The 66,967-nt window shown below is 52.0% G+C and overlaps 2 protein-coding genes, 1 long non-coding RNA gene and 1 other non-coding gene across 4 annotated transcripts; 1 reads left to right on the top strand and 3 right to left on the bottom strand.

Moving 5' to 3' along the window:
• Window positions 1-11,281: 11,281 nt before the first annotated feature.
• Window positions 11,282-38,647, bottom strand: ETF1 (eukaryotic translation termination factor 1). Its single transcript, XM_067005501.1, has 11 exons — window positions 38,539-38,647; window positions 38,314-38,452; window positions 24,342-24,517; window positions 23,376-23,515; window positions 19,291-19,429; window positions 18,209-18,399; window positions 17,542-17,671; window positions 16,632-16,787; window positions 15,956-16,020; window positions 14,833-14,980; window positions 11,282-13,394 (listed from the first exon to the last, which is right to left on the bottom strand). Exons 2-11 carry the CDS (start codon window positions 38,397-38,399, stop codon window positions 13,312-13,314), a joined length of 1,314 nt encoding a protein of 437 aa, XP_066861602.1. The 5' UTR covers window positions 38,400-38,452; window positions 38,539-38,647; the 3' UTR covers window positions 11,282-13,311.
• Window positions 38,648-40,601: 1,954 nt separating this feature from the next.
• On the bottom strand, window positions 40,602-61,401 carry HSPA9 (heat shock protein family A (Hsp70) member 9). Its single transcript, XM_067005547.1, has 17 exons — window positions 61,242-61,401; window positions 59,895-59,953; window positions 58,457-58,544; window positions 58,184-58,365; window positions 57,558-57,682; window positions 56,280-56,353; window positions 56,083-56,189; window positions 55,172-55,334; window positions 54,422-54,514; window positions 52,449-52,658; window positions 49,803-50,030; window positions 48,961-49,065; window positions 48,006-48,123; window positions 46,282-46,376; window positions 44,018-44,110; window positions 42,199-42,339; window positions 40,602-41,370 (listed from the first exon to the last, which is right to left on the bottom strand). The coding sequence occupies exons 1-17, from the start codon at window positions 61,326-61,328 to the stop codon at window positions 41,311-41,313; spliced, it is 2,028 nt and encodes a 675-aa protein (XP_066861648.1). The 5' UTR covers window positions 61,329-61,401; the 3' UTR covers window positions 40,602-41,310.
• Window positions 49,510-49,574, bottom strand: LOC125182901 (small nucleolar RNA SNORD63). Its single transcript, XR_007163681.1, has one exon. It is a non-coding gene; the product is annotated as a small nucleolar RNA SNORD63 (small nucleolar RNA).
• A 1,624-nt stretch (window positions 61,402-63,025) lies between the features above and the next one.
• Window positions 63,026-66,062, top strand: LOC106034341 (uncharacterized). The gene is made up of 3 exons (XR_001205941.3): window positions 63,026-63,341; window positions 64,185-64,381; window positions 64,645-66,062. It is a non-coding gene; the product is annotated as an uncharacterized lncRNA (long non-coding RNA).
• Window positions 66,063-66,967: the final 905 nt, after the last annotated feature.

The following is a 66,967-nucleotide window of genomic DNA, read 5'->3' as shown; positions in this document are numbered from 1 at the left end:
GTTTACTAGCATATTTGGTAGAATTAACTAAATAATAAACAGCACAAGTTTATTCCTAGTGTTTTTCTCCCCTAAGTAGTGTTAATAAAATAGCCCCCATGAAAAACACTTCAGACAAACCGCTGTAATAGAGAGGGCACTTTGATGTGCGGAATGTGGTGCTAACGTCACAGCACCACTTAATAAATAAAGTTTTATTTAAAACTTTAAATAAATAAAGTTAAATAAATAAAGTTTCACGTCAAGAGTCCAGTCCTGCCCAGCCACCCGCCTCAGACCCATCTCGCTGCCATCTCCCTGTCCCATTTCTGCTCGCATTGCCACCCAGCCTGTCAGCCCGCTGCATCGGACGCGATGATGGGCCCCATCGTGGATATGCTTAAATGGCATTATTTGCCACATGCTGACTGACAGCGTTCACAGCGTCTGGAAATTAAGCAGATGGTCCTTGCCAGAGGAAACTTTCTGACTAGGTTGGATGAAGATGAAAACACAAAAAAGCTTGGAAGCAAGACACACCACACTTGCAGGGGAAGATGGAAACGCTCGGAGAAGGCAGCGGTGTTCCCATCTAGCTAATGCAGCCCTTAGCACTGAGCAGCTTTTTCAGCATCCAGACCTGTAGGGTTTGTGTCCCAAGCTTCAGCTGGGGCTCACTGACACCATACAATCCCCCCAGGGCAGCCCCACTGACCCGCAGCGCGTGCAGCATCCGCAGGAACAAAACTCTTTGGGATACCAAGGTCACACAGGCTGCGAGCTGATGACACAGCAGGGACCGAATGCATTCGTCGGCACTGAAAATTGGAAGGAAAATTGTCATAAGCAGCAATCTGCTATAATAGCACAACACTTGCAATTCCATGCTTGTGATGGAAATGAACTCAGTAGCTTTCATCCAAACCCTTTTTTTTTTGGTGTTACCTGTTTAAAACTCAGCCAAATGGTTAAAAAATTGAGTAGGAACAAAAGGAATTACACAAACTCCTTTGTTACTGACAACACAGCTGCTTTATGGTACGTTTGTATTAGCAGAAATGTACTTTATTCATAACAAAAGTTATAATGAATACTTGTCATGTGGCCCAAACCCCTTTCATAGAATTTGAACACATAAACCGAGCCCAGCAGGCCTCCCTCCCCATCAGCCTGCTGCCACTCAGTGTCTTAGGGACACCAGTGAGACTTCGATGTGCCCCAAAAGCTGCCACATTTACAGATGAAGCCAATGCCAAACACACAGCCACGGTTGCATGTTTTCCCCCACATCCCTCTCACAACTGGCAAGGCCCAGCCTCGCGCACCGCTGCTCGCACCAGCTCGGGCTGCGCATATACCCACCAACCCTGACCCTGAAAAACATCTGAGGGCTCTTCCTGTCGGACCTGCAGACTCAGGCCAACAGCTGGGCTGAATTCTTTCCACCTTTGCATCACAGCCTATAACTAAGGACTCAAGTCAAATCACACCCTAGCTTTCATGCTGTGTGACAAAACCCATCTCACTTTTGCTCGCTCTAATAACACCTTTGCTCTGGAGATCAAACAAGCCAGCAGATATTTGTCTGTGACAAAGTAAAAAATCAACATGTCTAATTCTAAATATACACAGGGAAGAGCTTTGCTGACCGGGACAATACCATGTCATAGAGCCGCTGCTGCACGCTCCGGATAGTTTGCTGAAAGTAGAAAGTACTGCCCAAGACATATGAAACGAAACAGGCAAAAAAGGCAAAAATTCCTCCATTTATTTGAAGAGAAGGTAAATCTGCGGCCTGAAAATCTGAATGTCAATGTGGTTAATGTGTGGTTAATGCACCTCAACAACAGGCACTACAGAAGTACGCAGGGGACTTTTTGAAGCTGCGGCACGAGCTGTCGTGTGGAGCTCAAGCAAAGACCCGTAACTGGCTTTCAATCACTGACAAAAAATAACTGCCGTGACACGAAAGAAGAGCGTTGAAAATAATTAAGCAAAGCATTATAAAAATCAGATTTTTGGCTTTAGTGCTGAACACCTGGAAAGGCAAGGCCAGCTGACATACAGGCTCGTATTCGTAAATTAGAATTGTTTCTGAGCCACTTGTGACTCCTGAGGGGAGCTCGTCAAAACTGAGGGACGCATCAAAGTCTAATTAGGTGAATGAAGAACAAGGGTTTTGACAAATTCAATCTGAGATACAAAAATATTCTGCCGAAACACTTGATTTTGGTAAAGTCAAGCACCTTGTTCCAGTTGCTACGGTACTTTGAAGAACACATCTCCGGGCATGTGCTCTGAATTCCGGTTAATCTGGCGCCGTATCAACAAACCCTCGGTGCAGGTACACGTCGCTGCTTGCTGGCAGATCCGTGCCACACGCCTGCACATCAGCGAAGCAGATCTCTGCCTCCGTGACCTTATGGAGCTGACGCAGGGGCAGTCCCAGCCGAGCAGAACTTGCTCCGCCAGCTTTCCCATCCGGATGAGGGGAAGTAGGAGTGGGAAAGCCCCAGAGCCCAGGAACTGGAGGCTGCTCCATGCAGTGCGGCAGGACAAGGAGCTTTGGCTAGGGCAGGGAGCCCACAGAGCCTGGTTTTAGGTTTGGCAGGTCCTGGTCAGCTGTGGTGTCAGCTAAGGTGAGAGGAAGGTGGTTTGGAGGGGAAAAAAGGGAAACCTCAGTAAGTTAAACGAGAGACTCAGAGCAGCAAAACTATGTAATGGGATTTTCCACGGATACCCCAGGAGCGAGGTGCTCGAGCCTTCCTGCAGCTCAGCGGGTCTTGGTTTCCTAACACCAGGCACCTCCTGCCATCCCCAGCCAACACATTCTGCTCACCGAAACCTCGATCTTGTGATCACACGACTGTCTGTTTGGCTGTTGGACAGAGAGCAGCGGCTACTCAATGGTACACAGTTCGGACACAACTCAACTGCTCCTGCTGGAAGAATAATTACTAAACTCAGAGCTGGTATGAACATGACATAAACAAACATTCTTGTTAGGGCAGGGACAAATGCACTTGAAGTAGGAAAATGTTTATTCTTCCTTCAAGTAAACATTTTCTATCCAAAATGGGATGACACTAGATTTGATGATTTATTTTATTTTATTTTTTTCTAAACATCTGGAACAAGAAGAGCAGATTCATAACAACTCTTCCATCCGCCTGATCACTGAAGCAGTAACTCCGGTCAGCGCAGAGCCCCAGGGTGCAGGAGGTGCTGCCTGCAGCAGGACCCCACGGGACGGGAGCAGCAGAGCCTGGGTGGCGCAGGGCTGCTCGTCACAAGGACGCAGCGCACGAGGACGAGGGCATGTGGCTTTTGTCACGGGTGGCATCGCTGCCTTGTGGCACGGGGACTCCCCGGGCGCCCGCCTGCTCGGGACGCACGCTCAGCACCCCGCCTTCTCTTTCCTGTGGCTTTGTTCATTCAATAAAGATGTGGAGATAATGAACTGGGAAAGGAAAAGGAAAAGCAGGTGTGGGAAGTGAGACAGCGTCCAGCTGCGGTGCCCGGATTTTGTGACTCACGCCCGAGGTTCGCCTCCTCCAGCTCCTCTCGAGCAGCCCGGGGGTTGTGCTGGCGCCATACGACACAGCTCCCAAGTCCTGCCTGGTAAAGCAGGATGTGGCTTTGTCGCCCACAGCTGAGGGAGCCACAAGATCCCGTTCCAAGGCCTGGTTCACTGCCTGAACTCACGCAAACCAGAGGGCCACCCCTATTTTAACCCCTGCTGTGAGTCAGGTGGGGAAGGGGGCTGTGAGCCCAGCTTTTCCCAGCCCAGCTGCTCCCGACCCTGCAGCGCTCACGGATGCCCTGGGGTGATGGAAATGCTGCCCCCACCTTGGGTGGTCCACTACAAGACAAAAGCAAGCACCCTTCTCACTGTTTCCTGACTTGGATGCCTGCAATCTATTTGTTTTTATATCCTCTGCAGATACATTGTCGAATAATTCCAGCCATGTCTTTGTTTTCTGGTGATGCCTTAGGCATGTTCTGAATATTTCATACATTAAAACATACTTCCAGCTTGTTCTGGGCAGAGAAAACAAACCCCTGAACAGCATGAAGAGTGCCACTCGGACATGAGACAGCCATTGCTCTGCCATTTCCTGATGTCTCACCTGTGTTTTCAGGTGGGGCAAAAGGCTTTCTCCTCTCCCTGCCTGGCACAGCACCCTCTGATTGTGTCACTTCGTGATTTGAAAACAGAACCAGACCTCGCTTGCTGAAGAGCAGCCCGATGGCATCGATACCGAGGCAGGCTGCAGTGCAGCCCTGTAGCACAGTAAGGACAGCGTCTCTGTCACCAGCAGCTGACCACACCTCCGCTCACACCAGCCTAAGGACTTGCCCGGGCCTCGGCTTGCTCAAGCTCGGTTTGAACTCCGACATCTTGCCCAGTGCTCAGACAAATTCCCCTCGCTGCCGCTGCAGAGCTCTCCAGCCACCAGGCGAGGAACGGCACCCAGCTCCAGTTTGGGTTTGTGCAATTACGCAGTCACTGCCCTCAAGAGTAAGGTCACACAAGGTGAAAGGGGCTGGAACTAGATGACCTTTAAGGTCCCTTCCAACCCGAGCCAGTCTGTGAAGGTGCAGCATCGGTAAGCCCTCAGCATCTAACTCAATTTACAAACCATCAGCAAGAAAGAAGCATCGGGAAGAGACGGAGAACAGAACCGGCGCCGCAGCGCCAGGAGGGGAGGCTGACATCAGGGAGCGGGGACGTGCTGCAGGAGGGGGCCCGGTGGGCGAGCACGACAGCAGGAGGTGTCGGAAAGCCTGTAGACAAGAGCTGTGGCTGTGTTGTTAGTGGGATTAACAATAACGGGATGACCTGGACTGTAAGGGTATAGTATGCTTGTTGTATTTTCATTAAACACTGATTTAACTAACAATAAATTCCCGCCTCTGCACGTGAGGTGTGCTCCTACGTACCAATAGCAGAAGTCTCACTGTAAGAGCAGAGCAGCAGCTCCCGCTCATGAAAGCGCGAAGCGTTCGCTCTCCATCCTGCGCAGGAGGAGGGGACATGCGGGAGCTGGTGTCCTGCCAACCACACGACAATCCCAGTAATTGCCTGGGAAAAGACACGGACGTGCTTCACGCTGCAGCAGCATTCCTCAGGCACATCCACCTGCCCAAGGAGCCCAGCAAGGGACGATGAACGGCTCAGTTACTTCGCTAACAAGAACATGAAAACAAAAGCGATTCACGTGCAAGGTCTTTACTCCCAGTACTGGGCAGCGATGGATGAAACCACCTGCTGGTTTTGTAAGTGAAAGAGAAGGCCCCAGCCCTTTTGTTGGCCTTAATCTTAATTAACTTCCAGGTGTTCACTTGTTTGTTTCACCATGCATTAAAACTCTGCAGACCTTGCGAAGGATTACTGCTCTGGAGTTCCCTCGGCCCCAGCAGCCCTGTTCTGTCCCACAGCCAGCTGGGGCTGCATTTGGGAAACCCACCGAGCAGAAGAAAGGCAAAGCAGTGAAGACCCCACGTCTCTCTGCGTCCAGAAACCGAAAGAGTAGCAGCTTTTGCTTTTTGCACAGAGGCTCAGGAACAGCAGTTCTTTCTGAGTCCTGGGTGCAATTTTACCGACAGCTCCCTGATTGCCTTTACAGCTTGTGCTGCGGGAGACGAGACGGCGCGGATCTGGCACGGAGGCACCTCTCAAACCGCAGCGCATCTGAGCGGCACGTGCCTGGCTCTGTGCGGTGGGGCTAGATGGTCTCCACCTCAGCAAGGGCCATCTCTGGGAAGAGGGCTGGAGAATAATTTTCATTTAACTCAAAATCCTCAGCTGTAGGCTGCCCTGCACTCACAGCAGGAATCGCCCCGCTACCACCTCCAGCACTGCTGGCAGCCAGGACGGCAAAAGGATGGAAATGAAAGGTGGCTCTGCAGGAGCACGGGCCCCTCGCTTTACACAAGCCTGTCTTTGTACCCTTCAGTGGGCTCAGGAAAGCTGCACAGACCTTCCTCACCCCTGGGGAGCACAGAGGACACAGGAGGAAAGTGTTTAAGATTCATTCAGCCTCAGATGCACACAAAATCCATCCCGGCATAATAAAATAGGAAGGTTAAATGGAGATGAGACATGGTTGTGGCAAAATGGGGAGGGGAAAAGCAACGAGGAAGAGACAGAGCATGTCGCTGTGTGACCAAACAGCAGTGACGACAAAGCCCAGGTGCAAGCCCCGCACGGTGTCACGCAGGCACGGGAGGGGAGGGTGGTGCGTGGTGCTGGCGGCCCGCTGCAACCTGCGGTGCAGGTCTGAAACATCCTCGTGTGCCGTCCCACCCTGCACAGGTATGCTCCTGGCTCCCAAACGACACCTGGGCAAAGCAGACTGACTTCAGCTTACAGCAATCGTTGCTACGCCTCTTGACACTCTCATTCCGCACGGAAAGTCCCCGCGCTTTATCTTGCACGCAGAGCGCTGGAACCATCCTTTCAGCTGGCTGCCTGCCGCGGTCCTGGCGCAGTGAGTCCCGGGGAGCTTCCTTAGGCCGTTGTGGCGGTCGGGGTAGAAGTGGAGATCTTTCCTAATGACAACCAGCCGCGCTCAGATGCCTGCCTGTCCCCATGGCGGGCTGCTGCAGGCACCTCCAGACACCGCCGGGTGAGCCGAGCGCTTGGCAAGCCTTGCGGATGTCAGATAAGAAAAGCCCTTCTGTAAACAGAGAGCATCTCTAAGCAAACTTTTCCCTTCTTGCTTTCTCCAGGTCAGATGTTACACAAAGAAGAAAACAAGATCAGCAACATCGGCTCCGAGCGCTGATGGGAACGCAGGCACGGGGCGAACCCAAGGGCATCGCGGGGACAGCCCTGGGCCACGCAGCTGAGCCTTGGTGCGGCAAGCCCAGCGAGCCAAACCCACGGCTAACAGCTGGGACGTGTGGTTTTCCTGAAGGATGGCATCCCTGCCTCAATTCTTTGCCACTTTTTTCCTATTTTCCATTCTCCTCACTAGAAGGATTTTTTTTTCCACACGTTTAGCACGTCAGTGAGTTGCCTGCTTCCATCCCCTCCACACAGAACAAAGCCTCTCCTCTAGCTCAGGTGAACTCAGCCATCACTGCCCAGAAGCGCCCAGGCCGTACTGAGCGTGCCTCTCCTGAGCACCGCTCCACCTGGCCGGATCCTGCACCCCAGCAGGTGAGCAGATACCAAGGCAGAGACCGGCTTCGAGGTGAGCTGGTGCACCCCGATCCCTGGGGCGGACTGAGCAAGGCCTGTGTTTGTTTAGGCTAGAGAAGCAAGGATGGAAGGGAGAGAGGATGGCAGCTTTTAAATTCGTAAAAGGCTGTTTCAGAGGGCAAGGAGCATCCCTCGCAGCCCCCGCTGCCACATGCAGGGGAATGCCCTTGCACGCACCTAGGTGTGATCCCTTTTGCCAGACGAGATGTTTCCACACCCCCTGGTGAGCTGCATGGAGCAGAGCAGCGCCGCTGTCCCAGAGCGCGAGCACAGCCTGGACATGCAGGCACCACACAGGTACAGGGCATCCAGGAGCTTTTCTACTGAATTACAGCAACCCGGGCTGAAAGCAGCCCCGCAGCAGCCAGCTAGAGATGCAGAGGGATTTGGGGAGCCTGTGTGAAGCTCCTCTGCCTTCCTGGGGGCTGCGCCCTTCAGGGCACGGGGCTCAGCTGAGCTCCAAGATCTGGGGATTTTCCCAGTGCCTGCGCAGTGCGATGGAAACCACCAGCCCCGTTCAGACGCCAAGGCTTTGCGGGATGGGTCATCTCCCCTCCTGTGGCATCCCCCAGCAGTATCCCCAGCCCACGCATCTGCTTTCACATCCTTCCAGTGTCTGGATCTCACCGGCTCCAGCAGCTGCCAGTCCAGGAGGAGGAGGAGGACAGGGGCTGGCACCAGCAGCACACCCAGCCCTGGCTGCCCAAGTGCCCGTCTGCTCCCTGGTGTTCGTGTCAGGGTGGCCCAGAGCTGGCTGCGAGCCTACGGCAGCTGCACAGTCCCCGTGCACCCAAGGGTCCCTGCAGGTGTCCGCAGCACCAGGAGCTGCGGTGCTCGGTGCCGGCTTACCTCCACGGGGCTGCTGGAGCCCGGGCGGTGTCAGAGCAGCGCTCGGCGACTGGAGGCTACCGGGAGTCCAGGGGAAAGAGAGCAGCAAGGCAGCCCCTGCGGCTCTCCGGGCACGTGGCAGGGATCACCAGGACAAGGAAACTCGACTGCAAGGATCCTGTTGCCAGAGGATGTTTTTTTTCTGTGCCAGTGCGGAAATTTGGTGGTCCAACAGGTGAAGCAGCTTCTTAGAGAAACCTCCTGCCCTGGCATTAAAAAGGAGAAGCTGGGTTATTAACAGTTTCTGCCTTGCAGCTGTAGCAGCGACCAGGGCAGAAAGGAACAGCCCAACACGCCCCAAAGAGGCTGATGTTCAGCCGCCCAGACTCACAGCATCCTTGAGGAGCTCTGCTCTCTGCTCTCCAGGTCCTGGCTCTCGGAGAGCCACCATGGCTGGGGCGGTGACCTGCAGGCATGGCACCCGGCAGCCAGGCGGCTACGGCAGAGCCAAGGCAGGAGGCAGAGGGAAACCTCGCTGCGGAGAGAAGGTGAAGGGAACCGGCCTGGGAAGGGGCACAGGAAGAGGAGCCAGGAGTGAGCTCAGCACAGCGACAGGCATGGACAGCCCACGTGGAGCAGGACGGGCGGTGCTGCCGCCCTTCACCTTCCAAGCAAGGCAGCAGCCGGCTGGGCAGAGCCGAGGTTTCCCCCCCAGAAAGCAGAGGGCTCTTCCCTGCCACCCCGCCAGCCTTCCGCCCGCTCAGCCTCCGCTGCGTAAGGTCACCCCAGCGCCCCGCTCGTTAGCGGGAGGCCAAGATTTGCCCTTTGATTTATTTATGCACTGACAAAGACTCAAAAGTGTTGGAAGTGCAATTTTTCACCACCAACTAAAAATAGCCGAGTGAAATTCCAGAGCTGCCTTTCAGCGCTGCCGGCTGCGCTCGGCTTACCAGGACAATGGCATTTGTAGGCTGCTAGCACCAACAGCACAGGCTGGGCTCCAGCTCCCTAAATAACAAGCTATAAAGGGCAAAATCTGTCTTTGATTACAGCTGTGCAAAAAGCAGCGATTAAAAAGACCATTATCCAAATACCTGAACGTGCGGTGCCAGCTTAAAACCGAGCCTGGGAATGCTGTAAGAGTGGCAGGGACTTACTGTACATGAAGTAAAAACGCAGCCAGCGTTACCGAGGGCAGAAGGCGCGTGCGGTTAAGCATTTAGAAGGGCTGAAGCCCTCGGGCACAACAAAAACGCCTTTGGGCAGCAAGCAGGGGCTGACCTGCACAGGGACCGGGTGGCACGTGCCTGGCGCTCCTGGCTCAGGGCGAGGAGCAGCCACACGAGGAGGCCTCTGCCCCGAGGGCACCGGCAGCCTGGGGGTGCGCTTTCAACCACCCTGAGATGCAGGGAACAGCTCCACGTGGTGTACGGGAACACTTGATTTACCCTGCTCTTGATTCCAAGCCTATCAAGAGCATGTTCCTTAAAGGAAAGTAATTAGTTGACAGCCTGCAGCACACCAGGTACATCGGAAGCCTGGCTTTTAAGCACAAACTTGAATTCTCTGTTCATTTCGGTCTGCAAGCACACAGGCTGAGCCCCGGGGATCGCCCGTGGCAGCGCTGCCCGTCCTGCAAACCAAACGTCACAGCAATCTCAGCTGCTGAAGATGGCAAAGTCCCCCAGGCGAGAGCGCTTCGAGGCGATGCTCTTGCTCGCACGCCAGGCAGAACCCACGTGCCAGCTGGCCGACCTGACACCACGGCACTCAGCAATATTTGAGGTGTAAAAGGAGAACTGCAAGTCAATGCTTTTGAATGAGATAATCTCAGTGCTCGCGCTGACCTTCCAGCAGCAACAAAAGCAGGCCTGCGACAGAAATGGCTTTCTGAAGGGTCAGAAGGACCAGGGCCCCTGTGTCAGCAGTTACAGGGAAAGAAATAACTCCGCACTGCTCTCCAGTGGCCTCATCCTCCTGCCGTGACATGCCCCTGGGAGACAGTAAAGGTACCTCTGCAGCTGGCCAGCTGGAAGGTACCAGACACGCACCGAGGGGACCTCAGCACACCGCTCACGGGGCCGCTCTGCAAACCAGACACAGCTCTGTTCTCCCACTGAAACGTGAAGGGGAAGAGATGTGAGAACCAGCCGAGCAGACCAGTACAGGAGGAAATCAGAGCTTCCAAGCGCATCTGGCACAGAGCATTTGTGACACTGAACTAGACAGCTCTCGGGCATCCCTCCGTAGCAGCCAAGCTCTGCTGCTCCTCAGAATGAAAAACTGAGAAGCAGAAACCGGGACTTCTGGTCCTGTCAGTAAAGGGTTAATCACAGCATACATCCACAGCCTGCTTACAGACTGGTGAGAGCGGGTGGGCATTTCCTGCACGCACTAGCTCCTCCCGTGATGTGCACTGACTGCCGGGATGTTTCACTCCGTGCTGATCTCAGCTGGATGCTTTTATCCGCACCACCACCCGGGCGGGGATCAGCGTTATGCACCGAGGCTGCAGGCAGCGTGGGACGCGCACAGCATTTTCTGCATTGTTTGTATTTGTGCCCCAGCAGAAACACCACGTCTCCACAGCATCCAGCAACAGAAGGACCATGGGCTATGCTCTGCTGCCTGCCACGGGGCAGATCAGAGCGAGGCCAAGAGTTCAAAGCCTGAAGCCCACCTTCAACTGCCACGAGGCAGCCTGGTTGCCACAGGGCCTATTGCTGCCTTGGCTAATGCTCAGCTTCAGGCAGAGGATCACAATCCAACAGTGATTTAAAGCACCTGTTAAAACTCCTGATATTGATGACATCTTTTACAGACTGTTCTCTGAAAAAGGCATCAATACATCTGTTTTGGATCAGGAAAAACCAGAGCAGGCAGGCCCATGCAGCAAATACAGCTCTAATCTGGATTTGTTCCGCACAAAGAGGTAGGGTCCTACAAAAAGGCCTTTCAAAAAAATAATGCCCAACTGTCCTGGGATGGGAGCGTTAAGGGCAATTTTCTGTATCTGCAAAGTATTTTCCAACTCATTTGTTCAAAAGACCACCTTTGCTAACACTGCACAACCCGATCTGTTTGTCTCCCCCCGCCTCCCCCCCAAGGTGGATTTCTGCTCAGCACGATGAAGAAACAAGACGTACTCACACTCAGCTATGAAACAGCCACCTTAAACCCAAGTACCGACCTGAATCCTTGCTGGCATTGAAATGAGTAAATAGGCGTTTCTTGGACTGAAGAAAATAAATGAGGAGTCCGTACTATATTCTTAAATATGGTTTAATACTCTTCTCCATTTCTGTACATCACAACACCAAGATATCACTGCTTGGGATCTCTCTGCAGAGGCTATATAGTATGCAAAGGCTAGGATTTTTCACCCCCGTTTAACGTGTTTGTATGTGTAAGTGTAATACATATCAGTATATATTGATATACACATCAATATATAATGCAATATATATCACTGAAGAGAACACATTGATTAAAGAAATACAAAAATTTGGCATCATTTCCAAACTTAAATAGTAAAAATAAAAACTACAAAAAGGAGCTGCATACCCTAATGTATCATGTGAAACAACAAGCAGTATATTCAAAAATGTAAATTTACATCCAATTTTTCTGGTCTTGTCATGTCACATTAGACCCATTTACAATGGCAAAATCCAGAACATACCGCTTTGAAGACCGCAAACATGTTCAAACCTGGGTTTGTGCACATCTGCGGCAGACCCAGTCACACCTTCCGTGAGAGATTCCAGCTTTGATGTGAAAACAACAGCAAAGCCATCTGCCAGGTTATAAACCAGGGTTACAAATTGTATTGCTCACAATGACAGTAATTTTGGACCTCAAAGAACAGCGTGGCAGAAGGTTAAGACAAGCTCCACCTCCATTCAAGTGAAACAGGATTACTGGAAAAAAATGGACAGGTATGCAACTAGCAACAGTGGCTGCTTTTGACTGATGCACCCGGACTGATGAGCCAGCGAAGACCAGGACTCCCGGGCACTAAGATGTCAAAGCGCCCATCAGAGAACCCAATAACCCTGAAAAAGAAGCAAGACTTGTGCATTACCTCATGCCAGTGCTAAATTCATCCTCCGCCTGCGAGACTATCTGAAAAACCCTTAGCCATTTCTAGTAGGTTGAAACGCATTCTATATAGCGGGCATGACAAAAAACTTTGAGTCTTGATGCAACCAGAAGTTTTAACCCATTAAGGGTGCCTTCGAGTTCAGCATCAGATTTACAGGACAATTGTGAGCCACTACAACAGACTTCCTTAGTGCTGGGAGATGGACATCCCAGTGGGTTGTGCTAACGTCCAACATACTAGTATCAAGGACTCCAAATGCACCAGTACTAAGGTTTCAGTCAAGGGCTCCACTTACTAATTATTCCTGTAAAAAATACCCGCTTTCCATTAAAGAACTGTGGGTTCAATCAAATTCACATAATCAAGGAAACCTTACGCAGTCCTAAAGCAAAAAAAAAAAAAAGACTGAGGAACAAAACAAAATGTACCTTACTTCACTTAAATTGTATGTTTATTTTTGTCAACACCGAAAAAAAACCTGAAGGCTGCACTGCTCAAATCCAATTAAGCCCAAGACTTCAGCAGCATTTTCATCGCAATCAATGAAGTGCATTTCCTAGTTTGTAAGAGCAGTGCTTCTGCAAATAGATTAAAGCACATTTGGCTGGTAAGCCTCCCCAAACCATCTGAATTTGCAAGCCACACCTTATAAGCTAGCACTCTAGGTAAGTGCTTTCTCATTCTTTTGAAGAGAATGAATGGCTCCAATTTCGTTACATTTCTTCTTCTGCAGTCTAAGCTGAGAGTGCCATGTAAATGGGTCACACTGCTGCAAAATGCAGCAATTGATTTCTCCAATCAAAGTAAAAAGAAACAAACCAGTAGGATCTTACTTCTATTAATTTTTGAAGGAAGAGGTTTACAGCAGTTAATGTATCATGAAGGTTAAAAAAATCATTTCCATAAAATACAAGAGCAACCAATTTCACCATTGAGTAAAAGTAAAAACTGGGATTCTTTTTAAATTAGTCCGAAGTGGCATATAGGAACTTAGTAGTTTGCTGCTGTACTGACACTATGACAAATCAAAGTGTAGGGTTTTGCTTTTTTAAATCCAATGTTTGTGGATCAAGTTCTGGAAATGTTCCAATTCTAAGGCAGGGATCTGTTGTGTTTTCCACCATGAGTTTGCTCCTTGGGTTGGATGCTGGAGGGGCGAGGCACGTTTTGCCGGACCCAGGTCGACTACCTAGTAGTCATCAAGGTCAAAAAATTCATCGTCTCCTCCTTGGTACTCCATTCCCTGGAAGTCCACTCGGTACCGCAAGATACCTGGTAAAAACAACACACTTCAGCTTCTTCAAAACACAAAGAGCTAGAGAGGCATTAAGCAGTTTATTGAGCCCTGTCTGCACATTGAGAGTTTCTCAGCTGAGTTTTCAGAAGCTAACTCTGCATTTGTGCTCCAAGACAGGCTCCAGCTGATGGCTGGCAGCAAACACACAGCTATAGTGAACACGCCACATCCACATCTCAGCCTGATGTAATTTATTGTCTGAAGGAAGAAATTCCTACCTGCCCAGCCTAGACCAGCTTTCTTCTGGCAAAGCTGAGCCTATTCTAGGATGGTATCTCCAAGAAATGCCAGTAACGGGCAATTTGTTCTAATACAACTGCTCAGACTGAAGCCTATCAGTTAAGTTCAGCAGGCAGTTGGTATTGAAGCAACTTTTACAGTGAGCTATACTCGCTGGCTGTCTTGCTGGACTCTTCCTACCCCACACACCAAGCCAGGTCTCCGGGATGCCTTTATCCCTGGAAAGGTTTACTTAGGTAAATTCTATTCAAAGTGCAGGGACGGGAGCATGGTAGCAAACAACAAGCCACCACGCAAAGAGCCTGGATCTGGCAGGACGAGAAGGACCTCTGAAATTATAAACCCTGAAAGCTCACAGACATGTTGCTCCATACGTAGCCTGACTATTCAAACTTGTTTCTTCCCGAGTAACATTCATTGTCCCCTGGAAATTCCTCTTTACATTTGTCTCTACATCCATCAACCTACACACAGCAAGTGGCAGCATTTAGCACCTCAGTGAATAAGTAATGCATTGTGCTAGAACTGCGAGTCTGGGGAGGGCACAGTCTCTGGCAGGTGTTTTTGCTCTACCCTGCTACTGATTTTGTCAGGCTGAAGCCCATTAACTACCTGCACCTCTGCCAAATTAAAGGCTAAACTGGTTGTCAAGTTTAACAGAGGGACCAAACGATTACAGAACCTCTGCCTCTCCACAAAGTTGGGCCGATAATACTCTGTTTTGAAAAGAAGCTTAAGACTGGAGAGCAAAATATAGAGAAGTTCTGAGAGACAAGTATTATATCCAACTGCTTCAAAAATCCAGCTGGTGTTTGTCATACACCATTTCTACATAGCAGGGCATGGTCTTCCACAAAACATCTGCAGATACAGAGTGAAGCAGTTCACACCTGAAATTCAGCAGCTGGAAATACGGACAGTTCACCCTCTGTGCACTATGAAGGACAAAAGGACCTGAGGAACACAGTTTGAAAGTAACAGCTGCCTAACATGCAGCACCATCTTGCTGAATGTGGAATGAATTCACCTGAAGACCCCTGCTGAACAGGATAGTTTCTTACACTAGTATAATGACCAGTAGGAATAGCACTCATCTGCTTTGTGTTGGCACCGGATTATCGAATCAACCATTACAAAAAAGACAAACCACAACACTTTTCTTCTGCAGTTTACCTCCGATTCCTCCAAATCCTTTCACAAATTGAGATCCTTCCTGTGATTTATCTGTAACAATTTCCAATGTTGCTCCAAATTTCTTGTAGTTGTTTGCAAACCACTCCAGAAGGGGCATACTTTCTATCAGTTCGTGTTCTTGGCCAGTCTTTGTAGATGTTTGAGGGGGAAAAAAAAGCCACAATGTTAAGCTCATTGCACATTAACTACAGAAAACACTCCTACTACAAGCTGTCTTTGGCTTAAACATCAACAGTATCTTCTCTGTCCTCAGACACCTGCATTAATGCTCTACAGGCTCCAGCAGTCCAACACAGTTGCCAGAGTGCAGGTGGTAGACACCGCTGACACAACTGGCAAACATGCTGGCACAAGCACAGGACTCCTGATGCTAAGAAATTAAGTTTTGACAAGCCTTGTTTTGGCCTCCATACTACAGAAGCCAGTGTGGAAGTCAGAGAGAAAATGCCTCTGAAAGAAATTCATTCTTCCATTCAACTGTCACCTCAAGCTGCACTCATATTTTCACTGTTTTGCTGATTTACTTTTTACCCCACAAACAGTCCATAGGTATTCTTCTAACCAGGCACTGTTTACTCTGGGAAATACTGATCTTTGCAAATCCAGAGGCGAAAAGCAGAGTTTTGTAAGTAGAAGGTCAAGTGATTATTGGCATAGAAACACTATATCACTGCAGATAACACTGTAAACCTTCTGTGCACAGAAGGAATTGGCAATTACCCCAAAAGGAGGAAAAGCAGCTGGGAACGGCTGCCCTGGCAGACCTAAAGCAAGACAGAGATGACCACCCCTTTTGCAAGGGACAGACTTAACTCTTCTGGTGGATGGATAAAAGGTGGTCAAATACGCTGTCCTGCCTGTCACCTCAGCTCATTTCCACAACTTCTGAATTGGCAGCACAAAAGATTGAAGAAAAACAATGCCAGAATCCAGGCGTTAGACTGAAGGAGAACAGGAGCAGCCACGGACTACCCTCTCGAAGTCTCCTCTGGGTACCAGAAAGGTCATCGTGCTCATGTGCTTGTGACAAACTAAGCTCAGACATTCACAGTACTGCACTAGTACACTGAGAATAAATGTACCGCCCCCAAAGCTAAAATACCTCTTTGTCTGTGAAGTGGGACTTATCCTTCTCCTGCTCAGGTGTCAAATACAGGATCTTCTCCTCTGAGAAGGGAGAGGAAAAAAAATATTAGGTTGGATGAAGCTATCGGAAGCAGGTTAAAAATAGCAGGAGACTGAAGACGGAGCCATTAAAACACAGAAGGCTTGGTGGTCGTTAACACTGCCTTCCGTCCTAGTGGATGCTCTGTGGAAAACTCAACAGGGCACACCAGTAGTGTATAGTGCCACAAAAACAAAACCACCATACCACAAACAAACAAAAAAAAGCAGAGGTCCTGCCATAGGCTTACTGATTATACACAGCTCATATGAATTTTGTTTCAGGCCATAGGGCTCAAGTCAGTTTCTCCTCTACAGCGCACTGGTATCACATTTATACGGACACAAGCAAAAGGCAGACTTGATGCCAGTGTTGTGACATTATCACCCCACCACTGCAATTCTTCTTCTCCATGGCGGAAGCTTGCTAGTTTCAGACTTTTTCCCCAGAGCAGCTGGGAAGCTGCAAGCTAGTACCCTGCCTACACAACATCCCCTTGATCGGTTCCTTAAATACCACCCTGAGGAGTTCCTCCAGCACAGCCTATCCAAGTAAGGTGGTTTAAGCATTAAACCCCTCACAGATCTTTCGGTCCCACAGAAGCGCTACCTACCCTCCGTGCCTTGGCAGTGCAGAACGTATCTCATTATATCCAGGTTTTCATAGACTATCAGTATCTCTACTGCTCCCATTTCCAAAGCTTTTAGTGTATCTTCAACGCCGAAACAGTACTTCCCCGTGTCCTGACTGATTTCATCGAAGTATCGTCCTGTAGCCAGGATACAAAGAAACAGATCGTCAGGCACAAAGATCATGCCACACGAATTTTTAACATGCCAGATCTGAATGCAAGAAGAGACCAGAAAAGTATGTGGTACTGCCGAAGGAAGGCAAGCTGTCCGACAGCATGTCAAAGCATGTACTTCAGAATATTCATCACCAGTAAGTCAGCTCTACCAAGCCCTGCCCTGTCGGGAAGCTCGCTCCATTTAAAGGCTCCCCTTACTTATGAAACACTCCATTGGACTAACCCACCAGCAGACACTACCTAACTTTGTTCTCTCCAGCATAAGGTAGCTATTGTTACTATTGCCCTCTTGTACTTTCAGGTCAAAAGCAGTGTCTGCTGACTATCAACCAAGGGATCATTTCGACTGCCATCTTAAAAACAAAATAAACCTTAATTCTTATCATGCTGAGATGCAAAAAAATCTGAGATTTTCTCCTCTTCCACCCCAACGTCACCAGAATGCCTGAAACTAAGGGTACCTCTGATGAAAGGATAAGCAGAAGATCAGAGGAGCCCAGTGGGGAAAAAAAGCAACAGAGCAAACACTTCTTAAAGTGTCATTCAGTCCTGCAGTATTTCAGAAGGTGTCTGCAGAACTGTGCCCAGCCCAACACAGACAGCGCTGCAGGGCTGAGCTAGCACACGCAGGCATTACCAGAAGGTCTAAATCAAGACCAGATTATTCAGTGAAGCATACTTGGCTCAGGAGAAGGCTAAACACGTAGTCAGATACCTATTAGTTTCTTCTCTTGAATGAATTTCACATTGGAGAGGACCTCAGTTGACAATTCAATTGCTTGATTGAATCCATTTTCTCCTCCATAAGAAATGTCAACTAGTTTGAGCACTTTGGATTGCAACCGCTAAACAAGAAAGAGACAAAAAAAGTCTGTGACAGCTCTATTATAACAAAACTACTTCATAATGCCTCAAGAATAAGTACCTGGCAAGAGTCAGGGCATTAGTCTATTTTGTTCACTTGTAAGCAGAGGTTGTTGAGTCAGAGGGACCTCTGAATACTTAATACTGAAGCACAGTTTTCAGGCAGCAGGGCCATAGAGATTAGGTTTAGTCGAGCTTAATTCCCATAAGGCTTCTACTTTAGATTTGGGAACACAAAGAACACGAACATCAGTTCCAAACCGGGGAGAACAGATTTCTTTTAGCACTGTTACTAAGAAAAGGAGATCTTACCTCCTTTATTAGGAAATAAAGGCATCTGTAGGGTGTCTTTAGGAATGCATTAGGAAAGGAAGACATCTTTAGGATACAAAAGATTTTTCATTTTAGTCAAATCACTTAAGACACCAAGGTTACACGTCTCCAGAGATGCAGCTAGTATCACTGTGTTACTACTGACAGCTTAAACATTTGAGCTTTGCTCAGAAAAGGCCACTCACCTGGTCAAACATGTCAGATTGACTTAATTCAGTTTTGAAGTCTGCCGATCCAGCTAAAACGAGACCAGCCACGTTCACCTTGTCACCAGAAATGAACAGTTGCACAGCCGTCTCTGCTACCTTCCTTACATAGTTGTGTCGTTTTTCCATTCTCAAACGAGCGAAACGCAAGGCAGACTGACCTCCTCTACCTTTACAAAACAAGAAAGGTGAGGTAGTAATTTGGAAGTAGTTTAATTTTGGGAAGGTTGTTAGTACATGGTCCCCACTGGGCCCTGAATAAGTGAACTGAAGGGCAGATGCAGCCTTCAGAATTAGTTTGCTTCCAGCTGAGCTAGGGGTATTCAGCTGGAACAGCAAGTGAAAGGAGTGTTCATTCACACAAAGATTTTTCTCCACACATCCCAAAGCAGGATTTTTTTTTTTTATTTGGACTTGCAACTCTGTAGAAATTTTGAATATCTGCACACTTTATATCCTGTACCTGCATTAAAAGCTATTTCCTTTATTACACTGCCTCGTATACCTTTCTTGCTGATGCAATGCTTCCCAGTGCTCTCTGCTACAGGAACTTACTGAAGATGTTTATTTCATTTTGTCCCAGCCTACTCTACAGAGAAGGATGGTAAGCCAGGAGGTAGCTGACAGACAATTCACTCAATTCATTAGTGGCTCACTAGTTGCACTATATTGTGGTGCACTGTAGAGTTCTGCTTGCTCCATTACACTTCTTTACTTCTTGCACAGAACAAGTTTTGTTTTTCCCTGTTGTTTGGATGCAACACCCTGAGATGCAGGTGTTATTACTACTTCTGCTAGTAATCTTTAGTGAAGACCACCTCAAAGCCAAGTAAAGGGCCAGATGCACCAAGAAATAAACACCGCTTTAAGATCAACCGCATGTTACCGTGATTTGTTAATTTTGATAGAAGGCTCAGACTAGAGTCTTTGCTGTCAGACTTTAAGGGAGCACAGAGTGGCGTCCAGCTACAAGCATACAGGCTAAGTTCCCTGCTTCTGCCCTCACATCCCACCCCACGGTATTTGGCTGCAAACAGCTCAGAGATACGCTAGTGCGTTACCATGCTTCTTTGGAAGATCCACAGTGAATTTGTGCAAGACTTCTCTTGTGTTTCCTTGAAGAGTTCCAAAGAGGGCACCGCTACCATCTATTACAATAAAGCCAAACTTGCTGTCATCAGAGAGCAGCGCTGTAAGAGCCTGGAACAGAAAACAAGAGTTGTCAGCAGTAAGCACCAGTTTGTCCAGGACCCTGGTTCAAAAGACTACCAGGCACATTATACCTCAATAAAGGTCAGTTTCATGGTGATTTTTACAAATAAACTAGACTAAGAACTGCAGATTGAGGAGTCACAGAATTGTGCAACAGTTTGGGTTGAAAGGAACCTTAAAGATCATCTAATTCCAACCTCCTTGCCGTGGGGACCTGGGCACCTCCCACTAGCGCAGGTTGCCCAAAGCCCCATCCAACCTGGCCCTGAGCACCTCCAGGGACGGGGCATCCACAGCTTCTCTGGGCAGCCTGTACCAGTGCCTCACCATGCTTATATTAAAGAATTTCTTCCTAATATCTAAACTAAATCTACCTTTTTTTTTTTAGTTTTTAACCATTACTCCTTGTCCTGTCACTACACTCCCTAACAAAGGGTCCCTCCCCGTGTTTTCTGTAGGCCTCCTTAAGGTATCGGAAGTTGTTATAAGGTCACCCCGGAGCCTTCTCTTCTCCAGGCTGAACAGCCCCACCTCTCTCAGCCTCTCACAGGAGAGGTGCTCCAGCCTCTGATCACCTTTATGGCCTCCTCTGGACCCGTTCTAACATGTCAGTGTCCTTCCTGTGCTGGGAGCCCCAGAGCTGAAGGCAGGGCTTCCTTGCCCTGCTAGCCACGCTGCTTTTGGTGCGGCCCCAAAAGCCAACTGCATTCCGGGCTGCACGTGCACATTGCCAGCTCCTGTTGAGCTTCTCCTCCACCAGCACCCCCAGGTCCTTCTCCTCAGGGCTGCTCTCACTCCATTCTCTGCCCCACCTCTATTTGTGCTTTGCCAGGACTACCTCTGATAGCTACAAACAGTGCTGCCAGGACCTGAAAGGAAACCGATGTTTGGTAACTCTTTTCACAGCATTACCAGCTCATCACATGTCACGTGCAGGTGTAACAGCAAAATCCTAAAGTGTGGCTCTGGAAGGGTTAGGTGAAAGGGATCACACCTCCACAAGGCTGCATCACCTCTCCAGCTAGCAAAACTGGAAGAGTAATTCTCCTGGCATTCCAGCCAGGAAAGCTGAACCCACATAGTTAACTGCTTGGGCTATTTGTCAATCAGCTTTACACAGAGCACCAAGACAGCCTGCCTTCCAACTCACCAACTAGCACAAGTACCCTTCTGCTAGAGTCACAGACCCCAGGAATTCCCAAAGGCCGGACGATGAAATGCCCATAGTAGATGTTTCAAAGATTCAGCCTTACAAAGCAGAATTAAGTAACAGCAGCAATAACTGTCACATGAACAACTACATAGAGAAGACAGACACGGCATTTGTTGGGAGAAAGAAGTTATCCAGCAAGTTTCTTCTCTTTAAACAAGAAAACTAAATTCATCCTGTAATCAGTTTGACTGACAACTGAAAGACTGCCTGGTATCAAGGCTTCCAAGTTCCTTTTGTCCAATTTCCTGCTCAACCCTAGTTCTGGTGGTGTGGGACATCTGTGGGTACTTCAACTTGACGCTCCTTTTTGGAAGGAACCTATCAGCTACTGTTCCCTCTTAAAGGCAGCACAAGCTGGCAGGCACATTCAGCACACACACACTGCTCACTTCTACGTGCCCAAAAAACAGCACAGCAGGATTCCTTTTCCTGATGTTATATCCAGGCTAGCAAAAACACATTAGCAGGACAGAGAACTTATCAAGTTCCAGATGGTTTCAAGTCACTAGTTTAATACCGAAAGAATGATGGTGATGATTTACTCCACTGGACTCCTAACTGCCTGCACGCATGCCAGCTTGATTATTGGACTGAATGGCAAGAATAAAAAACAGTCATCTTTATCCAAAATCCACACAACCAAGTCTATGGGTTTCAAGCTTAAAAGAAACAGAGACACTAAGGTTTAATGGAATCTTCTGGCCAAAGTAAATATTCTGTATTAATTCCTCAGCAGTGGGATGAATGAGAGGAGGAAGTGGCATATTACATTGCAATCTATTTAACTGGGACAGAGCCAAGCAAATCGTGTGACTGGAATGAATGCTCCAGCCAAGGTATCAAAATAAGTCATTGTAAATCCTACTCTTCAGAAATACATCAGGGTTCATATCCCTCTTGGGAAGTTACTTCAGTTTCACACAGGCAATAAAATATCTAGAGGAAATCTTATCAGATAGTCTTGCCAGGCAGCAAGTGACTGCAGCTCTGATGTTCTCAATTCCCTCTTACTCTTCATAAAGTATCCAATGGTCAGTAATCCCCCAATTTCCCCTTCATTAGTTCTGTCAGCAATTCCACCCTTTGACCTATCAAGCACAAAGAAGGGACTGGTGCTTTTATTTCTCTTCCTTCAGCCTGGACTGAGCTTCCTTTCTCCACCTCAGCCTAACATTGAAGACCATGTCCTTTTTCTGCTCCTTGACAGGTTCTCACTTCCACAAGGCATCTGTTGGGTACTCAGCCAGACGCCCATTTCTCAAGTTCCAGCTGGGCGTTGGGAACCCCTAGGTTAAAAGCAGAGCTCCTCAACCACATCAGAACTCCAGCGCTAACGTCACTCATTGCTTTTACAGCTAGATTTGATTCTGCAGTGCAGACAATACCACATAAAATGAGCACGCATTCCAAACGGCACAGGAGAGCAAACAGCCCCTGCAGAAAGGTGCTGGCAGTAATCACGTCATCAGCAGTGTCAGTTACCATGAGTTCCTCTCAAGTTACTGGTACTGCCTTGCGGAGCAGGGCTGCACACCAGCAGAGTATTTACAGCTGCCTCCCGGGAACAGCCCACTGGGCAGCAGCTACTTTTTTGTATTGAATCAATGCCCTGAAGCAGGAGCTGCAGCCAAGACTGAATTAATCCCTTTGCTGATAGGGCAGAAGGCAGCCTACCTCCACCCACCCACCCACCGCCAACAACTGCAGGGACAAATGGCTCCCTTGACTTTCCACCTCTGACTCTCTCCTGAAGTCCCCTGCTTACCTCCTGGTTTCAACGACTTACGGACACAGGGGCTCAGCAGAACTTCCACAAGTTGTACCTAGCTTTGTTACTTCTGCTAGGTCAAAGACGCATTGGGATTTCACCCTCGGTGGGGAGAGGAGAAGCACAGGGATGTACCTCACACCTGCGTGACAAACAACCCTCTCCTGCCTGTGCTCCTGCCCTTTGAAACTCAGCCACGGATCAGACCTCCAAAAACCCAACCAACCAAGCAGACTACATCACCGAAGGCCCTGTCAAGCCCGTGTCAACTGGGTTTGATGACAAGCCATTACGCCTCCCTCCACACACTGCGGTGAACGTCATGGACATGAAATGCAGTCAGTTTCCTAGAGACACCGAGACCTCTGCCAGTGCAGAGCCAAAGCAGACGTACACACAAACTGACTTCATGAAGTTAAGACCGCTGCGATCCACAGCAACATAATATGCCTCAAACCAGCCATTTCACTAAGGCAAGCAGACGCCGGATGAATATAATCCCATCTCACCCCAGATAGATTAAGTGCATGCCAGTTCTCCATCAAGGGTCTCAGGTAACACATCCGATATCAAGACTGGCAGCACTAATATTATCTTGGCTTTACTTTAAGGCCTGGCTTGGAATAAGATCTATGGGCCTTTAGCGTTAAGAAGAAAAAAACATTGCCTCCAATTACAGGGAATAGCTCATGTCCATGGGTAACAAACTGAGCAGTTGCTTGCTGGGCCATAAAGTCAGCTCTAGCAGGAGCTGTACAATACATCAATTCCTTTCACCAAATATCACACATTTTTGAATAGTAGCCAGTCACAAGCCAGCCATTCAGGCTAAATTAGAGCCTGCTGTTATGGAGTCCGTGGACTCAGGCACACCAAGGATTGTTTCAATGAGTCTAGCAAAGCACTTTCATTTCAATTACTGCAAGACCCGTAGACAACAGGAGACTTCTTACCTCTGTGTGGAATTTGTTGTCACACAAATACAACGATGTATTGATTGGTTTGAAAGGTTCAAAGTCGATGTTGACCTTCTTCTCTTTTCCTTCTTCTGTCACAATTGTTCCACAGTAAACAACCAGACCATTTGGAGGTACTATAAAGGATACAATGCAATTTGAGATCACTGTGAAATACTGCAAGCCATAACGATCAAAAACTAACCATCTAGCCAGGAGACTTAAGACAGAATTGAATTTGAAGTTCCCAAGTCTTGTACCTTAATTTCCCCCCACTTCATTTCCTCCCAGATCTCTACAGCGGAAAACAAACTAATTTAGTGCACATATACTGAACAGCTCAGGGCAGTGGGAGAAAAGTGACCTTGGATAGCACTGAAGGAAGGACTCGGAGCAGCGCTCCAGAAACGTGTACTTGCATGTTCAACCCATGAGCTTCCAAACTCCTAGAGCCCTGAGAACAGCTGAACATCCCCGTGAAGCTTTCCTTGTTCTCAAATACAGCAATTTATACACTGACCACCTCAGTGAAGGCCACTTGTCAGCGTAAAGATAAGAGTGACAAACCCTTTTCCAGTACTTATTTTAGATGGGCTGGGTCTACTTCCTCCCAGAGCTATGGAGGCTTCATAGCTGCACGCCTAAGTTTCTGCTGGATGAAATCCCACCGATCTAATGCAAGGGAATTACAGCAGACCAGCTCTTGAGGCTGGACAAGTTTCGAAGAGTCAGCACGGCTAAGGACCAAGTTATCCCACTTACCAAAAACCAGGACCATCCTACTACTGTAGTCCCAGGGTCCACCCCTACAGTAACCACCCACAGGCAACATACCTGGAGCACCAGAGCAAAACAGCAGCACAGGCCAACAGATTGGATTAGCAGAACAGTGCACAATACAGGAACTTAACAGTGCTTCCAAGTAAGGGAAGTCTGCCAGCATCCACACAAGCTAGAAGTTACCTTTGTTATAGAGTTTGAGTCTTTGTTGTACAGACGTGATGGCTCCCAGTACTGAAAGGCGATTCACTCGAGACTTAATGTTGGAGGCAGTGCCAAACTCATCCGCTAACATTTTTGCCACTCGCGAGATCTGGTCTTTGGGGGGAATGATCAACGATATCATGCTGGTACCATTGCTGAGAAGGGAAGAAGAGGGGTTGTGAGCAGCCACCAGTCAAAGCAACGCTGAGCATTTTCATACCACGTTCCAGACCAGTCTCCTCCCTCCTGCCCCCCGTTCCACCCCACCTCCAGGGATGCTTTGACCCACTGCTGTCGGTGTAATTCCCCTTCTGCTGGACAACAATGGGAGAAAAAATATAAAATAAGAGTCTCTTCAGAGGATTTGCAGGTCACTACCAAGCAAGCCCTCCAAACGCTGCTTGTTTAAGTTGGGATTCTACTTGGGGAGCAAAGAACATAGTTACAGGCTAGGGGCTGCCAGCTAAAAGGCATGTAAAGCAGCCCCCGGTTGAGGTTATTTAAAACAATGCAGCCACATACTTTAAGGACATTTTAAAGCCCATCGCATTTGTTCTCAGACAGCTGGAGCACTAGCCAGTCCAAGTGTTGTTTTAACACATTGCTCTCCTCAGATTAATACCAAAAACTGAACTGGAAGGGTCATTTTGTAGCAATCTTCTACTTTCCTGCTTTGGTGCTAGCCCTGCTGCATGGGAGGCTCCCTGACTCCGGCAGCTGCTTTAAATAAAGCGCTGAAGTACGTGACTGCTAGTTCAGAAGCACCAAGCCCAGGCACAGAGGCAGGAGATAAGACCCCACAAATCACAGAGCTGGCTTAAGCTAAATGAAAGAAGTTTGACATTAGTTCTTCCTATGGCTTTGGGAGGGATCCCGCAGAGGTCTTAATCCCCGAGAGCGCCTTGTGGGTCAACTGCATCCACAGCCAAAATGGAAGCGAGGGAAGTTCCGTCTGCCTTCCAGCAGGTAACTCCCATTTGCTGCTGAAGTATCCCAGATGCCTGAAGTGCTGCTGCATCATCTCAGTGCAGCCCAGACCTCATAGCGCACATTTAGTCATGGCATAAAAATCGGATGCCTCATCACGCCCTCCAGCCCTCTCAAGGCCAAAAGCTGTACTCAGGATTCTGAGTCAGATCACTGACAACGCGCTCGTCAGCCACGAAAGAAAAAGATTTCTGCTCTTACACAAACCTTTCGGTACGACGAGCTGCTGTAAGGCAGCACCTGCCTGCTGCCGTGCCAGGCTGCCACGCGCCAGCATCCTCCCGAAGCGTTTGGGCTACGGAGGCAGCAGGGAAGTGCTTTAAAAAGCATCACTTCATTAGCCTCTTTACAGAAGTTACACAGCCCTCTTCCAAAGATCTTCAATTCAGGCCAAGTTGAAACAGATGCTGGGTCAAATATGTCCCTGACCTTCCAGACAACTAATTGGTTTTAATATCCAAGATCCCCATACACGCTAATCAAGACAGTCGTAAAGAGACACTTGCACGCATTATTCCCCGAAGGAGCTTTGAGCCATGCTGACAGCTATCGCAGACTTGCAGGTCACACCAGCCAAGAACACTCCGTGTACCACTCAATTAAAGCAGCGAGCTACCTCGGTGAATGGCACAGGCCTTAGGGGACGTGTAATGGCCTCCCGGTCCCAGCAGGCTCCTTTGAGCAAGAGGCCGATCAGAATGAAAGCGACTCTTCCCGACTTTTCTGAAAGCAGCACTCTCGAGGCAAGCTCACACAGCTCATCTCTTCCTCTGAAAGGAGAGGTTCTCCAGCTTCCAGAGATCAGAAAGCTCTGCAGAGCTCCTGCCTACCTGCACCAGCTAAGGGATAATCCTAGCGATGCGGCAGGCGGGAGATGGGACCCTCGGGCCCCTCGGGCACTCCGTGGCTCTCCTGATAGCAACAGGTTTCCTGCGACGTTTCCTCTGTTGAAGTTACCAAACCGGGAGAGAGCAGACAGCGAGGGACAGGAGTACTCTGGGGGATTTTAGCAGGGAGGAACAGCAGCCGTGCCCTCCCGAGATCCACTCTCCAGCACTGAAGCACTCATCAAGGTGCCTTTTGCTTTTAAGTGCAAGCCGCCCCCAAATCCTAGCCCCCGGCCTCGTGTTACGTCCCGCTGCCCCAGAAACCCCGCAGCGACAGGGGCACGAGCAGGGCTGCTGAGGCACAGCACTAGGTGCGGCGCTGTTACTGCATGTCACACACGGCATCTTATCAGATGTCAGCCAGACTGCTGCACCGCCCCAAGTCACACCGGGATCTTCACAGACCCTCTTGATTTATTGCTGCAAACAAGTTAAGTGCAAAGGAACCTTATAAATGAGAGCGAATGCATAATCTGAGCCTCAAACATGCTCAGCACAGCACAGCGCTCTGCTTGCTTAAAGCCTTCCGCAATTTCCAGCCCCAATTTACGTCCGAAAGCACCTTCCGTTACCAACTTCAAGTGCATTTCTCCGGTTTGCCGTGCCTTCCTCACTATTTACTCAGCCAAAGCTATTTCAGGCACTAAGCTGCAGCACCCAACAACGCAGCCGGCGCGCAGCTCGCCACGAGAGCGGCACCTCCCAGCACCCCGCAGCACCCGGATCCTGCCCAGCCCCACGTGGGGACACCCCCGGGGGCAGCCCCAGCCCGCACACCGCTGCTGCCGCCTGCTGCTAATCCCCCCAGGCGAGCAGCTCGTTGGGCAGCCAGCTAACTGCAGGGAAGAGCACCCGCTGCTCCCTGCCCGGCTCCCTCTGCCCCACACAAAGGCACGGTGGGGATCTGCGCACCAAGCGGGAACATGGCCAGGGAGGCTGAGACCAGGAAGACGCCAGCTGAAGTGGACCTGCACACAGGTGGCCGCAGACCTGCCTCACGCAGCAGGGACCCACACCAACCGACCCCAAACAAGCAGCTTTCCCCTTCCAAAGCGAGCTCGTACCTGAACGTGACCTTACCGCAGGACGGTCAGGTCTGAAAACCTGCGGCTCCGTCTGTTGTGATTACAGCAGTGAGACAAAACATAGCAAGGAATTGCTAAGAAAACTGCAGCTCAAAAATGCTTGGGGAAAAAAAAAAAGTACTCTGCACAGCAATACAGCGGGTAGGTTTCCTATCAGGCTTCGCACAATGCCTCAGCAAGAACAGAAGGATTTCTGCACAGTCCCATGCCTCATCCTCCCGCACCGCTGCTGGATGAGCTGAGTGTTTCAGAGTGCATTCCCTCTGGGAACGCCGTACAGGAGATCACGGTGCTGGCTGCAGCCTCCAGAAAGGGGCCTTGGCAAGGTGCAGCCCTAAAAGCAAGCAGCTCAGCCCCGCACGAAGCACGTGGGACGTTTGCCACCTGGAGGGCTGCTGCCAGCCCCGAATCCCGCAGCCAGCACACCGCCAGGCAGAGCTTCATCACAGAATGCTTACAGGGAGCCGCCTGGATTAAGGGAAGCGCTCACACTGGCAGCTCAGGATCGAACGTGCAACGAGCTTGGTTCCTCCCCTGTCAGCCCCGGTGCTCCTGCAGGCAGAGGGGCCTGAAGCACTCCCGGTTATGGTCGGCGCAGCAGGATCCCGGGTTCAGGAGTGCCAAGGCTTTTCAGAGGCACAGGATTTTCAGCACTGCCAAGAGGCTCCCCCAGGTTTCAGTGCACCCAAGACAAATTACACTAGATCAGCTGGAAGCTAATGCTTTCAGGCTGAACTAAGCCAGGAAGTTTTAAGCAGCTAGAGACAGTTGCTGTCCCTATTCTGGGCTCAGAAGCGCCAGCACAGCAGCCAAATAGCTGCCTCCGTAACGTAAATATGTGCATCGAGGTGTTTGCTTTGTAACAACCTGGCATCCTCGTCCGCAGGACAGCACAAAGTGTGCCACTGCTCGCGGGACTGGAGGGCAGAACAACGATCTAAGGGCACCTGCCGCAGGCTGCAGAGACACAGGGAGGGGGTGCACGGAGCGCCAGCCCCTGGGAAGGTAGAAGCACTTCATTCACTGCTGGGTGCTATGGTTACTAATCACACCGCGCCAGCCCTGCCAGTAATTGGCAATTAGCTCAGATTTAGCGTGGCCTGGAAGCTACCAACATCAGGTATCTTCTCTGATGATCTGTGCTGGAGATCGAAGCTCTGCCTTCGCTCCTAAGCCATCCCAGGGGGACCTCCAACTTCGCTCCTAAAACCCGCCAGAGCTGTTTGGGGGTAGGAGGGAGGCAAAAGCAAGCACGCTTTGTTCTCTTGAGACATCAAGTTCTTTCGAAGTGAGGTTTGTGGAGAGGACAGCCTGTTCTGGTACTGAAACCTCAGCGCTAGTACAGTTTGGATTTCAGACAACTGTACGACAAAACAAGCGGCGTTCCCAGTCACGAGAGGCCTAAAAGCAAACGTTAATGGATTATCGCAGCGAGGGGCGGCGCGAGGTGCTGAATCACTTCTAACCTAGTCCTCAGAAAGCGAAGGAAGAAGTTTGCCGGTGTTCCTGCAAGCAGGTGCCTGGGCACCCACAGGGCTTGCTTTCACTCTAAGACCTTCCTGCTCTTACCAAGCTCTCCCGGCACCTTCCAGCAGCTGCGGTGTTTCAGGCTAAGAGCAGCACACGCCGGGCTCTGCCCAGTGGCCCGAGCAGGGATCTCGCAGAAGGCTTCACCCGGCTGCGCTGCTGCACCCAGTCCCACGCCACGTTCGGCACCAGGAGCGGCGCTCGCTGCGTTTGCACTCTGTCGTTCAGCGTGAAGAAGCCTCCACAACAGAAGGCAAGAGCAAAGAGCAAGCAGCGCGTCGCACTGGAGACAAGCTGCCGAAGACACCCCCCGGATGGCTTTCGCTGCGGCCGAGCCTCCTGCCCGGGTCGGCCACCCTCAGCTGCAGGGATCCGGTTTCTGCGCTTCCACCAGGCGAGAACAGCTGAGCGGGTCCTTGCACCTTCACTAACGCTGCAAGCTGCCTTAGTGGATTTCCAAGAGTTGCCCCCGTCCCACACAGCGTTACCACAGTATGACGGCCACCTGAAAGGCCACCCAGAGCTCCAAAGGCGGCAGGCCCCGACCTGGCAGAGGAGGGCGACCCCAGGCAGCGAGGAGCAGTCACAGCCTGCCCCCCAGGACGCGGGGTACGTGCTGGGGAGGCACAGCCCTGACCTAAGAGGCGTGCTGTATAAATAGCAGCTACCGGCCTGCCCTGCCCTGCCGGGGGGCTTGGCAGGCAGCAGCTGAGCCGCGCTTGTTCCACAGTGAAGCATCTCACACCAATAGCACCGGGGGTGACGCGGAGGTACAGAGGCAAGGCAGGTCACTCGTTCTCTGACTCAAAATGGGAATATTTTACAGGAATATTTTACGGGGTGGTAGGTCCCCGAGTACCTTGCTTTCCCAGGAACAAGGGAGCACGAGGCCTACACACGACTGGCAGGAGCGTGAGGCAGCCTTCAGGTAATCTGCTCTTACCCACGTGCTGCAGCTGGGAAGCTTTCTGTAACCGCTGCCACGCTGCTTCAAGCGACGTTACCTTGGGAAGGCAACAACCCCGGCCTCCTCCCAGAGGGCTGCAGGTTACCAGTGCACATCACCCCCACCTGCACGGCACAGGCTGCCAAAGCTACATGAGGGCCTGAGCAGACCCCTCGCTGCACACCCTTGGCCAGCTGCGAGATGGCTGCCAGGAATATCCCCGTAATCCCAGGCAGAGCTTACCGCAGCCGGGCACGTACCTCCGAAGAGCCCCGCTTCTGGGCAGCCAGCCACCCAGCCCAGCAGGCACACGGGGCTTCAGCAAGGGCTGCGTCGAGAACACAGCCCCACACAAGCAGCGATGGCAGGGAAGAGCTGACTGCTTGCGTTTGGTTTTATTTCTTCTTTTTGATCCTGTATCTGAACACAGACGTTGAATGAAATACTAAAAAAAGTAAGTGGCCTTTGGTATGGGCAAGTCCGAACGCGCTGGTTTGGGTTCTCCTACACACCGCAGGCCCCAGACACTCCCTGTTCATAAAAGCCTCGCGTGTAACAGCTTGACCTTGCCACAAGGAAGTTCCTTGCCTATGCTCCTACAGCTCATCAGCTATGGCTGGAAGTACATGAACAGGTCACAGACGTGCCCTTTAAAGACTTCGTGTCTTTTAATAAGACAAAGTCCTCTCCAAATAGGAAGTGGCACCAGCTCACTTGAGATGCCCAATCTAGACAGACGACTGCAGAGGCAGAAGCACTAACACTTCTCCTAGAAATCCTGTCAGCCCACGAGCAAAGACTCTCAGCGGCGCGGCATCCCGGCAGTGCTCCGGAGGCGATGTCATCGGGAAGCTCACCCCAAGCCTGCACTGCCCGCATTTCACAGCGCGGGGCAAGTGCTGTGACAAGCACAGCCAACAGATCTCCGTCCAGCTGCGGCTCGAGAAGCAACAGCTTTGTGGTGTCTCCATCAGGCACAGATGAAAACCCACCCTGCTCGTTTCGTGGTCTCAAAACACAGCACAGAGGGGACAGGCGCTGCACAGGTATCTACACCGAGCCCACAACACCACTCAGTAGATATTGGGACCTCCCATGGGCCCCTTGAAGTTTAAAGAAGAGCTGAAAGCCGTGCCACTAGCAGCATTTTTTACTGCACCATTTCAGCAAAAACCTCAACTCCCACCTCAGAGAGGCTCCGCGTTTCACCACAGCATGCACCGCACTTCAGGATGATCTGCTAAAAGCCCAAAGTGCCCCTCCCTGCTTCCAGGTCATCCAAAGAGGGATACGAAGAACTGGAGATGAGATCCCAAAGAAAAGCGTGGCGAGGAGGATGTCCCTGGACCTGGTGCCACCTCAGAAGCACAAAAGTAGTACAGAACAGGGGGAAAGTGTGGTCACAAGGGAAGGATCGTGGGGCCAGGAGACCAAGTCGTTCGTTCTTCCAGAGTACTGTACGGCACAAGCATTAACTGGGGACTGTGACCCCCCCCCCCTTGGGCCCTGGGAGCACCCCAGACGGTTAATTCCCGTGTCTCTGAACGCCACCTCTCCCTGGACGGACGGGCATCGCTGAGCTGCACAGCGTGAGGCCGCGCAGTCATCGCCGCCACGGCCCGCTCAGCGCCAAGCTCTCGTGCTGCAGCTCTCCCGCAGCCCCCGGCAGGAACCTTCCGTCCCCTCTGCCAGAGGACACGGCATTACGGGAGGGTGGCGCACAAAGCGCCGTGTAACCGTGTAACCACAAACAGCCTTGGCACGGACATTACAAGCGTCCTGAGAAGACGTTCTGCGCCCTCACCCTAACCCACCGACCTTCCCGAAGCAGAAACGAGGAGGAGCCCCCAGAAGCCGCGCTGCCAGCTGTGCAGCCCAGCACCCGCCAGCACCCACCCCAGCCCAGGGAGGTGAGCCCGCTCCCCGCAGCGCAGCCTCGCTCCGGCAGCCGGGGAGAGCTCCCCGCGGGGAGGCAGCACTCGGCTGCTCCTGCAGAGGCGCGGAGGCAGGGCTGCCCGGCGGGGTGGCGGTGCTCCCCCTGCGGCTCCTGGCCCGCCGCCAGCGTCTGCCTCCCGAGCTCGGCAGGCGCCGCTCCCCGGGGACAGAAGGGAGGCGAAGGAAGATCGGGGTCACGGAGCTCCCCTTCTGCAGGCAGCAGGGGACGTGGCCGGGCGTCACTTGTCCCGAGGCGACGCAGGCAGCAGGTAACTGAGCCCTCTCCTGTGGGTCCAGCTCGTGCAGCTCCACGCAGCTCAGTGTAAGCAGCGCCCGGGCTCGGAGCTGGCAGCTCACGCTCCCGGCCTCCTCCTTTCCTCAGCCGGAGCAGCTCCTGCACCAGCCCAGAGCCCAGCCCCGCGGGTCAGGAGGAGCCCCCGACTTCATCCCGTGCTGCTGGAGTGGGGACTGCATTCCCCACAAGGAAGGTGAATCAATGGCGCTCGGAAATCCTTGGATCAACGGCAACACGTGCCAAAAACCCAACGGCGTAGGCACGTTCTGAGCGGGCCTTGCTGGCGGCGCCCGGCCCGACGCAGGCGGCCCCGCTGCCAACTACCGGGCAGCGAGCAGGCACCGCCGCGCCTCTGACGTCCGCGGCTCACTGGCAGCCTTGGCTCCGCCACAGCTCCCCTGCTCTCCCTCCTCCCTCTCCGATTATTAATGCTCCAAGTTTTAAAGACTTGTTGCATTACGCTAATGGGCCGGTTGGGTACAGGCTGTACACCGAGGGGCTGAAGCAACAAATCCAGATTTGCTCGTTAAGATGTTAATGCCTCACAGCTACGTGGGAATAGGGAGCCAACAGCGGGGCGGGGAATCTAGTTGCCACAAAGCCAAAAAAAGTCTGTCCTGTCCTCTTTGGAGGTGCTCATTCCCATTTCCTACCACATCATTTGTCTTCAGCAGGCAGGGTCTCATTCATTAGCTCTACGTGAGCGATGATCTGCGCATGAATCACGCCGCTCAGCACTGATTCACGCCGTTGTAAGGGAGGGCACCAGGCCACCGAGCCACCAAAGGCTACAAAATAGCGACCAGAGCTTGTCTGACACGTAGCAGCTCTCCCGGTCAGGCCATTCTCTGCCACCTGCCAGCACGTACTCACGCGGCACTTCTTGATCGTTGCCGTAATTCAGGAGCAGGGGGAGCAGCAGATGAGGAGGGCCAGAAGTGAGCAATTCGGCACAGGTGAGCAGAGGGTGCCAGCAGCCCTCCCCGCACCGTGCCCCCCCCCCGCTGCCTGCAGAGCCTCCTCCACCACCCGCCCTCGACCCGCTCAGCTCCGCACCACCCAAACGTCCTCCCCACGGACCCGCCTTCGTTCCGAGTCCGACCAGCCCCGTGCACGCAGCTCCCAGCCCCAGCACCGCGGGGACCGGCAGCAGCATGCAAAGAGCTACTGCCTGCCCTACACTAGGGCTATTCCTGCACCGGCCTGTCCGCAAACACCCCCTCCCTTTCCTTCTCACACTACCAAGAGCAAAAGGCACGTTAATATCCTAACCTTCCCCTGTACCAGGAACGTGCCCTTCTTTAGGGCCTCGCCCTGAGGACAGCTGAGCAGAGAGCACCACTGCACGGAAGCAGTTCAGCTCCGGTATCAGCTCATATCATAACCTCTTCCCTAAACACCCCGCGTTTTAATGACGGATCATAAAGCCGCAGCAGAAAGCTCACCGCCAGTTAAGACAAACCCCACAGCCACACCGGCGACGCTTCTTCCAGTTCTCTCCACACAAGACAGAAATCCATTTCTACCTCAGGACTGGCCCAGCCCAGGTGCCAGCAGCCTTTTAGCCCGCTGGGGACACCTGCACGAGGCAGGGGCTTGCTGCGCAGAGATCCTCAAGGCCATCGGATGGCAGGCCCTGGCAGGACACAGCAGCGCAGCAGCCTCCTGAACGCAGCGCAGGTCGGAAAGCCACGCAGCAGCGTGCCGCAGCACTGCCCCTCGCAGCTCCGCCAGCTCACCCAGGTTCAAGGTCTCCATCGTGCTCCACGTCCTGAGGGGAAAGCTGCAGCTCCGCAGAAATGGCTTCTGTACCAGGTGCTATGCTGCTCCCAGAGCCCCGAGCCCCAACAACAAACGGATCCCTCTGAGAAGGCAGGGGAGGCCTGCTGCCTCCCTGGGGGCACGGCTCTGAGCCACGCGGCTCAAGCAGCACGGCCAGAAAATTGTCGCAGAGATGTAAGGGCAGGCCGAACCCTCCTCCCGAGGCACGGCATCACCGAGCGACGAGCTCAGCCCCAGCAGGGCACCACGCACGGTGCAGTAGAGCCGCTCACCCTGGAGCTGATTCAACAGCTGCCCCAGACACAGCTGCCACTCGGGTGCCACGCAGCCAGCTCCGCCTGCGGTCAAGTGCTGCGGACGCCACGCGGAGCAGCTGGGGGTTCGCACTGCGTACCTCAGGAGAGAAGCACAGCTCACCAGTGCGGAGCAGCACAACTCCGGCAGCCCCAAAGTTTCCCAGTGCTTGTCCAAACGAAGCCAGGAGCACCACAAGGCTGTAGAGGATGTCTAACCGACCCCAGTCACTCTCTAAGCAACGCACACAGTCACAGCCGCCCCCCAGCAGCTGGCGCAGCATTCGCAGCCCCGGCATTACCGTCCTGGGGACCTCTAGAGAGGCTCACCACGCCGCCAGCAGCACTGACCAGGGCTCACCTCGCTCTCCAGAGCCACCAGGACGTCCCAGCGGGTCTCAGTCTCACCGACCTGCCCGGTCACCAAAGCGGCGTCGCCCCAGGACGCCCAGAACGGCCCCACCACCACCCTTAGCCGAGCAGGCTCCCACCCCAGGGCGGGGAAGCAGCAGCAGCTTGAGGCCAGTTCCAGAGCCGGGCCCTTCCACCAGGGCCAGCAAGGCTCCGGGTGGACTGCGGCAAACCCAGCCGTACCTGCAGCCTAGTGCAACACGCGCTGGGCAAATCGTTTTTGGGTAAGCCACAGGTCAGGCTCGTGCCACTCACACAGACCTAGCGTGTGTTTCATTTTGCAGGAATTCCCATACATTTTCACACCTCTGTCTCTGCTGGTAGCTTCTTGCCTCACATTTGGTTTCTCCCCTGTAGCAGATGGAAGTTTCAGCTCAACAACATCCAAACCCTAGTGAGAAGCAGCCTTACTTCACTTTGCCATGGCTCCGGAGACACCAAGATTTCCCCTTCTCTTCCTATTTCTCTATTCTGCTGCCTTCGTGCATTTCTTCCTGTTATACCTAGAATAAGCCACCCATTCAGGCCCAGTTTTTGAATTTGCTCAAAAGCCTGCATATGTCCCGTCCCCTCACCTTCCAAAATACCTGGTGTGGGGAGAGGTTTTGATCCTCAATTCCTACCCGCTCTATTTGGCTTTGCCTCCAGAGACACCCGTCTGGTTTGCTTCCTCTCCCTGTTTCAGCAGAACAATATCGAAGAATCGAGGCTACCGTCCTGAGCAGTGCAGCCCTGCCCTTAAGTTCAAGGCAGGTGTCTTGAAGGCAGTGAGTTCCTGAAGGTTTTGCCATCATAACTGGGCTCCCACCCTGCACTGGCACCCGCTGCGCTCTTACTCAGGGTCAGAACCTCGCCCAGCAGAGGGGTTTCTGACCCGTTTTGGAGCAGGGCGCCCTCATCACCGCGGCTCTGAGTTCTCCAAACACTGTTCGGGGTGCCACCTCAGGCCTCAGCCTGCAGGGAGGCCGCTAGTTGTTGCTGATACTTGATTTTGCCAAGCATTTACAGCTTAGATTAGCAGACAGGCTGCCCGCAGTCCTGCTAACTATTCAGAGCTGCAGAGGAACAAAGAGGGATTGTCAATTTCATCGCGGCACTGGAAAACTGCACCAAGCACTAACAGAAAGGCCCTGAGACAGAGCATAAGGGGAAAAAGAGTGGCTAACGCCACCTCTGCTCGAGCTTCTGCAACATCCGAACGCAGCAGCGCAGCCGCAGCCACCCAGGGGCACGGGCCTCCACAGGAGCCACCCGCACGCTGCTCAGAAACCAGAGCCCTTCCGCAAGGGAGCGGCTGAGATGCCTGATGAGAACCCGAGCAGTTGGAGCCACGGGGGATGAACGACGGGGCCAGGCTTCTCACAAGGGCACAGCCTGCCCATCACCAGCCTCTTCCCCTGCTCCACTTCCGTGCTGGAAGCAATTAACCTTTCTAGCCAGGACTCGGGCCCCATTTGCTCTCCCTCACACGTTCTGCAGATGCCGGCTGCTCCCCTTCCCTTATCGCCACAGCACAAAGACCAACTCATTAACTTCACAGCACCAGAGAGTGCAGCTCAGCTTGGGAAGGACTGGTAGGAGACGGGAGATACCTCACCTCTGCTTTAGGAACGAGACAGTAGAGTTTGGAGGTTTAGGTGTGGTTTTTTTTTTTTTTTTTTTTAATTGTTTTGCCAGGTTCTTGCAGCCCAGCTATCAATGAGAACAGCAGCCCTCCTAAGCAGAGCGTGGCAAGTAACGCCAGGCGTTCTGGCTAGGATGTTACCTCAAAATGTGAGCGGCAGCCTCAGCCTGGTGAAGCTGCAGCTCCAATCTTCTCCCCTGGACTCCTGGCCAATACTGCCACTTGCCTCAGCTGTCTCAGACACGATAAAAGCATTCCCTTGCTCTTGTGCTCCCTTCACACTTCGATAATACCCCACAGATTTTACTGAGGTTTTATTTTACTGAGGTTTTCCTGAAATGCCAGCATAACAGCAAAAGCACGCCAAGTGCCAGACAAATTCAACGCCGAGCTCCTGCCTCCTCCATTTCCCTTTGATCCACTGCAGGAACAACCAGCGCCTGAAACTGGGGCACTGCTGCTGGGTCACTATTAGGAGCACATGAGTAAGGGAAGGTGGAGACGCCAAGGAGCCCTGGCCCTCCACACCACCCTATTTACGGGCTTTGCCCCCTAACCCACCCCAGAACAGGTCTTCCTACTTGGCAGGAAGAGGAAGCGACTCTCCCGGCGGCAGGAAAAGCCTGTTTCACTGCCTCGCACCTCTCGTGCCGGGGAGCCCGGCGCTGCTGAGCGCCACAGCACCTCTTCCCCTCGCCGGGCCCAAACAGACCGGGGTAACTTCGGCCGGGCCTCCTGGCAGCACGGCAGGCATTTACAGAGAGCCGGCGTAACCCTGCTTAGAGCAAGGACTGCTGGCGTCAGCAGCCGTCGCCAGGTGGGGGTTTAGCAGCCAGCACACACGGTAAGCGAAGCAGCAGCAGTATCACAGCACCGAGGAGATACTGGGACCCAGAGGGCTCCCCTAACCCCCCCCCCCCACATCTCACTGCACTTGGAGCATCGCCAGAGTGAGTCTGAGCTGTGGTGGGGCACACAGAAGGGAGGAGGGGGGACATCAGGGCTGCGGCCCCAGGGGGCTGCCCAAAGCCCAGGGTGCGCCCAGTCCCCGCCAGCCCTTCCGCCTCACTCCTTCCAGGAGCTCTCAGCTTCAGCCTCGACCCCCGCAACATTCGCCTGTCAGAGATGATGGGCAGCCAGCCACCGCTCCACGCAGACGTGCTCATGCCGCCCTGTTCTGAATTGGGAAGAGCCAAAACACTAGCCAAATGTTTCCCCACTACACCCCAGCCCCTCTCAGCACTGTTAGCTGTTCCCACAGGCTGCAGACACCTGTAGCTGTCCGGGGGCTCCCAGCACCATGGCAGAAGTGGCTCATGGGCTCTGTGCTTGCTGGGGCCTCCCTACCAGGGCTCTGCGAGCCGTTAGCACCGCATGAAGGCACAGCTGCGCGGTCAGCTCAGGCAGCCAAAGTCCACTCTGCTGCAGGCAAGGGCAACCCCGGCTCCGCATTCCCTTCTCCTACACCCCAACCCTCGCACAGCCACATCCCAAGCCAGATTAAAAAAATAACTGTGTTAAGAGAGCCCTGGTTTGGGTTCTCGTCCCCTTTCCCTCTTCTTAAGGCTAGCTTCCGACAGAACGCCTCCCCACGCTCCCTCTCCAGAGGGGAATAACCACCGGCACTGAGGGAAGGGCAAGGCCGCCGCTCTGCCTTACGGGAGGTGCCCAGACACGGAGTGCCCGAGCATGCACCCGGCCGGGTTAGCAGCGGGCCGGAGGGGCCTGCGGGAACCCCAGCCACGGGGGCGGCCGAGGAGCCGCCCTGGGTGTGCATTTGGCTGAGACGTTCGCTTCCTTTGCGGCTCCGGTACCTCCGGTCCCTGCCGCCCCCGGGGCCCGAGGGGCTGCCCGCTCCCGCCCGGAGCCCCCCCGGCCGCACAGCGACCGGCCCCGCGCCATCTTTGGCCGGGGGGAGGCGGCTCCGGCACCCGGCCCCGGCCGCGGGGAGGGGGGGGGGGAAACGGCACCGAGGGCGGCCGAGAGCCGCGGGGCCTCCCGGGAGCGGCGGGGCCGGGCCGGGATGGGGCCGAGAGGGGCGAGGAGGGCGGCGCGGCCCTGCCCGCAGCGTGAGGAGCCTCCTCGGGGCGGGCCCCGAACCCCGAGCCCCGCACCCCGAGCCCCCCCCCCAGACCCCCCCCACAACCCCCCGCCACCGCCGCCGCCGCCCCTCACGCACCCGCGGGCCGCCTCCAGGCTCTTGATGAGCTTCTTGATCTTCCAGATCTCCACGTTGCGGTCGGCAGCGCTGGGATCGTCCGCCATCTTCTCCCTCCTCCTCCTCCTCCTCCTCCTCCTCCTCCTCCTCCTGCGGCGGCCTGCGGCGGGGGCACGCGCACGGCGGTTACGGCCCGGCCCCCTCGGCCTCCCCCCGGCCCCCCCCCGGCGCCCCCCCCCCGCTCACCTCAGGCCCGCTCCTCCCTCCCCCCCCCGGCGGCGCGCGGCTGGCGGCGGCGCTGACGTCGGCCCGCGGCTGCTCGCGCTCCCCCTCGCCGCGCCGCATGTGTTGCAATCGGCTCACGTGGGGGCGCCGTGACATCACTTCCGGGGGGAAGGGGGCGGGGGGGGGTAAGGGGGGACGCGCGGCGCGCGCTCGCGGGGCGGCTCGCGATTGGGCGGCCCGCCCGCGCGGGGGGTTGTGGGGGTTGTAGTTCGCGGTGCCCGGGAGGTATCGCGAGAGGGGAGGGGGGGTGCGGGGTGCTTAAAGGGGACGCGGCGCCGCGGCCCGCCCCGCCGCTGTTAATTAGCGCCTGGTTAATTAGCGCCTCGCCAGCCCGCGCACAGGTCCGCCTGCGTGTGCAGGGACGGCGTGTACCGCCCGGCCCTGTGGGGAACGGGGGGTGTCGCGACAGGCGGGTCACGTCGCGACAGGGAGGGGAGAGAGGGGGGAGGGCGACCCTGGTGGGTGGCTCGGGAGCCCTGAGGGCACAGGACGAGGATGGGGACGGTGGCGGTGGTGAAGACGGTGGCGGTGAGCAAGAGGACAGCGATGAGGATGATGATGGTGGAGAAGATGATGGTGGTGGTGAGGAAGATGGTGGTGGTGGTGAGCAAGAGGACAGCGATGAGGATGATGATGGTGGTGAGGAAGATGATGACGAATACAATGATGGTGGTGGTGGTGGTGATGATGAAGATGATCCCCTGCCCACACCCTGTGGGCCCCAGGCTGCAGCAGGAGCCCAGCACCACCCCAGTTGCCCCCAGTGTGTCCCCCCCCCAGACCACCCACCCGCAGCTCGGGCGGGGCGCACAGCCCCCCTGTGCGGGTCATTTTTGAACCATTTCGCCCAAAGCTGTTTGTTTTCAGCGCCCGAAGTATCCCAGCGCGCTCTGCCCAACGGTGCCTCTTGGTTTCCAGGCTGTAACCAAACAGGGGACGGCTCGCGGCACGAGGCAATCCAGGAGGGCAGGAGCTACCCGCGGCCTGGCTGTGTAAGATCCGTTCTCCCAACGCAGCCACATGCTCCCTGCTGTTACCACAGCCCCCACAAAGGACAGGGCTGGGGCTATGCCGTGACAGAACGAAGCCACCGCTCCACACACACGCATCTGCACACCCAGGTGGCACAAACGGCAGCACACACACACCCCCTCAGCCTGCCTTCCTCACACCACGCTCCCCGCAGCCTGACCACGCAACGCTTTGCCTCTTATCTCTTCCAATGGCTGCGCCAGGCTTCTTCTTTGTCACCTTTTCTGTCTGGACAGAAGTGCTCCAGGTTCCCTTTGACTTCACGGGTAGGTTGCTCACCGCTCTTTAATGTGGCAACAGGAAAAAGCTGCAACGGCACAGGTCAAGTCTCCATTCATTTTCAAGTAGAAGCTGCCTCTGGGTTTTCTCGCTGGGGAGATGTCAGTGGCTGAAGCCGCCGCTCTCAGTCCCCCACCCGCCCACGAGTGCAAAGAAAAGGAAGGGCTATGGCCTCGGGCCTCACAGCCATCCTAACAGGGAAAGTGCCCACTGTGAGGAAAAGTAAACCTTTTCCTCTCTGCTACCTATCTGGGCTGTCAGGTCAAGGCAGCTATAACATTCGCTTTCCTTGCAGAAGACTGCACCCACAGCACCAGAAGAGGAGAAGGAGCAACGATTAAGAGAGGTGACAGCGTGCTGGGGCAAGGGGGTGGGTACTGCACAGCACAGGGGAAGGCCGGGTTGCTACAAGCAGCAGCAGGCAGCTGCTGTTCCCAGTCCACAGGCTGCTGCTTCAGGGGACTGAGCCCAAGCACGAAGCGCCTGAAGGTGAAGTCCCCCTGGACAAGCTCTTGCAGATCACAGCAGCACTTCCAGGCATCTCTGGGGGAGTAGGGGCAACGGACCCTAATCTGACACCAGGTGCATTCTTTTTGCACGTGGATCAAGCACAAATTCCAGAAACCCAGTGCTGCTACACAGCTGGCTGTTCCTTCACAGGAGCTCTCACAGTCAGCCTCCCCTTCTCCAACAAAGGCCACGATACCAAGAACTCCAGGTTGGACACTTTTCTGCTTTTATTTAAAAAAATCCAGAATGGATCCATTTTTATTATCCAGGAAATTGTTTCGCCATAAGCAGAGAACAGACACAGGATGGAGCAGAAGGCTCAGACAAGTAAAGTATGCAGCTTCCGTGTAGCCTCTTTTGTAAGAAATGTTACAGCTAAATTTGAAGAACCCACCTCCTCCAGAACAAGGGCACTAGCTGCAGATCTGAATGTTCTCTAGCAACGTAACCAGCCTTGACAGTGCTGTTCACAGGCCTCAGGACCTGTTCACAAGTGCTCAGATCCACGCGGAGGATCCAAACAGGCGTTACTCTCCGCCTGCTTCCACCAGAACCTCCATCTCCACCTTTCGATTTACTAACATGGTTTCCAAACTCCGGTACCAGATTTAGTACACCACAGTGTCAAGTATCAGAAACAAATGATCAGCAAGTCCTCAGGTGCCTCAGTTGAATACCGCAGGGCCAAACACTTAGAACTTTGTCTTGCATGAATTAACTTTCATCATGTGACAATTTATCTAGCAGACACATCACTAAGTTTATACATTAAAGAATTTTATATATAGAATACTGCAAAAACACAGTAAGTCTGAATTCTGCCCGTTTCTGCTCAGGAAGGTGCCTTCTCTCCCAAGCATCAAGAACATCCACCTCCTCTTTGTACTCTAGTCAAGGCAAGGCCGAGACTTCTTATTGCTTCTCTTCCTTCTGATCTCCTGGACTTCCAGAACCCTCTCGTTCCGAGGCCATCTGTGAAAGAGAGAGCTTCTTAGTGGCAGCAACAACAACATGCTTCTCCCCAGACATGTTATTTTTCCCCTTAACTAGCTGTTTAGGTTACTTCTAGACTGAAGAAACCCTTCTCCAGAGAAAAGGGTAATTGTCCGCTGGAGAGTGGAAGCAATCTTTGTCTCTGCATGACTGCTACTAGGAGGAAGGAAATTATCTTCCCATTACTTACTCGTTCCCAGTGGACATAACGAGCTTACATTGCAGCACTGAACATTGTCAGTTTGACATCAGAAAGCAGCTTTCCCCAAGAAGGGCAGCTTAGCACCACCAAGGTCACCTGGGCGGGGTGTGCCATTTCCATCCCCGCACACGTCCCCTGGGCAGGGTGAGCACCCGTCTGCCAAAAAAGGCAGAAACAGGCAGGCCTCTCACCGGGAAGATTGGGAAAAAAATCCCTCTGGCCTGACTACTGCGATTTTAGGCAGGCTGAAGAGGAAGCCTGTTACAGAATCATCTTCAAGTTATTCCAGACATTACTTTAGATAACCTGCAGACATACAGGAAAGCCCCATCCACATGTGCTTATTAACAGCTGCCAGCACTTTTCCATACAACACTGTGCAGAAATGTGACATTCTGGGAGGCAGCCTACCTACAGCAGGGCAGCCAGGATTACAGGCCTTCAACTCTGACTTTCTACAGCTGCCCCTCTGGCAAGCTGTCAGCCAAAGGGAGCTGTGCCGAGACTCAGCACCGCCTCCAGCACAGCTTGTGCCTAAATGTTTGGTGGCCCAACTCCCCCCTCCCCACCTGAGAGCTATAAAATATAAGTGACCATGAACCTACCTTCTTGTATGCCATTTCAAAGAGTTTCAGGGAAGCCTGCTGCAGGCTGGTTGCTGCCTGCCTGATGTTTTCTCCCGTTTCGGTGTCTTTACGAGCCAGAAGTTCCCTCATTTTAGCAATTTCTTCCTTCAATTTGTTGCACTGCAAAGAACACACAGACAAACGTGATGCAACTGCACTCGTTCACTGAAAAAAATCTCATTCCTGTCATCTCACCCACCTAGTGGCCACAGCAAAACTACAGGTTTTTGCCAGAAGCTGTGAAGTTAAGAGTCTCGAATTGAGCCATATGGTGTGCAGGGACTGGGACTGCGCTCGGTTCCCAGCGGGCATGTGTCCACCTCACTAAACGCACCGCAGTTGGCGTTAAGCGGTCCCCTCGTTTGCAGTCTCAGCAGAGGCGCCAAGGACAGAAAGCACTGCAGAGACTGAACAGCCTGCCAAGGAGGAGAGCTGCTCTCCCTGGCACACCTCACCAGCCAGCCAGTCACCCCGGGAGCAGGGTAAACGGAAAAGAAAGCTGGTTTTCATCTATATTTAAGGCACTGTCAGGAAGCCAACGAGTAATGCTGCTCACAACCCTGTTTAATCCCTTTGTTGCACGTGGGAGGAGCAGAGAGGCAAACAAAAGCAGTACGGTCTCATCCCAGCCCCTGTAGCCATCTGTCAAACCCTCCACACAGTCTGGCATTTCTCTGTCAGGCTGGCAGGCTGCTGGCGAGGCAGGCCTGGAGAAGGGAGGTTACTGGGGGACAGCTGTGCCGGCAGCGCTTGCTCAGCAGCATTCGCAGGGAAAACGTGGGCAGAGTTCTCCTCATTTAGACCCGTGGGATGGGGAAGGCAATCGAGGCCTTCTGTGCCAGGCTCCCAGCTCCACCCAGACCACACAGGGCTTCTTCCAGGCACTGCTACCCCTCTTTCCCTTGGTATTCCCCCAAAAAACATCACAGGAAACAGTCCTCGCAAAGAACAGAGATACAGGCTCTGCTCCTGCGAGAGTGAACTCCAGCAATCATAATCCCAAACACAGAGGACCTGAGCTGAAAGACTGAATTTAAAAAGTGATCAGAGGCTCCTTACCAACAAACCAACATCTTGTTCCCTCAAATGCCTCACAGAGCCCCTTTTATCCCGTTCCCAAGAGTTGTTAAGTTGAAGATTGTGCAATCTGTTTTAAACTTGGCTTTTGAAATTCATAATGTTGAAATTAAACCGTCACTTAGAAAGGCATGAAAAGCACTCCTTTGACACTAACTATCCACTTCACTCCAAAGATAGAAGACAAATTGGAGCTAAGTGGATACCATCATTTCCATCGCCTCCAAGTTCTCGGATGCTATGTTCACGCCACCGAGACTGCCAGGACTGCACAGCAGCTTTCCCTTGTCCCTCTGCTAACACGGGGCAGGCGCTGCTTGTAATCTCGAGCTTTTGAGAGAAACTCTCCTCTCACGCAGGACACAGTCCAGTTCTTATCAAATCGCTGCAAGGCCAGGCCAAGGACACAACTCATGCAGAAACCTCTCATTAACAGCTTCCCAGGCTCCTAGATCTTCACTGACACCCAACTCGCACTTTGAAATAGGATATTTGCTTTTACTCAAACCATGCCCTCCTAAGTATGCTCTTCCACCTTCCCATGCTCATCTCACCCAAGTGCAAAACCCAGATGAGTCGATGACTGCGCCACCGTTACACAGAACGGCAACACCAAGCTGGTGCTGCCGCCCAGAGCCAGCTAGGAGGTAAGCGGGAGTTCGAGCAGAGATACGGCAGAGAACCTCACCTCCTTTACCGTAGGGGATCGGGTGCCACCTACCTCATCTGCCGGCAGCTGGTCCTTGAACTCCTCCATCTTAGACTCCGTGTCATGGATGATGCCCTCGGCCATGTTGACAGCTTCCACGCGTTCCTGGGGAAGAGAGCTCATCAGGGCCTACTGCGCACGGCGCTGGTGCTACGAGCTGCGTTACATGCGAGCTGGCAGCTAACGTTTCTTTCCCCAAACTCCATTCCAGCTCCCAGCCTGGATCCTTCTTAATGGCAAGGTGGAAAAAAGAAACGCAAGCCAACCCTTTCTAGGGGTATTCTGGCACCGAAGCCCGAACAGGCAGCCTACATGAGACAGCCCTTCCTCTGACACCCACCGAAACAGAAGCAACCAACGAAGCACTGCTACTGGCAGGCTGAAGAAGCGAGCCAGTGCAGAGACTGCACAGCTCTATGTTCTGCTCCTTGAGGAAGCTGCAGAGCTTTCCAAGAATACTCTTAGGCTTCTTCAGCAACGAGGGCACTAGAGACAACTCAAATGTTGGGTCGTTTTACTGATGTTTCCTTATTAGCAGCACGTGTAACAACTCAACAATGGAAATAAGCACTGTGCTAGGTAGGAAGTATGAATTCCTAATGTTAGTGCTGCGAGGACAACCAACAGATGACTGAGCAGGCTCTAAGGACAGAAGCGTGGTAGTTCTCAGACATAATTCCGTCCCACTGTCAGCATAAACTATTTCATCTGGGACACCCAGCCCTCTCCATCTCGAAGACATGAGCAAAGGTGTGATAATATGCTCAGGAGACTCAGGGAGGAAAGAAGATGATAAATTATTTAGTTTCTATGCTGCGTCTGTACTTTTTGTGGGATGTCAGAGTTGACAGTAGGATGTTAAGTCCAGCAGCGCACTATCTGTCTACGCACTTATCATTACTTCCATGGTGGTAAAACCACAATCAGCAAGGTGTAACAGGGGAGCTTTGACAATCAAATTATGCAAGTCTTATAAAGAGACAGAAGTGCTAGTTAAGAAAGCAACCTCCATGCGGTAGTTCACTGGGCAGAGATGAATGCCACTTTGACTGTAACAGGGAGGAACTTACTCCCTCCGTGATTTAAGGTACAAAGTCAAAGCACAGCAACAGGAAACTTCAGCAGTCTCTTCAAGTGCTGTGCCACCACTTACGCTCCCTGGCAATGATGCAGTTATTTAAACAGTGGGGCTTCCAGACCAAAGTCTCTAAGTGTTCCACACCTAACCTGCAGGTTAAGCCAATCTTTTGTGGATCTAGAGCTCCTACAGCACAGAGAGGCTGCTCATGTGAATTTATTCCATGCATTTTTTCCTTTAGTCCTCTTCGGATCCCTTCACTACCATGAGTAGGGGCTGCATGAACAGCTGAGACAGGTTTATACAGACTAGGGGAACACACAGCAGGTAAATGCAGTGTGTGGCTTCAGCCATCAGTGAACATATGCTGGTGTCATATCCCTGAGCAGGCCTTCCTCGTGTCTGCTTTAAAAAATCAATGCTCCGTATTTAGTAGTGTCATTAATTAGTTCTACCCTCATTAAACCAATTAGTTCCAACCATTAACCCTGTGAGTATCACAGGTTCAGCCGCTCAACCATGGCCAGCATCAGACCTTTCTGACAAAGTCAGTGAGGCTTTCAAACACCTCCTGACAGCCTCACCTGCGCTGAGGGCAAGTACTGCGCATTCAAGGTGCTAGGCAGTGAGATTGTAAAGGACTACAGAAAGCAGCTTCCCACTTAGGAAGAGGACGTGGTGCAGCTTTGCTTAGCAGGCTCTATAAATTCAGCTTTAAAAGATACTCATAAGTAGAGTGCATATCCCCTGTACTGCCCGCAATTAAATGGAACGCCCCCACTGTGAGAACCTGGCTGCAGCAGGCCACCTTCAGATAAACAGCCAGGATAAGGGGCAGCTCAACAGCAAAGAGCACTGGTGACAGAAAGCACTAGCTGCAGTTGCAAAGCTGTCAGTCATGAGTAGCAGGCAGGTGAGTTTGCCTACTGCTGCCTCCAAGCCCCAGTAACTCTCCAGGGAGGAATTAAGTTACTGATCACACAGGGCCAGTTACCCAGCCCAACCTTCCTTGCGACTGCGGAGTCTGAACTGGATACAGGGAAGCAAGCAGATATCCAGGTAACTGCACGAGCTCACGGCTCAGGACTGGGGGGATCAGAACCTCCAGCTCCTTCAAGGTCAGCACGGTTAACGGCACACGACGGCAGTACCCAGCACGCATGCTGCAAGCTGTGAGGTGCTGCAGCAGTCACGTTACCTTTCTTCGCCTGTCTTCCTCTGCATATTTCTCTGCGTTCTTCACCATGTTCTCAATTTCGTCTTTGCTAAGGCCACCAGAAGACTGGATAACAACTGCATTAGAGAATTAACATTAATAAAGAATGTGCCCTCCTCTTTGAGGAAAGGAGACTCATTTCCCAAACCCTCTCCACAGCAGCAGCCTTGCTCAGGGACTCTGCACCTGTGCAGGCCTCGTGGGCAGTACCAAGACAACCAGCCTTGAAGGGGAATCGATGCAGTTGGCAAGATAAAAGCCTGACATCTTAGATCCCTCCTTCCCTCCTCCCCAGCTCTGCCAGACACTTCCTGCCTATTTCTTTGTAATCACCTTGTTCTTCAGTTACTCCTTCTGGAAAGCAAACATGCACAAAAAGCCCCCAAACCAAAAGGGGGTAGATTAAAAAATAAAAACCCAGAATAACAATACAAATCCCCCCACCACCACTGAACCCTTTTTATCAGGACACAGAGATTCCTTTCACTACTGGCCAGACGTTCAGGCTGGTAGCGCAGTAACAGTATTCCCTACCCAGCTTATCATGCTGCCCTTGATAAGCAAGCACAGCACGATTCCGTAGGCGGGCTCCTAAAGGTCCCCTATTTTTCTCCATTTGTGTCAAAAAGCCAAAACATATAGTCTAGACATAAACCAAGTTCTGCAGAAAAGCATAATTTGGTTGGGTGGACTGGATATTGCAAAGTCAAAAAAACAGGTATAACTGGCCCCAAAGTTTTATACAGTGTTTGCCAGTCGTACAAAACCCTAAACAAATGCACACACACGTCCTTTGGATGCAGCTGTGGGATGAGGAGCTCAGCTTTCTAGTTAGGACCGTATTTGCAGACAGACAGGCAACTTAAATTCTAGTTGCCTATTATCCGGTTGCCTATTTATTCCGAGCTAGAAGGCTGCCACAGAAAAAAAATCTACAAAGAAATCAAAGTAACATGCAGTGTGCTTTTGGAATCAAGTTTCTGCCAAAACCCAGGCAGCATGATTAAGAACACCACGTACCTTTGAGTTGCCAGTAGAGTTAACAGTATTTTTCTTAACTGGAGCATGCATCCGATTGCCCTAGTCATTCCCTCCAAGCCATGACTGAAGGGCAGTATAGAGCCTTCCCAGTCACAGGCACAAAAGAGATCTATTTGTACCAGGGGAATCTACAAATGCTTCAAATTAATTTTCTAAGCCCACAACAGGGCTTTAGAAAGAGTCAACCACGCTGTTAATTACCCCAGAACCCCGGGCCTAACATTTCATTGCACAGAGTGCGACGTACTGGCAGCTTGAAGTCCCCGAGCCCCCTGCCATTTAGAAATGTTTGCAGCCTAAACGAAGGAAAGCGAATCAAGTGGTTTCTCAAAACACCTGCAGCTTCAATATGCCTGAATTTCAAGATCTTTGCCAAAGATCAGAACCAAAACAGGGTGGCAGCACAAGGCCGGTGTACTCAGCCTCGGATTTTACAGGGGTCTCCCCAGTTTGATTTCTCCTTTAAAAGCTGGCACCTCCACGCAAGCGGCCTCAGCCACCTCTGTGTGGTGGCAGAGAGCACTCCACGAGGAGCAGCGTGCCCAGGAGCACAGCACAGGGACAAAGTGCAGGATTCCCAGTCCCTGATTTCTGTCCCTTCAGGGCACAGAACCCTGCTCCACACCTTTCTTTCCCATCCCTGTGCAGCACCCCAGAGCACTTACTTTGCTGTTCACGCCCGGTGCCTTTGTCCTTGGCTGACACATGAACGATACCGTTGGCATCAATGTCAAAAGTGACCTCGATTTGGGGCACCCCGCGTGGTGCTGGAGGAATCCCAACCTGAGAAGGAGAAGAGCTCAGCCATTAGCTCAGGGTGCAAGGCTCCAACGTCGGGCACCTCATCTTGGTGATCTGCCAGTTAAATTGACTGGTAACTAAGCCTGAGAGCTGAGCCCTCAAAATGCCCGTTGGCACCACGTGGAGAATTAACAGTATCTTAACAGATTTAACAGCATACAGATTCCTACCTTAGGAACTTCTTAGCAACAGCAAGATCCAAAGCTCTAACTGCCAAACTTTGCTGACACTGACCGATACCTGGACAAACCAATTCTGTGCGTGGAGCCACAGTCAGCCACGTGCCGCACACACCGAGTGCCGAACTGTCCTCCAGTAAGCTGGGCAGATCCACACGTGCTTGCAGAGAAGTGGTAGCAGGCTGGAAAGTGACTGCTCTATAGGGACTGCAACGAGCTTGGAGCCTGCTCTAAGTCTTGTCTTTGTAACGGGAGGAAAGGCCAACATCCAGATTACCTGCTGTGCACATCTGGTACTACAGAGATCTTCCAGCTCTTCGTGCCCAGAACTGGAGAAGGCTCTGCTAGGTGACTGCGCCTAGCCCTAAAGCTACATCATTAGGATCACCTAACGCTGCTGGGAAACTGAGCTCAATTTAAACACTAGCTGGTCCCCTGCCACTGAAAAGCTGTCCCAGCATCAGGCTTTAACTTTAGGGACTGTTTTTTTCTTTTCTTTAAGTTACAAATAGGGTGAAATATCTTCTGTAAGACAACTCACCCCCAACGCTGCCTTCAGGGTTCGCCTGACATAGAGAAGGCTTTGAACTTCTCAAAGAAGGTCAAGATTAAGGTCAGGAATACCAAGCAGCCAACCTACCAGTGTGAACTGGCCAAGAAGTTTGTTGTCACTCGCCATCTCCCTCTCCCCCTGGCATACTTTAATCTCCACTTGAGTCTGCCCATCTGCAGCTGTAGAAAACACCTGTGGAAAACACACACAGTTAGCGGATGGCTAGCAAACTGCACCACATGAACAGCTTCCTGCTCATGCGTTCCTGCTCCTTTAAAAAGCTCTGACTAAACAACGAAGCACCACGACCAGCCACAGCCAAGTTCACTGGCATCTCATCTTATATGCATTTGAGCACACAAAAGCTGGCAAGGCCATGCCAGCAGCAGGCTCCGGTTGCTGGCAGGCAGCCACATTACCAGAACGCTTCCTCCTGAAGCGACAAGACTCCCGTCCCAGCCCCACACCAGAGAGAACAAGCGTTATCAGTAGGAGCACACACCAGGAGAGCCAGCCAAGGCAAAGTGAGAGAAAGGATCACACCCAAGTCTGCTAGTGGCCCACAGTACAAGAAAACCATCTGAAAAAAAAGTTTCCAAGGCACACAGATGAAGAAAGGAGGTTTCAGATGGGCGCGGTGCTCAGTGACAGGTCTCCACACGATCCTTCAGAATGATGCGTTGACAGTTACATCATGGCACACGCACGCTGCAATCCTGAGCAGGCCACAGACACCCCAGGATATCTTGGCACACGGTGACTCAGTTTTATTCTCCTCCTTTGGGCACACTAACAATTAACAGAGATACTCATTGGCAGACACTAAACCTTGACTTCTAAGCTTCTTCTTTTTGCCAGCTGAGGAGAGAAGACTATCTACTGGGATGCTTTGGGTGCTCAGACCTCCACCGGACACAGTCCATTTGTACCTGGCTCTTCTTGGTTGGTATGGTGGTGTTCCTGTTGATGAGCTTGGTGAAGACTCCTCCCAGGGTCTCGATCCCCAAGGAGAGGGGAGTCACATCCAGCAGCAGCACGTCGGTAACGTCACCAGCTAACACGCCACCCTGAATAGCTGCGCCGATTGCCACAGCTTCATCGGGATTAACCGCTTTGCTCGGAGCGCGGCCAAACAATTCCTGCACAGTCTGCTGCACCTGAATGGGGAAAAAGCACAGCTCAGATGGAGAGCGAGCAGCGCTGCACAGCGCTGCAGCCACAAGAACGCTCCAGCCCTGGCCAAAGGTTTTGTCTTTATCGTCCTGCTGCCATGTAACCTGGTGGCACGAGAGAAATACTAAACCTCAGGCTTGTGATTGCTCCCTAATCCACCATTCCATGTTCCGTTACATGCACTTACTGCAGTCTAGAAAACCTTTTCTCTGGAGATTTTCTTGCAGTCAAGCTCTCCAGCTGCCCATCAACCTGCGCACCCCACCTGTATTGGTCCTTCCACATAGCCCAGCCTTATTCAGAAGGGATCACTCCATGTTTATCAAGCAGGAGCCGAGGACTGCTCCCCTGGAACTTGTACACGTCAGCACCGGGCAGAACACAGCTGCCAAGGACAGCACAGCTCTGGATTTCTGACCTTTCCTGCGCTCTGTCTCCAGAGCAGGACAGTTCATCTTGTTTGCATGTAATAAAGAAAAAAATTGAAGTGTATGAAGGGCAGCGTTTTCAAACTCTTTATTTAATGGGCTGTTTCACCAGAGAGGTAGATTGCTATGTCAGCAGACGGTTTGAGCTGTGTTATTAGCTTTTCACTGCTCTGCCCCTTTGGAATGATGTGCTCATGATTGCAACAGATTTACTGCTGAAGTACCCAGAAGGGAACGCAATGAGAGCCGCAGCTCAGTAGCCCGTTTCTCTCCCCTGCTGAGAAGGGTGTGAAGCCTGGTTCCTGTTCACAGCATCCTGCCTCTCTGAGCGCACTCAGCAGGCAAACATCTGCACAGGTGAGCATCGTGTGCCTGGCAAACTGCGCTGTAAGCAAGCGTCCAACTCCGCGTGTAAGCCAAGAGACATCTGCAGGCAGCGTTCCCTACAGAGGAAGGCACTTTATGCATGAACATATAATTAAGTGCAAGTCTTTCCCTCCGGAGGCATATTTTACAGCACAAAAGAACCATTACTTCTAACCACCCACTTTATGTTTCCTGGAGCACTGGCCACGTGAGCACTCCAAAGACAGCAAGCTCCCTCCCAGCAGGGGCGAAGCAAACAACAACACACGAGAGAACTCTGTGCTATGCACAACATACGGGCACTGATGTTGGAGCCAGAGCTCTAACTCTGGCTACAGGCAAACATTATATAACCTCAGAGCCACGAGCAGGGGACATAAACAAGGTGAGGGGAGTATTTATGTACTGTCTCCCACCCTTAAACGATACTTAGTGTTTCGGGAAGGGCTTCCCCACTTCCAGAAGTATTTTCCTCACTTTATTCCTCACTTCATAGACAGTTCACCATTTTTCTTCTATCCAACTGGACTGGTAGGGGCTTTGGGAAGGTTTAGCACAGTTATTCTGCTTGAGCTTTGGCCAGAGCAGCACCTTTTCCTTATCTCGTCCCTTTGGTTCTGCTGCCTGGGTGACCTTCTGCACACACTAACATCACCTGCAGCCCCCGGGCTCACATAATACTTCAGAAAGGGGAGAGAGAGGAAAAAAAAAAAAGGAACTAAAAACCCCAGGCCGGACCATGCACTGTATTATCCTGGCAAGGATCTGTCAATCACAAGCAATAACAGCAAAACAAGCTGTCCAAGCCCGACAGATCCCGTGGAATGAAATTTTGCTGATCTCTGCAGAACAGGATAAGCCGTACCCTTGAAGACAGCAGCACACATACATGTTCCGCACTGACTTCAGGGGAGCTAAACAGTCCTCACTGCTATGAATAAAAACGGTAAATTACCAGAAGAGAGCACCTTATCTGCAAGACTGTACTTGTCAGCAGAGCAAGCTTTTAAGTTACTTGGTGCTTATCACCAGAACGCCAGAACCAGGTGTTAGGTAATGAGCATTGAGAAGAGCCGATTAAGCATGCCTGACAACAGCCAGCACCACCTCGAGTAAGTAGACAAACACACACAAGCAGCAGGTAACCAAATAGTTGTGCTTCTGAGGTTTCTTCACAGGTATCTGCAAGTGCCCTGCACAGGCGAGGATAGCTTGTGGGTGCCAGAGATTACCGAGAAGTTACTGTCATTGAAGCGGACCTTTATCACACGCTGAATTCCACAACAAAAAACACACTGCACATCTCAACAACACTGCTTGTGTTCAGTCCGCATCAGAAAATCAGGTTGAGTTTTCAAATCCTGGTACCTCCCCCTTGTCTCTTTAAACTGTGACTCAGCTACGACCCCCAGCTGAGCTGCAGGAAGAGCAGAGTCCCTTGCCACTGCTTTCACAGGACTACCTAGCACGTCTGCTCAGCTCCTGGGGGCCTTCGATGGCCGGAGCCTCGAAATGACCAGACCCTGAACTTTTCCGTAATAGATCACCCTCAGCAGCAAGCACTGGTAGCCGTGCCAGCCGGGTCCGTAAGGGGGACATATCTCATACCTTCGGCATTCTGGTCATGCCACCAACGAGGATGACTTCACCAATGTCACTCTTGCTGACTTCGGCATCCTGCATGGCCTTCTGGCACGGCGCTACCGTCCTCCTGATCAGATCAGCCACAATGCCCTCAAACTGCGAGCGGCTCAGCTTCATGTTCAGGTGCTTTGGTCCAGAGGCATCCATAGTAAGGTATGGCAAGTTAATATCAGTCTGCAGCACAAAAACAGACACAGTGTGAAAAACATGAACAGAAAGCAAGGCAGCCTCACGCAGGTTTCAGATCAAGCTACAGGTTCTGTTCTGCCTGTTCTAAAACATCGACGTGCCTGTGCACTCAAAGCCCAGTCCCTACCTGGCAGCAGGCGTGTTCGTATTTTACATTTCAGACAAGAGCTAAGAAAGATTTTGTTACACATCTCATGGTTACAACCGTTAAGTAACTATTTTAATACTCCGTGTTACTCTGAGCAGTCTTTCATGGTCACGGAAAATAGTGCTCTTGCTCTTCACAGCTTGTGTGATCGTGGCTTATGCACACAGTTTGTTGGTGTTATGAAGGAAGTAACAACGATAAAAACATCTTTTCACTAGTGGTTGTAAGCAGCAGTATCGTAGGTAGGAAGTAAGAGCTGAAACCTGTGAAGTTACAACCTTAATTCCCTCCCTCAGCAGAACACAAAAGCCCATTTTCAGCCAGACTTTGCTAACAACTACCTAACGCTTCATACAAGGTAAGCTACCCAAAGGAACTAACTCACGACCCTTGTCTAAAGGCAAGCAGCTTGTCCGACAACTAGTCCACTGCTACTTAACCCAAACATTCACCAGTGCCCTGGGCCACAATCCCTGTTTCTCATGGTTATTTGTGAACAATCTTACAAATTCACACCCTAGATTTTAAAATCAAGTCTTACGCTGAAATCACCTTCAAGTGCTGAATCATGATGACATCAGGACTACAAAAACATTACTGCTTTCAGCTCTAGAGATTTAACTTCACAGAACAAGAACTACACCCATGTTACAGGCTAGAGGTGCGCATTCGCTTTGTAAACAGCATGCTTAAAAATACCACGGAGGACAGGGCCAGCAGTGAGCTGTTTTCCCTTCACCACCAAGGAGTTGGGGAATTCAGTTTTTCCCGGTATGAACAGACTGCATTTGCCAGCTCTCGAGCCGGTTAAAACAGAGCCTGCTATGTCTCTGGCAGAACTATGCACCCATTGTGACTGGCCTAAACTCCTTGCTATGAGCTCCCCACTGGCCAACAAAAAAAAAAAATGTTTATTCAGAACCTAGAAATTGGCAGAGCCCCCATTTCAATTACTATATAATTGACCTTAATTTCACTTCGGCAAGACTATTACACCCCCAGCTTGCTGCTTCTCCAGCTCCTTATTCAGTACTGAATAAAGGACAAACTTGAATACACTAAGATACAAAACGGGTGAAAAGGAAAGGGTGTATATGCTGCTCATTGTTTAAGCAACCCTTCTGGTGGAAAATAAGATTCTTTTTAGAAATTATTCCCTGCTATTAGACAAATTAGCTGTTTCAGTGGTGCGAGCAGCACCACAAGGTTTTGGAGGTGCTTCCACAAAGCCCTAAATACTTCCCGTAACACAGAAGTACTAGCTGCAGCTCAATTCCCTATTGCCCATCATGCTTCTATAGTATGTAAGTTGGGAACAAGGTCACATTCTCTGCACAATGAGCAAACATGGTGTCAGAACAGAAGCAAAAGGCAGAATCCGTTATTCTTCACTTCTGACAACTGATTTTGCTCCTCAACAGACACTGAGAGACTGTCCTGAGAAAGAGAACTTGCAGTTAAACCGATGCTGTTTGATTAAACAGAAGCCTGAGCTGCCAGCACAGGAGAAAAGCAGCTACTTCAAGAGTTTTAGAAACAAAAATAATCAAAACAGTTCAGTAAAACATTTCGATACTCTCCTTTGAGCCCAGCCACCTACCTGCACAGATGAAGAAAGCTCACACTTCGCTTTCTCTGATGCTTCTCTCACCCTTTGAAGGGCCATGTTGTCTTTAGTCAGGTCAACACCAGTCTAAGCAACAAAAAACATGTTAGCAGACTGTTAGCTAGCCATGGAGAGCTTTTCATCACTGCAGTTCACCTTTTTAATCACTCTTGACTGAAAAGATGTTTGTTGGAATAGAGCCTGTTGAACTTCTCTCTAACTCTTGATCTCTCAAACTTCTGGCAAACATCTTTAGCATTTCAAAACCATCTGTTAGCCCTCTCTGCTCTAGAAGTGATTATTCAGTAAGTTACGGATAAAAGCCGGGAAAAGCTGCTGCATCACAGAATATTAAGGCAAGGAACAGAGTTGGAATTGTATTGCAGTCTCCCACGGCCAACACTGCACCACGTACATCTGTGCTGACACATTCAATCGGCCCACAGATTTTTGTCAGTAAAAGTAAGCAGACTACATATAGGTAGTCCTGCTACGCTGCAAGAAAAAAAGCAGAAGCCCTGCTGTTTATTCTGTCTTCCAGGAGAGGAACATTCTGCCCTGAGAAAATAGATCTAAGACCTGGAAGTCAGGCTAACAGGTATCTTCAATACTTTTAAATCTCAGTTGTGCCACAGATCCCAAAAGAAGTCCTAATAATTTAAGAAAATTCTTATCCTTCCACAGAAGCTAAGCAGGGTTAAAAGACAACGTAACATGAGGTTGAGTTTCGATGAGGTACCTTACCTCTCTCTTGAACTCTTTAACAATATACTGCAGCAAAGCCTGGTCAAAATCTTCTCCACCTAAGAAAGTGTCACCATTGGTTGACTTCACCTCAAACACTCCCTTCTGGATTTCCAGAATGGAGATATCAAAAGTGCCTCCACCCAAGTCGTAGACTGCAATGCTACATGAACAGAGACAGAAAAACATTACTTCCCAGACAAAGTTCTGGGGCTCAAAATCATTCTTCCCAAGAGATAAGTGTGCAGAACTCATGCTGCCATCCACAAAAGTTCTTTAAAAACAACAATAGAGATCAGTGTGCACATTCCTTGAGTGCACTGAGTCCAGGTGGAAGCCTTCTCAGCGCAGCTCTTTCCTCTTCTTAGAGGAGAGACACCTAATGACAAAGGCAAGGACACTAGGACCACCATGAAACACGTCCTACAAGATGGAAGCCTTTCACAGCACTATAATCCCCATCGCAAATACAAAGTCAGTAACAACCCCCCTGCATTTTTATGACCACCCTTGACAGCTGCAGAAGGTTGAATGCAGCCAGGAAAAAGATACAAACTGTGGATTACCAGGCACCAAACCTCAACCTCCCTCTTAGGGCAGCCTTTAGCACCACTGGTGACCACCTCTCGCCCAGCTGGCCCGAGCCACGCCTACCACTGCTACCAGCAGGCAATTCCATTACCAACGCTCAGCGCCAATTTCAGCTGTAGCTGCAAGTTGTGAACTTTCTTCAACAAGTATAGTTGACACGGAGTACGGGTGACATGACACAGCATGGATTCACTCCTGAGAGTTTACTTTGGCAGAATTCCAACCAGTGATTCAGGAAAAAAACAGCCCAGAAGATGCATTTACAAAGCAAATTGCAGCACGCTTATTTAAGGGGGTTGATGTTATGAACATGAGCTTACATTTTGTCTTCAGACTTGTCCAGACCATATGCAAGTGCAGCTGCTGTTGGTTCATTAATCACCCTCAAAACATTTAAGCCAGAGATCTGCCCAGCATCTTTTGTAGCCTAAGTGGGGGAAAAAAAAAAAGAGTGCTGATAAGTGAGAGAAACTAAAAGCAGCCTACAAGCCTGAAAATCTTAGAGCTTGGTGAATACCTGTCTCTGAGAATCATTGAAATAAGCAGGAACTGTGATCACAGCATTCTTTGCTGAATGTCCCAAGTAATTTTCTGGAGTAAAAAAGAGACAAAAAGTTATTTTTACATTAAAAAGAATCCCACAAACTTCATTACCACTTGATTTGAAATAATTTTCCTGAACTAACAGGAGAATGGCTTCCTGCTAAGAACCTGCTGCTTTCTGGGAAGATGCAGAGGGAACTGCGCAGAAACCAAGTCCTTCCATGAACAGTTTGTGGATTTCTGGCAGAACACCTCTGCACTTCAATCAGTAACTGGATGCCATTAGTGAGGGAGAATTCCTGAGCTTAACTAGCCTTCTCAGCGTGCAAGACTGAGGTTGTTTTCTGTTTCTTTGCAGTGTTCAGCATGTAAGGTACTTATCACTTAATCATTTTTGTCCTTACCACACAATCTGTTGTAGGTAACATTTATAGGTAAGATATATAACATAACATATACACACTACATGTTTACAAGCATTTGAAACAGTATTCCTATTTTACTCTTGGCAACTTCAGCAAGCGTCCAGGAACTAACATTGAAAAAAAAATCTTCACATGAAGCTTCAGTCACAAGCTTCAGCCCTGCCCTTCAAACACTTCACAGTGATTGCATAATACTTTTCAAACCAGGCTGCAAAAGACAGCTATTTGATTTACTACTACACTGATTTGTTGTAATAAATTATTCCAGAAACTATATATTAGGAATTGAAAAGGAAAAAAATCTCCAGGACAATGGATATTTCTCCCTAGTAAAGATTCAAAGTCACCACAGACTAAGCAGCTTTTCCCTGCAGCTGACTAATCAGGTCCCTCGAGAATTCCCTCTCTGACTACACTTCTGGTCAATGGGTAAGAACCAAGCCACCTCAAAACCCTGCTGCCAAAGCCCGTGCTCAGCTGCAGCCTAGGAGGCTCGAGGACTGCAGTTTTCAAGGAAAAGGAGCTCCCCCTTCTGAAAAAAGGGTGCATTCAAGTCAATTGAAAATCAGCACACTTGGCATTCGAGTGTGTTTTATGTAAAGCACTAATATTTTGCCAGAGATCCCACGTTAACACAGGCACTGATCCTCCCTGAGGTTTCCTAACAGCCCGTCACCACTCCCTTCTGCAGCCTGCCCCACAGCATGGCCTGCTACGCATGAATTCCCACAGCACAGAAGTCTGCATTGCTGCAGTGCAGCCAGTTACTGCTGCCCAGTATGAGTCATGCTCGTATTTGTGCATGGCAAAGACCAAACTCTACCAACCTGCAGTTTCCTTCATCTTCATTAGCACAAAGGCACCAATCTGGCTTGGAGAATACAGTTTCCCGTGGGCCTCCACCCAGGCGTCACCATTGGAGGCGCGGACAATTTTAAATGGGACATTCTTACTGGAAGAAAAAGACAAAAAACCCTAGAACAACTCCTTTCGGAATTTCTGTACCAATATACAGCGTGGATCCCCTACAATTAGCATCATCAGAACACCACATGCAGGCTTTTGACAGAGAATACTGAAATTTCCAATGGCCTCAGCTCCAGTGAGCCCCAGAAGCACCAACATATTCTGTTCTTATTCAGCAACAGCTCTCAAGAATAAGAACCAACTTGTCTGGTAGATATTGAGAGTTCTGCGCAGTATTAGCAAGGCTCTCAAGGAGAAATACTAATTGGTGTACTGTTTGATGACCTCTCTGAAAACCTTAAAATAAAAATACAGCGTGGTCCTCAGAGTATAAGCAGTAAAACTTTGAACCACGAGGGCGTAACTGCTTGACCCCTCACTACCCAAGCCAGGCTTGCATTTGAAATCACAACCGGTCGCGTTACGCAGCACTGGGTTTTGGGCTCTTCCTGCTGCAGGTGGCATCGCCCTCCCCACCCCCACTCACATGTCCTTCTTCACTTCAGAGTCGTCGAAGCGCCGCCCGATGAGACGCTTGGTAGCGTAGAAGGTGTTGTGCGGATTAGTTACCGCCTGCCGCTTCGCCGGCATTCCCACCAAGCGCTCACCATCTGCTGTGAAGGCAACAACCGACGGCGTCGTCCTGGCACCTTCCGAGTTCTCCAGCACCTACGTGAAAGCCAAAACAGGACCCCACCAAAAATCACCGCCTGCGAGAACACCGATTGGGACTGCAGGCTGAAGTTTATTTTTGACTTACTTTGGCTTGTTTTCCTTCCATAACTGCCACGCAGGAATTTGTTGTACCCAAATCAATTCCGATAACGGCACCCTTAATTGCTTCTGAGCTGTAAGGAGCATTACAGGAAAAATCAGATTACTGCTAAAGGCAGATACTACCTAGATACAATCTTTCTGGTCTGAAGGCAGGACAAAGTCATTTTTCACCAGACATCGAAGCAAACCCACATGCTGTTCTGGGCCCAAAGGTGCTCTCTGACTCTTGCACTGGAATTTAACCTCCTGGCTCTCAACTCAATCAGATTGCCTACAGTTAAATCCCCACATATTTGTTTAAACACATAACACCACTCTTCACCAGAAAGATCTCAACTGTATCTTCTCAACATCCGATAAGATTTAGATACAGAATGAGTTGCAAGTAAGCCCAGCCCTCCTCACACGAAGTTTCCTGGACTTGTTTTGGGTTACTTTTGATTTCTGCACTCCAGCTTGCCTGATGACATCCTCCTGGGGTCAAGATGCTAGTAATAAATGGGATCAGTTCATTTATCACTGCTTAGCATGAAGTGAACAATGCACAGAGACAACAAAACTAGCTAAGCCCATGCAGGGTCCTCTGAGGCAGAGTGAAAGAACCATCTGTTTGCTCCTGAAGGGCAGGAAGTTAATTCTGAAAAACAGGAGTGGTTCTGACATGAGGGAAACTTAAACCTCTTCTTTCTTTCTAGGAAGCGTGTTACCTCTTTCAAGGCTAGTGAGAACTCCCGAACCGTAGTTCTGCTTTCTAGACAAAGCCACGTTCTGGAATAGAGCAGCACCCTGAAGCCAGAGCAGGGCCCTGTTTATGACCAGGGCATCGCCTCCCACTCCCCAGGGTGCTCGGCCGCTCTAACTCCGGTTCACCCAGCCTCAGGCAGCGATCTCGAAAATGAGCAACCGCTCCGTGTCTTTGTACCGACCAGAGCCGGGCCGTTTCCCTAACACAGGCATATTTCCTGCCCCGTGTCCCCAGCCACCACTGCCCACAGAACATCTGACTAAGTTATACAACTGCTGTCCTTTCCTCATCATCCCGTAACATGACAAACAAGTGATTGAAACGCACAAGCTCTTTGAAATAAGCTTTATCTGCACTGAAACAGAGCCACTTGTCACCCTGGTTTCACACCAGCGTAAAACAAGTTTTCCATCCTTTCCCTCTCCAATCAAACAAATCTCAAGAATTTTGTGGATGCTGCTGATGGTGGAGAGTGGGGGGAAGAACAATCCTAAAAGTTCCCCTGAAATAAAAAAAATAAATTACAGGGATAAAGACACAGCCTTGGGAAAGTGACAGGCATAGGTTCTAGCTCTGCTCTTTTTCACCATCTCCCACTCCCATAATCAGTTCTGGAGTCACAAGGTTCGAAATAAACATCAAACATCCAGACCTGAAAAAGCAAGGCAATACTCACGCATATTTTCTGCTGGATGCCGCTCTGAGAACGTTCTGACTGAGGCCATTCCAGAACGTCTATAAAATAAAGAGGTTCTCATGAAGGTTGAGTTTGAACAGGAAGCGATCTTCAGCCCAAGACTTTCAGAGGAAGACAATTTCTGAAGTAACACAGCCCTACAACACTGTATTTTTTTAAAAAATCTTGAGGACAAACTAAGCAAGAATTTAAGGAAGTTTCCGTTTGTCACAAAAAAAACTACTACTATCCCCATAATACCAATATTTATTACCTGAACTGAGCAATTTCACTCAAAGCAGTCTATGCATACGCTACCAGTTAAGCAGACAAAAATTAGTTCACTAATTTAGCTCTGAACCTTCAGCCCACGACGAGGATCAGCAGATAAACATTAACCCAGTTCCTGAAGGCTTGTGTGCGGTCAGCCTCAGATGTTCTGCTTGAAAAATCTGCGCTCAAGGTTTTGGGACAACTCTTATGGTTTTTTTGCACAAGCTGCGTCTCTGCACGCACACGTCAGCATCTCAGAGAGCTCCGACAGTGTCGTGCATTTCTCTCCTCGTGTTTTTAGCAAAGCATCTCGTTACAAACAAAAGCGCCCCAACACACGAGTGTTCTGGGGATCCTTCGGGACTCGTGGCCTTGCCCCTGCCAGACGCAGGCAATGGTGCGACAGCTGGGGCAGGCCGGCCCCAGCACCAAGAGCTGCCGGACCGGGAGGCCCCATCCCCTAAACTCATTTTCGTCCCCTGCCGTTGCCAGCCCGACCTCCGCGACCATTTTGTCCCGGGGCAGCGGGGAATTGAGCAACCCTGCCCTGGGCTTCCCTGCAAACGGAACCAGCGCCAGCGGAGTGCCCAATGCTAACGGGGCGCGTCTTGCGACCCCTGCCTGCCGCCCCCACACGGCCTGGGCCTGCCTCCATCGCGGCCGGCACGGCACCAGCAGCCCCCTGCAGTCCCCTTCGGCCTGCCCCAGCCCCTCTGCGGGGGCCCCCCAGCCCCCCTCCGCCCCCACTTAGGCCCCTCACCCCCCCAGCTCCTCTCAGCTCCCCCTAGCCCCCCTCAGCCCAGCCCAGGCCCCCCAACCTCCCTCAGACCCCCCAGATCCCCCCCTGTGCCCCTTCACCCCCCAGCTCCTCCCAGCTTCCCCCCCCAAAGCCTCCCGCCCTCCGTCAGGCCCCTTCAGGCCCCCCCAGACCCCTAAACCCCCCTTTGAGCTCCTCCTCAAGCCCCCCTCACGCCCCCCAGCCCCCCACCTCCCTCAGGCCCCTCCGCCCCCCCCTTCAGCTCCCCTTCAGCTCCCCCCCAGCCCCCTCACGGCCCCCTCCCCGCCCCCCCGCACCTGCGCGAGCCCCGGGGGCGCTGTGGCGGGCCCGCCGCGGGGCAGCAGCAGAGGCAGGCGGGCGGCGGCGCGGCGGGCGCTGAGCATGGCGGCGGGGGGCAGTGGGGCCGGGCCGGGCTCTTCTGGAAGCCTCCACCCACGTGGGCCTCGCGGGGGGGGCTTCGCGCCGCAAGGACCCCCCTCCGCGGGCTGTCCCTGCGATCGCCTGTTCCTCCCGTTGGCTTTTCGTAAAGCGCTCCGGTTCTCGCGCCCTCCCCGCGGCTGCGCGCCGGCACCAAGGGGCTTGCACGGAGGCGGCGGCTCGCCCCGCGGGCACCGAGCCGAGGCGCGGGCCCTCGGGTTGCGCTCCCGGTGCCGGCACAGCCGCGGGCAGCCGGGGGCCTGCGGGCGGCCGCGCACTCAAGGTCGGGCAGGAGAAAGCGCGGGGCGATTGCAGCCGCCTTGCGTCAGGGGGAGGGCGCATGCGCAGAGCGCCGGGAGGCGCCGCGAGGGGGCGGGGGCGGGCGGGGCTGCGCCGGGGGCGGGCGCGCATGCGCGGTGTGCGCCGGGCGGGGGTGAGGGGACGGGGCTGAGGGGCCGGGCGGGCCGGGCTCCCCCGCCCTGCGTGGCAGCGGGGCCGTCCCCTGTGCTGCTGCCTCCTGCCCCCCGCAGCTCCCTGCCCGTCCTGCCCTCTGCTGTTCGTCGAGCCGCCGCGGTGCTCTCTGCTCCCCCTCCGGGCCCCCGCGAGGCACCGCCACCAGCCGTTCCGCCGCCGCCCAGCACGCTGCTCCCCTCCGGGCGGGGTCCTCACGCCGCCCCTCAGCCACCCTAGTTTACCCTGCTCGTACCCATCGCTTCCCGCTCCTGGTGCGACCTGCGGGACACAAAGCTCCCAGCCGGCACAATCCCGGGGCGGCGCCTTGCCTCAAGAAAGCAGTTCTTTATTCTGGAAACAACACAGATCGCTCCACCGATACGCGCTCACTGTTTCTTGTGTTAGCTCATAAATACAAAGTATTTTGTACTTGCGAAGTCCTCTCCTTCGTAAACTGCAACGCTCCGGGCCTGGCGCAGCCGCGTGCACTCACAGCTTGCCTTGTGCCGGCCGAGCGCAGGGCGGGGGCACAGGGACCCTCCGCCTGGAGCAGCCAGGCCAGGTGCAGCCTGCAATTTGTGCGCACAATTACGACAATTTCGTTTTGAAGTCAGACCCGTGAGAGGCGTGAAACAAACGGGTAACGGTTGGAGGAGAAAAAATCCCGATTTGGGCTTCGACAGAATTCACTCCTTCTCTGCTGCCTTGGCAATAAGACAGCGAGGGGAAAAAAATAAAAAAAAGCCGTTCACGTTCCTGGCTCCCTCCTTTCCAGTAGCACCAACATATATCTCGAGGAGCTCCAGTGCAGGTTTTTACTGCAGAAAATAAACAGTGAATTGTGTCCCCCACGCCAAGCAGCAGAACAAGGACGAACCCAGGCAGCCTCCAGCCTCATCCCCTCGCCTGCCTCGCCCAGCCCGACCTCCCCACTGCCCCCCAACCCCTTTGTTCCCAAGGAGGATATTTCTGAGACCTCCATCTCAGGGAGTTCCCCCAGCCCTGCTCACCTGGGGGCAGGAGCTCTCCTCCCTGGCACCCCGATGGGGACGGCCCCATTGCAGCCCCCTCCTGGCAGCAAACCCCCAGGTGCCTCCATCCCAGGAAACCCCGAGGCACCGCTGCCAGCCGGGCTGTCCCTAGAGCTGGTGCTCTCCGAACAGGCGGTGGAGATGCTTTCCTTAACAGGAGTTTATAAAGGGCCGGAGGAGCCGCTGGGGAGAAGTCCCCACCCTGACATCGAGGGCGAGGGACAGCGAGCTGGGAGAGTGCCACAGCCCCGCTGCAGCAGCGCCCGGCAGCTTGCCACCACTCCAGCCTCGTCACAGCCACGCTGCCTGCGGGCTTTGTAACCCTCAGGGCTCGGTGCCAGCCCCACAGCCACCTGCTTGCCAGTGCTGGCAGGCTGCGGGGCCACACGGAGGCCTGCGTGGCAGGAGGGCTCCCTGCCCCTTTGCGTTTCGCCGGGCTGCCTTGTCCAGCTCAGCTCCCCAGCCAGTTCCCTGCACGGACAGCGGCAGCACAGGGTGAGCAGAAGCAACCCAGCTGGGCATGGGGGCAGCTTAAATTGTTTTAAGTAGCCTTGCACCAATTATGAACCCAAAGCACATGTGTTTCCCCTCCCAGAGAAGCCAGAGCCCTCGGGTGTAATTAGCAACACACAGCACGGCTCCGGGGCCGGCCTTCCTCAGTCACATCCCTTCGTTCAAAAGGAGTTGGAGCCAGCGGGGACGCAGGGGCTGGCTTAAATGTATCTGCATGAGGCGGCCCCGCTGTGTTGCAGGGGACAGGGGGGACATGCCATGGGCAGGAGTCCAGGGGCCTGGGGACAGCACTGCCACCCCTGCCTGGGGCACAGGAGCCCTGCTGGAGGCGTCCCCCCACGCTGGGGTGGTGACAGGGACACAAACCCCATTCACTCAAGCTCACGGTAGATCAGGAGTGCGCTCCTCGCACCCTGTTACTCATTCCCAGCCCCTCAGCCCGGCTCGTTTCCAAGTCTTTCCAATGCTCCCCACCCCAGATGAGAGAACCCAGCCGTATGCTCGGCTCGTGTATTTTCTGCTTCGGTCCTCGCCCGGGGACGTGGCTCCCACACCTAACAACAGACACACGAACAGACGTGGCAGAGCTGCTCCTTGTAACTGGGAACCCTCATCCCGCAGCGAGGAAGATCAAAAAAGGACAGCGGGAAGGGTGGGGATTGATGCAAGCGCTGAGCTCAACACCAAGCCCGTTCTTTCCACAGAGGCACCTCCGCTGCCCCCTACCCCTGTGCTTTCGGGAGGGAGGGCACCCTTCAGCGCAGTGATTATTCACATGACCTCCACCATTAAGCTTTGCAAAGCTTTTTTTTTTTTTCCTCCAAGCAAGCAGGCGATTTTGGCCACCGCACCGTTGAGCAGCTTTGAAGACACCCAACTCAAAGACCTAGTTATTCCGCCTATTTTTCCCCCACAAACTTCAGCAGTGAGAGCACATAAATTGTGTCATAGCTGCCTTTTCATCTGTCCTGGGAGTTATAGACTGCACACATAAGACAATTCATGTTCCTCTGCATAATGAGGTGAGTTTTATAAATCATAAATCTTCACTTAATATGCAGGTGGTGTTTGCTGCCAGGTTTAGGAAAACTGATGCAGTTGCCAAGTTCATGAATGTCATAAATCATTCATGCTAAGGTAGTCTGCAATTGCTCAGTCCTTTGAGACAGACCAATTTCAAGGTGGTTGTTTAACACGCGAACGCGATCTTCATTGATTGTTTATACAAATATATATTTTCATTAAGTTTTTCCCTCTCCATTTTTTTTCTTTTCTTCTTCTTTAGGTGCCAGCTGTGATGTTCTGAGGAGTCCCCGGCCCTGGCTTCTTTCCAGTTTCAAAATTCCATCAAAAATCCATTACCCAATGCATAAAAATCCGTGGATTTGTAATGGAAAGAGCTCCTAATGCTCAGAAAACACAGCCTGGATGTCTCAATAAATCCCAGTGCATGTGATTTAAATAATCCAGAGCCAGAGAGCATGCCTCCATTCTTCACAGGGTCGTTTTGAATGGACAGGATTTTCTGCAGAATTGCCATTAATTAAAGGTGTGCTGATCCCAGCAGGGTTTTCATCTCTGCTTGAACTGTGGTTGCTGCGCAGGGAACACCGTGAGCTTCTGGATGGGGTTTAGGCCGCATGCAGTGGGTGCTGCGCAGCCCCCTGGGGCGTGCAGGATGCGGTGGGAAGTCCCCGGGGAGGAGGCTTCCCTCTGGGACCTGCAGTTTTGAGCGGGGAGGAAAATGAGTGCTGGGGAAGGGACAGCGGGGAGGTTTGGTTCAGCAAACTCACCCCTGGCAAGAGATGCTCCTCCTGGGCTCCTGTCCCCCAGCCCCAAAGGTCGCCGAGGCTCTCAGCTCATGGTCGTTGTGCCTCAGCTCTCTCTCCCACCAGCTCCTGGGGTTTAGATTTTGCTTTCTTCTTTTGTATGACATCTTTATTTCTGGGCTGGTTTCACACAGCGAAAACCCTGTCCCATCTTGAAGTGTTTAGGGTCCTCAAGAGAGGGCTGTCACCTCAAATGCAGAAACAGGACCTTGGATGAGAAAAGTCCTTCACTTCCCACCTGATTACATCTTGCACGGATCGAAAAAATCCACAGTACTGCTGGACGGAGCAGTAAATTAGAAGATGTTTAGGCTCGGAGTCACCCTACACTGGAAAGGGTCTGATATTGGCAACCACATCAATTGTGAGTGGATCTGAGAAAACTGCATAGGTGGGATAAGGCAGAGATTCTGATTGCTGTTCCTGTCTTCCATCAGCCTTCACTGGTGTAATTAACCCATCACAGACGGTTCAGGCACCGAGTTCTCTCTCTCTTTTTTTTTTTCTTCCCTGGGATCAGCCAAGAAGTGCTGAAGTTTCTCAAATTCATTCCTTGTTCCAAATTCACTGAAAAAAAATCTGCTAATAGCTCCCGAGCTGCAGATTGTTCCTAAGCACCTTGTAAGCTGGCCAGAACTGGAGAACGGAGCAGGCTGGTTGGATTTGGCCAAACGTGGAGGTCTCCTCCCTCGATTCGATGAGCGTGGAACACAGGAAAGGCTCCAGGGGAAAACACGGGACTTGCTGCAAGGCCCCTCTGGCATCTGGTCTAGATCCCAGCCTGCCCAAAGCTTTCTGCCATCCCAGTGTTCTCCACGTTCCTCCACTCGTGGTTCTTGTTATGGGGTCAGACTTGTGAAAACGCCTCGTTGTGATGAACAATCCTGCCTGTAAGCTGATTCCCTGGGATAGCACCGAGAGCCCAGCTCCGGGCGCTACGCTGTCAGAGCACAGCAACGCTCACGAAGGTTCCCACCTCTGAGCTGAGAGGTGCCCCCCAGAGAGGCATCTTTCCAACGAGAACAGCAGCTCATGCTTCAGTAGTTTGGGGCTGAGCTGAAACCTCAGCGAATCTCAGGACCTCCAGGACGATCCCAGCCACAGCGCTCTCCGACGGCAGCACAGGCGATACCCACGCACCAGAAGTCACGCACCGAAGGGTTTGTGTTCCTGGGGCCAAGTAAGCTGGCGTTGAGCCTTGCACTCCTCCTGCTGCTTTTCTCCTCGTGCTGCTGGCGAGCCCGTGCCAGCTCCATGCTCTGTATGGAAGCGACTGAGCATGGGGACAGCGTGCTCAGGACCAAACATTCAGCCCTGGTGACTATATCCTCAAAAAGGAAATTTCACATTGATAGCTCAGTGGGAGAACAGCCTGGGACAGGTCCGAGTTCATGGGAAAGCCCGTTCTGCGAAGGGCACGTCTCCTGCAAAGGGAACCTGGATGCAGAGAGCAGGCACCAGGAGCCTGCCAGGGGCTGTGCAGGGTGAAACCTTGCCAACACCATCTGAGCTCATCAAAATCCATCAATGGCAAAATACCGAATGGCCTGGTTTGCAAAGGAAGGAGCTCTGGGGACTGTTTCCATAAGGACGCAGAGAGTGCAATGGTTAATACAGAACTGCATTTTGTTTTTAACAGACTGAGTTAAAAGAAATAGCGCAAACTTTCCTGGAGCCTGGGGAGCTGCATGCACCCAGCAGGGCACAGCGGCTCCTCTACAAGGCCAGGGCCATCACGGGAGCAGGCGTGACGGAGAGCTAGCAGCAGCACGCAGCTGC

The sequence above is a fragment of the Anser cygnoides genome, chromosome 14, assembly GCF_040182565.1.
Source record: "Anser cygnoides isolate HZ-2024a breed goose chromosome 14, Taihu_goose_T2T_genome, whole genome shotgun sequence".
Classification (NCBI taxonomy): Eukaryota; Metazoa; Chordata; class Aves; order Anseriformes; family Anatidae; genus Anser; species Anser cygnoides.
Note: the sequence above shows the minus strand (reverse complement) of the source record. Positions and strands in the feature narration are given on the sequence as shown.

Coding starts and splice junctions, on each gene's coding strand:
- ETF1 (XM_067005501.1), bottom strand. CDS start 38,399: ATGGCGGACGATCCCAGCGCTGCCGACCGCAACGTGGAGATCTGGAAG. Junction 14,981..15,955: donor CCCACTTCACAGACAAAGAG/GTATTTTAGCTT, acceptor ACATCTACAAAG/ACTGGCCAAGAACACGAACT. Junction 13,395..14,832: donor AGGATTTGGAGGAATCGGAG/GTAAACTGCAGA, acceptor TGTTTTTACCAG/GTATCTTGCGGTACCGAGTG.
- HSPA9 (XM_067005547.1), bottom strand. CDS start 61,328: ATGCTCAGCGCCCGCCGCGCCGCCGCCCGCCTGCCTCTGCTGCTGCCC. Junction 54,515..55,171: donor TTAAAGAGTTCAAGAGAGAG/GTAAGGTACCTC, acceptor TTTGTTGCTTAG/ACTGGTGTTGACCTGACTAA. Junction 52,659..54,421: donor AGCTTTCTTCATCTGTGCAG/GTAGGTGGCTGG, acceptor TTTGTGCTGCAG/ACTGATATTAACTTGCCATA.